The sequence below is a fragment of the Callorhinus ursinus genome, unplaced genomic scaffold, assembly GCF_003265705.2.
Source record: "Callorhinus ursinus isolate GAN/ISIS: 27379988/994484 unplaced genomic scaffold, GSC_fseal_2.0 scaffold90, whole genome shotgun sequence".
Taxonomy (NCBI): Eukaryota; Metazoa; Chordata; class Mammalia; order Carnivora; family Otariidae; genus Callorhinus; species Callorhinus ursinus.
The window spans coordinates 529,259-581,524 of NW_027397152.1; the positions used below are offsets into that span (position 1 = coordinate 529,259).

Consider the following 52,266-nt stretch of genomic DNA (forward strand, 5'->3'; position numbering starts at 1 on the left):
CAAGCAGAGAAAGTCAATTATCATATGATTTCACTTATTTGTGGAATATAAGGAATACCATGGAGGACATTAGAAGAAGGAAGAGAAAAATGAAGGGGGGGTAATCGGAGGGAGAGAGGAACCATGAGAGACTACGGACTCAGAGAAACAAACTGAGGGTTTTAGAAGGGAAGAGGAGGGGGGGATGGGTTATCCCGGTGATGGGTATTAAGGTGGGCACGTACTGCATGGAGCACTGGGTGTTATATGGAAACAATGAACCATGGAACACACATCAAAAATTAATGTTGTATCGTATGGTCACTAACATAACATAATAAAATAAAATAAAAAATTTTTAAAAATTATATATATATATATTTAAAACATCTCAATGTAGTAAATCTTTCATCCATTTTGAGTTTATTTTTGTGTATGGTGTAAGAAAGTGGTCGAGTTTCATTTCCCTGCATGTTGCTGTCCAGTTTTCTCAACACCATTTTTTGAAGAGACTGACTTTTCTCCATTGGATAATCTTTCCTGCTTTGTCAAAGATTAGTTGACCGTCAGTTGTGGATCCACTTCTGGGTTCTCTGTTCTGTTCCATTGATTTATGTGTCTGATTTTCTGCCAGTACCATACTGTCTTAATGACTACAGCTTTGTAATATAGCTTGAAATCTGGAATTGTGATGCCTCCAGTTTTGTTTTCTTTTTCAGAATTACTTTGGCTAGTCGGGATCTTTTGTGTTTCCATATAAATTTTAGGATTGTTTGTTCTAGCTCTGTGAAAAATGCTGCTGGTATTTTGATAGGGATTGCATTAAATGTGTATATTGTTTTTGGGGTAGTATACGCATTTTAACAATGTTTGTTCTTCCAACCTATGAGCATGGAATGCTTTTCCATTTCTTTGTGTCCTCTTCAATTTTTTTCATAAGTGTTCCATAGTTTTCAGAGTACAGATCCTTTACCACTTTAGGTAGGTTTATTCCTAGGTATCTTAATGATGCATATTCTATGGAACCCATACAAATTAAGAGACACACAGTAAACTCATTAGAACAATTGTCTGGTGGGGGAGGTATGGAGGAATGAGAGTGAAGAATGGAAATAGTTAATCAACCATTCCAAAAAAGCATCTGCATAGACCAATAATGAAATATGCCATGAAGTGAGGACTATGGTCTACTCAAATCTCTACTACTGGAATTTAAAAATAGGCCTTGGTGTCCTGGGTGCTGGGAGAGAATAGAAGACCTAAAAACAAAAGGGTTCTGGATCTCTGACTTGAGAAGATAAAAAGAATGTTAGACAAGGAGGCAGTTAAATCATTTTCTAAAGCAAACACCATGCTTAGACACCCAGGTAGTTACCATAGTTGAACAGGGCTGGGGCCATAGACTCACAGTCCTATTTCTGCAGAAGTTCCTAGAAGCAGGCCTCCAGCATCCCCAGACAAGCCCTTGCTCTTGCTCCCAGTGGAATGTATCAAAAAATAAAGTATAATGTGATTGATATTGACTCAGTCTGCTTTGGAGGAAAAATGGAGCTATGAAAGAATTGGGGGGAGGGTTTGTTTATTCCTCCTTCTCCCCTCTCTCTATTACTTTTCTTTCCTTAACATGCCCCGGTTATCTTGGTGTTTTTTTAATTTATTATAAACACAGAACATAGTAAAAAGCAATTAGCAATTCTATCAGTCAGTTCCACTTCCATTTGAAGTTACAAAAAAAAACTCAACTCAAACTTTGATAAGTGAAAAGGAGAATGTATTGGTTCATATAATTCAAAAGTCCTAGATGGAACTTGCAGGCAGTATTCAATTGGAGGCTCAAAGGGTATCATCAGAGTTGAGTGAATCTCTCAGTCTCTCAGCTTGCTTTTCTCTTTGCTGACTCCATTTTCGGGCAGACTGTTGGCATACAGTCACAAGATGGCTGCAGCATCTCAGCCTACACACTTCCAGGCTCAAATCTCAAGGTGTAGGGGGAGGGGGAACATGGAATGATGTCTCCCTGATGGCGGTTCACACAGGTGTCCTGAGATCTTCTCTGCCTTTGTTAACCCAGGTTGCATGCCCACTCACCATTGCCTAGTAATAGCCAAGTAGCATTCTTCACCCTCCAAGTCAAAAGCAGACCCTCTACCCCACCACAACCATAAGTAGTAAGAGTAGGCAGTGGGTAAATGCCCACATCAAAATCAGGGACTGTTGTAGAGGGTAGAATGTATACAAGGGAGTTAAACAATAAAAGTATCTGGGGGAATTTTCAACAAATTTTTAGTATTTACATTTATCATTCACTATTCATCAAAAGCTACACTCTTCCTGAAACAGAAGAAAACCTTCTCTTTGATCTCCTAGAGATAGTAAAGGAATCCAACAGATCACACTGCTCACTAAAGGACCTTCAATAACTTCCATAATCTCAGGGAGAGGGGGTCAACTCTTGAAGAAAAAGTCCTTGAAAAAGAAAACAAAAATACACATATTTTCTGCTCTTCTCTTTTGATGGAAACCATACACATGTAAAAATTAAATCAAAATAAGAATGCCTTAAAAAAGAATGACATATTGGGTTCTAAGTCCATAAGATTTCATAATTACATAATATTAATAATTACCATTTATTGAACACCTGCTATGTCAGGCAGAGTGCCAGACCATTGTATGTAATTCATTTAAGAACCTTGATGACCACGCAAATTATGCATTATAATCCTTACTTTAAAGATGAGGAAACAGGCTCAGGGAAGTTAGGAAATTTGCTCAATCACAGACCCGGTAACTGGAGGAGCCAGCATTTAGAGGCAAGTCTATACAGTTGCAACACTGTGCTCTCCACACTATCCCATGGATTTTGTGATCTTGATATTAATTATGGCTCTGATACTGTGACCACAGTGTTATTTGAATCCAATCATTTCATATACCTCAACTAAAAACTTCTTATAATTTGGAATTTCATGGAGAAAATAAAACATTTCTTAATTATTAATTCTATACTGTAAAAAGAACTGTAAACAGTTTTCTGTGAATTGCTGTAAACACAAATATATATTAACTGCTTCCAGAGTACACTTTGCAAGAGTAACTGATGTTCTGGTTAGAAAAATGATAGAATGGGGGCTCCTGGGTAGTTCAGCTGGTTGAGCATCTGATTCTTGATTTCAGCTCAGGTAATGATCTCAGGGTCTGAGACTGAGCCCCATGTCAGGTTCCACACTCAGCAGGAAGTCTGCTTGTCCTTCTCTCTCCCTCTCTCAAATAAATAAATAAAATCTTAAAAAAAAAAAAACGACGGAATGAGTTACAGAGGTAGAAACAGGGGGAAACAAACCATAAGAAACTCTTAATGATAGGGAACAAACTGAAGGTTGATAGAGGGAAGTGGGTGGGGAATGGGTTAGATGGATAATGAGTATTAAGGAGGACACTTGTGATGAGCACTGGATGTCATGTTTAACTGATGAATCACTAAATTCTACTCCTGAAATCAATATGACACTATATGTTAACCAACTAGAATTTAAATAAAAATTAAATAAATAAATAAATAAATAAATAAATAAATAAATAAATAAGAGGTAAAATCAAGGAAATATGGATTTAAATTATTAAACAAAAATTGAGGACAAAAACTTCCTCAATTTCTCAAGGACATCTGCAGAGAAGCAGAGAAGTCATCTTGACAAAACTGTAGACAAAATATATGGGCTCCAGAATGACACACTGATTTAATAATAAACAATGCCACAAAAAGTTGTCTGATCTAGCCCAGGGGACTTTGTTCCAAGTTATTCAGATATCCTAAAAAAAAGATAAATCCCCTGAAATTAATAATCTAAGAAACAGAAAATCTGGTCATATTCAGGCAATGCTGATAAAAAAGGAGGAATGTTGGTGGGGCAAGAGTCCACCTCTACTTCAACAAGATCACCATTGTTGTGAAAATCTAGGAAGTTAACAAGAAGAGTATCATTAGTCTCATAGTCATACTTTAAAGACTCTGGAGGCTTGGGTCTCAGTGACTCTTAGAGACATAAGGTACTTTAGAGTTCTTTTAAACTTTTTCTATAAGCAGAAATTGTAAATAATATGCCAGTATAACTCTAGAGTGGTTCTGATGTTCACTTCTGATCCCACCAGTTCCTAGTGATTAGACTATGCAGCCCTGCTGGTCCTGCAGCTAAGTCACATACACCACTCTGGGGCCTCCCCTGGCTATGCCTTTGTGAGAGAGGTGTGATTTAGTCAAAGTCTGGAGCTAGCTACACCAATATTTGTGGGGATTATCAATCAAGCATCTGCCTAATCTACAGAGTGTAGGTAGGAAATTATGATGGATGAATAAACAAGAGACTTGCAAGGTGGTGGTGGGGGGACTAAAGTCCAAGTTGACAAAAAGTGGGTGCAGAGCAGATGGAGGGGTCTTCAGGTACTAGAAGTTCAGATTCCCCCTCACCCATTCAACTACTGACCTTCAGCAGAAGGAATTTAAGGATGGAAGTTTCCCAGAGCTCAGGAATCAGCATCAGATCATCTGTGCTGATAATTTGTCTTTGATGCCTCTCAGTTATGATAACAAAGTCTCTGCTTGGTTCTTTGTCCGTGAGTGTCTCATGTTAGAAACTCTTCTTTATTTTTCTGTCTTCTCTACTTCCAAAATTAAAATCCTGGCCTGAAAGTTGAACCATAGGGTCCTGTCCTATTGTTGGTATCAACTTCCCATCACCTGCCCATCTAAATCTCCTATTCCTGGCTTCTTCATCATTGAGTTCTGTCCACCTGTCAGACCCTACTCTATTGAGATTACCTCTTCTGAACCTGTCTGTCTCCACTAGCTGCTTCCCAAGACTCTGGCCTATTGCTCCTTTTTCTTTGCCCTCCCTCAGTCTCCATGTTCAATGCATCATCAAGCTCTACTTCTGAATATCTCTTCCCTTCAATACCGATGACAATACCTTGGTCTGAAACCTCTTTATCTCCCCTCCTTTTTTCAAGTTGCCAAATCCTTGCCAGTATCAAAATCTATTCACCATTCATATTCTTAGTGGAGGTATTTTTACTAAATAAAAATCTGGTCCTGTCAGTTTTCTACTTAAAAACTCTTTAGTTGCTATCCAATATAAATAAGATAATATCCACATCATTTAGCATGGCTTTTGAGGCCTTTCCATATAGTCTTCCACTTCTACCTCCCTCTGTTTTCTCGCATACAATCCAAAAGTTCAATCTTTAAAGATCAGCTCATTGTCTGTAGTGTCATTTGCAAATATCTTCTCCCATTCTGTGGGTTGCCTCTTTGTTTTGTTGGCTATTTCCTTTGCTGTGCAGAAGCTTTTTATCTTGATGAAGTCCCAAAAGTTCATTTTTGCTTTTGCTTCACTAGCCTTTGGAGCTGTATCTTGAAAGAAGTTGCTGTGGCTGATGTCAAAGAGGTTACTGCCTATGTTCTCCTCTAGGATTTTGATGGATTTCTCTCTCACATTGAGGTCTTTCATCCACTTTGAGTTTATCTTTGTGTATGGTATAGGAGAACGGTCGAGTTTCATTCTTCTGTATATAGCAGTCCAATTTTCCCAGCACCACTTATTGAAAATCTGATTTCCAAGGTCTATAAAGAACTTCTCAAACTCAACACCCAAAAAACAAATAATCAAGTCAAAAAATGGGCAGAAGACATGAACAGACACTTCTCAAAAGAAGCATACAAATGGCTAACAGACACATGAAAAAATGTTCATCATCATTAGCCATCAGGGAAATTCAAATCAAAACCACATTGAGATACCACCTTACACCAGTCAGAAGGGCAAAAATTGACAGGGCAAGAAACAACAAATGTTGGAGAGGTTGTGGAGAAAGGGGAATCCTCTTGCACTATTGGTAAGAAAGCAAGTTGGTACAGCCACTTTGGAAAACAGTGTGGAGCTGCTTCAAAAAATTAAAAATAGAGCTATCCTATGACCCAGCAATTGCACTCCTGGGTATTTACCCCAAAGACACAGATGTAGTGAAATGAAGGGCCATATGCACCCCAATGTTCATAGCAGCAATGTCCACAATAGCCAAACTTGGAAAGAGCTGAGATGCCCTTCAACAGATGAATGGATAAAGAAGATACGGCCCATGGAATATTACTCAGCCATCAGAAAGGATGAATACCCAACTTTTACATGAACATGGATGGGACTGGAGGAGATTATGCTAAGTGAAATAAGTCAAGCAGAGAAAGCCAATTATCTTATGGTTTCACTTATTTGTGGAATATAAGGAATAGCATGGAGGACATTAGGAGAAGGAAGGGAAAAATGAAGGGGGGGGGAACTGTAGGGGGAGATGAACCATGAGAGACTATGGATTCTGAGAAACAAACAGATTTTAGAGGGGCAGGGGTTAGGGGAATGGGTTATCCCGGTGATGGGTATTAAGGAGGGCACATACTGCATGGAGCACTGGGTGTTATATGAAAACAATGAATCATGGAACACTACATCAAAAATTAATGATATACTGTATGGTGACTAACATAACATAATAAAATTAAATTAAATTTAAAAAAAGAAACAAGCAATAGACTGAAATAGACTGAAAGGCAACCTATAGAATGGCAACCTCTATCTAATAAGGGGTTAATATCAAAACTATATAGAGTTCATACAAGTTAAAAGCAAAAAAAAAAAAGCTAATAATCCAATTTAAAAATGGGCAAAGGATCTGAAGAGACATTTTTCCAAAAAAAGACATACAAATGGTCAACACGTACATGAAAGATGTTCAATATCACTATCAGAGAAATGCAAATCAAAACCACAAGCTATCACCTCACGAACCTTTTAGAATAGCTATTACCAAAAAGACAAGAGATAACAAATGTTAGTGAGGATGTGGAAAAAAGTGAACCTTCATATACTGTTGGTATGAAATTTAAATTGGCACAGCCACTATGGAAAACAACATGGTAGTCCCTCAAAAAATTAAATATGATCAAGGAACCCCACCCAATTCCTTGGAAATGAAATCAGTATCTCCAAGAAATATCTGCACTCCCATGTTCATTGAAGTATTATTTGTGATATCCAAGATATGGAAACAACCTAAATGTCCTTCAGCAGATGAATGGATTAAAAAAATGTGGTATAAACATATGATGGAATATTATTCAGCCATTAAAAAAAGAAGGAACTCCTGCCATTTTTTTTAAAGATTTTATTTATTTGACACAGGGAGAGAGAGAGAGCACAAGCAGGGGGAGTAGGAGAGGGGGAGGGAGAAGCAGGCTCCCCGCCGAGCAGGAAGCCCTATGCAGGGCCCGATCCCAGGATCCCAGGACCCCAGGACTGTGACCTGAGCTGAACCAGACGCCCAACCAACTGAGCCACCCAGGTGCCCTGAACTCCTTCCATTTGCAACAACATAGATGAACCTGGACATTATGCTAAGTGACATAAGTAAGACAAAGACAAATACTGTATAGTATCACTTATATGTGGAATCAAAAAAAGTCAATTTCATAGAAACAGAGCACAGAATGGCAGTTGCCAGGAGCTGGGGGGAGGGTGGTGGCAGGGAATGGGGAGATGTAGGTCAAAGGGTAAAAACTTTCAGTTATAAGAAGAGTAAGCTCTGAGTTACAGCATGGTGACTATAGTTAATAATATAGCATCATATACTTAAAAGTTGCTGAGAATAGATTGTAATTATTCTCACCACATATAAACAAGAGAAAATATGTGAGCTGATGGATGTGTTAATTATCTTGATGTGGGTAATCGTTCCATTTTTGTCAAATCATCACAGTATACAACTTAAATATATACAACCATCAACTATATTTGTCAATTATTCCTCAATAAAGTTGAGGGGAAAATTTAAAAATACAAGAGAATGAGTTGCTTCCTCACCTCTCTTTCTATAGTAATTTATAAATATCTTTATTATAACACATGTCACATTGTTTACATGTCTACTTTCTTCATTAGATTATGGACTCCTTGAGGACAGGGAGCATGACTTCACTGATAGACCTGTGACAAGTGTGGTGACTGGGGAGTAGTCAGCTGGTAACAAATGCTTGTTGAATGAATGAATGATCTCTGAATACTTAATCTGAACCTCCCTCTGACATCTGCAGAAGTTTCCCCTCCAGAATACACTCTAGTCTATCCATCTGTCTGTAATATCACTACATATAAAGGGAACAGGTAAGAAAGGAGAGTAGGGGCTTATTCCAAATTCTAGCCCTCCTGATCTTCCGCATTACCTGTAATTTCTGGCCTATTCTAGACCCTAGGTGAACAGATGATATTGGTAAAGTCTGGTCAGAATGGCTATAATGTCTCCATCCTGGTTTGCTTCTGGGTCTTTTTTTTTTCTTCTAGTTTCCTAGTGCTACAACACTCTGTCACCAGAACTTACTGTTTCTATGGGATGAGAAATGGTGATAGCCCATCCTTTACTGCTGATACTAATGATTGCTGATATGACCACTCTTAAGATCTCATAATCTCTCTGCTCATAACCATTAAAAAGTTAAGTCACGAAAACATTTCCCTTAACTACACGGGGTGATCCACTGCTTTTCTATGATTCCTCCTATCATTTTTTCTGTTCTTACTTTTGTCCCTAATTGTTAAAAGAAAACTTTCATACATACAACACAGTTACTGCATGGATACAACCCCCTTCACATCCTAGAATGCAATGCCTTTGGCTATCTCAGCAGTTGTACAAATGGTTTAATAAACCATCCTGATTTTTAGAAAAATAACTTCCTGGAGAATATTTCCCCACTATTCAAAACACCTGTCCTTGATTATTCTTTCTCTGTGACTGTCTCTCACATATACTTGTGTGTGTGTGTGTGTGTGTGTGTGTGTGTAACACATGGTATTCCAGCTACTGCAGATGCAGATGCAGAAATCAGTGACACACACACACACACACACACACACACACACACACACACACACACGTCTTCTCCATACCTCACAGAAACTGTCAGTGAATGCCTGGGAATGACTACATCAGGCATGTAAAAAAACGCAAGGCAATTTAGACTGGCATAAAATGGCTTGCTTATATTTAGAGTACACTTATCTTGATAAGTACTGAGTAATGTTAGACACATTTAATCACTATATTGTATACCTCAAATGAATATAACACTGTATATTAACTATACTGGAATTAATTTTTTTTATTTTATTTTATTATGTTATGTTAGTCATCATACACATTAGTTTTTGATGTAGTGATCCATGATTCATTGTTTTTATATAACACCTAGTGCTCGATGCAGTACATGCCCTCCTTAATACCCATCATCGGGATAACCCATCCCTCCAGCCCCCTCCTCCCTAAAACCCTCAGTTCGTATCTCAGAGTCCATCCTTTCCCATGATTCATCTCCCCCTCCGATTTCCACCCCTTCATTTTTCCCTCCCTTCTCCTAATGTCCTCCATGTTATTCACTATGTTCCACAAATAAGTGAAACCATATGATAATTGACTTTCTCTGCTTGACTTATTTCACTTAGCATAATCTCCTCCAGTCCCATCCATGTTGATGTAAAAGTTGGGTATTCATCCTTTCTGATGGCTGAGTAATATTCTATTCCATAATATTCCACATCTTCTTTATCCATTCGTCTGTTGAAGGGCATCTCAGCTCTTTCCACAGTTTGGCTATTGCGGACATTGCTGCTATGAACATTGGGGTGCATATGGCCCTTCTTTTCACTACATCTGTGTCTTTGGGGTAAAGGCCCAGGAGTGCAATTGCTGGGTCATAGGGTAGCTCTATTTTTAATTTTTTGAGGCACCTCCACACTGTTTTCCAAAGTGGCTGTACCAACTTGCATTCCCACCAACAGTGTAAGAGGGCTCCCCTTTCTCCACAATCTCTCCAACATTTGCTGTTTCTTGCCCTTGACAAAAATTGTCAATTTTTGCCATTCTGACTGGTGTAAGGTGGTATCTCAATGTGGTTTTGATTTGAATTTCCCTGATGGCTAATGATGTTGAACATTTTTTCACGTGTCTGTTAGCCATTTGTATGTCTTCTTTGGCAACGTGTCTGTTCATGTCTTCTGCCCTTTTTTTGACTTGATTATTTGTTTTTTGGGTGTTGAGTTTAAGAAGTTCTTTATAGACCTTGGAAATCAGCGCTTTGTCTGTACTGTCATTTGCAAATATCTTCTCCCATTCTGTGGGTTGCCTCTTTATTTTGTTGACTGTTTCCTTTGCTGTGCAGAAGTTTTTATCTTGATGAAGTCCCAAAAGTTCATTTTTGCTTGTTTCACTAGCCTTTGGGTCTGTATCTTGAAAGAAGTTGCTGTGGCTGATGTCAAAGAGGTTACTTCCTATGTTCTCCTCCAGGATTTTGATGGATTCCTGTCTCACATTGAGGTCTTTCATCCATTTTGAGTTTATCTTTGTGTATGGTGTTAGAGAATGATCGAGTTTCATTCTTCTGTATATAGCTATCCAATTTCCCCAGCACCATTTATTGAAGAGACTGTCTTTTTTCCATTGCATTTTTTTTTCCTGCTTTGCCAAAGATCTTGAAAAAGAAAAACAAAGCTGGGGGCATCACGTTGCCCAATTTCAAGCTATATTACAAAGCTGTGATCACCAAGACAGCATGGTACTGGCACAAAAACAGATATATAGACCAATGGAACAGAATAGAGAGTCCAGATATGGACCCTCAACTCTATGGTCAAATAATCTTCGACAAAGCAGGAAAAAATATGCAATGGAAAAAAGACAGTCTCTTCAATAAATGGTGGAATTAAAATTTTAAAAATGGCTTGCTTATATCTGGAAAAAGCTCTTTCTCGTTTTCATTGCCCCCACTCCAGTATCCCTTCCCTCCTCTTCTCCATCTCTCCATCTGTCTCTCCATGTCTCTGACTCTGTCTCTGTCTCTGTCTCTCTCTCTCTCTCTCTCAGACACACACACACATACACACACACACACACACACACACACACACACACAACACAGAAGAGGCTAAAGAAAGCAGACTCTGAGGTCACTGAAGGCAACTTGAAATTTTTCCTTGGGATAAACCTTTCTTTCCTTCAACACTGTCCTAGCAAATATAAGCTAGAAGTAGAAGTGTTCTTGCCAGATTCTGCCCCACAGTGTATGGCTAAGCAGGCACACAGGGACAACCATGCCAAGGAATCCAAGAGGATATTCAACATGGAAAAGTTCCAATCCCAAAACAGCACCTCCCAGGAGATGACTACAGCTCCTGCAGGAAATAATTTAACCACAAATTCCAACTCCCCTTCACTCCCACAGCCTATCACCCATCTCAAAGGGCTGTTCCCTTGAATCGTGACAATCTGACCCACATCAGCAGCCCAGAGGCCATATGGCAACATAATGCCTTTCTAGCCCATTGGATAGGAAAAGGGAGGGACAACCAATTGAATGTTTGTCATTGAAATCCTGTAATTTGTGATTTGTCAATATCTCCTGATTTGGGGGAGTTTTCTGCACCCCTTAACACATTCTGACAGCCACAATATGTAACTGTGGACTCCTAAAATGCCTCTGAAACCATATCATCATCTGGTAACAATGAAACAAATAATAAATTCTCTATGAAGATAGAGGAGATGCCCCACATCTCAGAGTTCACTGTTGCATGGTCAGTAATTTTAAATGTTTAGGGGGAAAAATTTCTTTAGGATTCCAAAGGTAAAAAGCTAATATGCAAGAGGTATCAGCTATGTTGGAAGAAACCAGGGTATGGCCAAGTGCTATCTTCCCGTTCACACTATAAAGTGGAATTGATAATCCTGTTATCCCTGCAGTTATTAAACTGCACTGATCAAATAATCACCTGAATCAAGTCAGGCAAAGAAACTCACTTGAATAATAGAATCATAGCTCTCAGGTTGAAAGAGGAATTTATCAGATATTCACCCAATGTTCCTCTATTTAACCCCCCTCCAAGATATCCCTGGTCTCATACTTATTTCCTGTAACTGATGTAACCTGATCCAATGCAAAGAGGATTTACAGTGAAAAGGCCTCCCTGAGTTGGAGGCCTCGGTCCTGACTTTCTGATTTATCAGCCATGCAACATTGGGCCTCCTGGTCATCAACTACACTATGAGGAGGCTCAACTACTTGACTGCCAACTTCTCAGGCAACTCAAAATTCTCTAGGCAGTGACAGGGAACTATCTCCAAAGATAATTCTCCTCATGTTTGGACAATTCTGACTATTAAACAGTTCTTCACTATACAGAGCCAAAATATGCTTCTCTATAGTTTCTACCCATTTATCTGACTTTTTATACAACCCACGTATAATCCTAATTCTTTGTAAGAGCCACTCATATAATCGAAGACAGACACTCATCTCCCAACCACCTGCTTCTCACTCAGTTCCCTTTACCACCCACCTGGCTAATTATCCTATTTACTCTACTCAGAACATATAACAAGTTGTCCACATCCCTACTGAAAAGTGGTAATCAGAACTGAACAGAAAGCTATAGATACAATCTGGAAAATGCTGAGTGCAGACCACCACCACTTATTCTGTTCTGGCTAAGGTGCTTCTTTTAATGCAGCCTAAAACAGCATTACCTTTCTGTTACAACATCACACTTCCTGTGTCATAATATCCCCCTGCCTTTACTTATGTCTTCTACCCCATCCTTGCAAAGTTTAATTTAGAACCAAAGTCAGAATTTTACCTTTATTTCAGTAGGACTCACTTCTATTAGATCTGAGCTGTGGTGTGACATGCTAAAATTTTCTTGGAGCCTCAGTCTACTCTAAAATTGTTTGCCAGCTGCCCAAATTTTCATCCAAGCAATTGATGAAAATATAATGATCATAATCATGGTCAAGAAAACAGTCCTGGAGCAGACCACTAGACTGCCCTCCACATTGATATAAATCTGCAAGATTTGGGTCTCTGCCATTAAAACCTCAGATCCCAGGTTGCCCCATCCTTGCCATTCTCTGAACTCCACCTTCCTGAGCTCACACACATACCACAGCCAAGTCTTTCTGCTGCCCCTGCAATGGTCTCCACAGTAAGTTCCCCCCAGGACTTAGGCACTTTCAGAGAAACTGCTATTTAAAACACTAAAATGATAAATAAACCTAACAAAAAAGGAGAAAAGTTCACACCCATAGCTGCATGGGTTGTAGAAATAATGTGGGAGTTGGAGTTAGAATGACCTGGGATTGAATCCTGGTTTTGTAACTTACTCACTGGGTAACCTCAGGCACCCTACCACTATCAGTTCCCTCATCTCAAAAATAGGGATAATAATAATGACCTCATGGGGTTGTTCTGAGGATTAGAAGTGATACATGCAAAATCTCAGCACATCCTCAGCACCAAATGGGCATGCAATATAGATTACTTTTATTATTACAGCATGGTGAGAGAGACAAGAACGCAATAACTACTGGCACAAAAGACAAGTAAACCCAGGAAGAAGAGGGGAGAAGATGAAGATCTGTGTTCTGTGGACAATAACTAATGTTCCACAAAAGAAAGAATTGATGGTCCAGTAAGGTTAGAAGTAAGGGCATTAAACAACATTTTCAAAACTCAGACACATTTCTGTCTCATTGGCTTTAAACAAGATTGGCCACCCCCTTGCATTTCTTATTTTATCATGCCCCAGAAACTGTTATAGGACACAAAAGATGATTCAAACCTACTCAACACTAGGGTGAGAAGAAACACAAAATGGGGCAGGGGGGGGCAGACATATAAGTAAATAATTACAATAAAATATCACCAATGCCATGAGAAAGATAAATACAGAGCATGTGGGAAACTGTGATCTATCTGGAGATGTCAGGTAAGGCTTTATGAAGAAGGGAATGATCCCGGAAAGTTTTAAAGGGTGAGGAGAAGATAAGATTAAGGGACTCTTCAGGTAGTAAGGATAGTAGTAGAGATTTTAAACAGTGGGATACCACTAAAGTATCATCCAAGAAATGTTTATCAGTCCAGAGTGACTTTCCCATAGAATACAAACAGTAAGACATGCAGCTGGAAAGATACAGATTCATGCCTATTGTGAAGGGGCCTCTAGGTTAAGGAGAAAAATTTTGGAATTCTACACACAAGCAGGGGGGAATGACATAAGTTTAGAAGATGAATCAGGCAGCCTATAGCAGAGGGGCTAGATACAACACTTTTTACAAATACCTAACTGAAAGATGATAAAGTCCAGAACTAAAATTGCAGCTCTAGAAACAGAACAGACCTACAGTGCAGAATGAAGTCTAGAGAGAACTGGCAGGATGTGGCATGCACATGAGGGGTAAAGGAGAGTGAGAAGTGAAAAGTAACTTGGTATAGCTTGAGACAGTCAGTGGATGGGGATGTCATTAACCAATATGTGGACTTCTGGAGGATAGTACGCTTTGGTATAGGCCACAATAATGAGCTCTGGGTTTTTTTGTGTGGGGGGGGAGGGGGTTGTTTGTTTAGTTTAGAATTTAGTGATTCATCAGTTGCATATAACACCCAGTGCTCATTACATCAAGTGCCTTTCTTAATGCCCATCACCCAGTTACTCCATCCCCTCACCCACCGCAGTTTTGAACAGTATGGGCAGAGGTAACTAGGGGACATCCAAATGGAGATGTAGTCTGTTCCACATAAAAGTCTGGAAATTGAGAGAGAGACCACAGATAGGAATCTCCTGTATATTTATGAGAATAAATTAGAAAACCCACAGTTTAATCTATAGGAAGAGTAAGTAGAACATATCCTTGATACCCCAAGGTAATAACCTTGAAAGCAATGTAAAATTAGACTAGTGGTTCTTGCCCAATAAAGTCATGCTAGCTTCTGATGATCACCGCTTCTAACTCAAGAGCTCATTTTCTTGCTTTCTTTTGAAAAATCAAAATTAAATATGCCTAGCTTCTCTCAGTTCATCATAATTTCTGGAAGACCAACATTCATTTCATGGCAAGTTCTCCCAGTATCCAGAGATAGAATTCATAGATAAAAAGGGACATGCAGGTAGGCCCTTATGATGTTTTTCTACCACAAAGTGAATTTGGGGTTCCCATAAATGCATATTCCACCACTCTAAAGACAAAGATAAGAATGTATATTTATCAATGGATATTTATCAAGCATCTATCAAGTCAAAGTGGGGGTTATAAAAAAAAAGTAGCAGGTGTGGACCCTGCACACAAAGAACCTATAATAACCAAAGAAAACCTTCCATAAAATCTCCAGTATGTGGGGTTTGTGTAAACCTAAATTTGGAACTTGGTAAAACAAGTATAGATGAGTACGTGAGGAAGGTGGGAAGTAAACACATTGCTAGAGAAATAGAGGTGGAGATACGGGTGGATCTGGATTTGGTTAGGAATGAATCAGACCATCCTACAGAGGATGGTTCCTCCCTGGATGGACTTGCTATAAAAAGGCTACTATCCCAGACTTTAGCATCCAGCAAGCTCCATCAGACTACATTCTACTTGCTCTTCTGGTAAAGGAAGTAAGTAAAAGGGAATACATCTAACTTTGCCTACTTGGTGTTAAGTAAGGTAGAAATCTGGAATGTATGTATGTATGCTCTAAGGCAAAATGTTCTTAGATGTTTGGGGTTCTTCATTTTTAGTGGAACTGTTACTAAAAACTTATTTTGATATACAAGAAAAATGAGAGCATAAATGTGTTTTCTATAAAGCTACTCAATACTCTCTTTAAATATTGCTGGATTTTCCATTTATTCATTCACTGAACAAATATATACTAACTGCCTTCTATTTGCCAAGTGCTCTATTTGGCTGATTATATAACAGGGACAACATAAACTCCCTACTCTTAGGAGCTTGCATTTAGTAGGGGGAGACACCCAGTAAACAATAAATGAACAAAAATTTCAAATAGTGCTAAGAACAATGAAGAAAATAAGAGAATGATGTAGTAAAGTAATGAGAGGAGAGAACTTTAGATTGGATGGCCACGAAGGATCTCTCTGGGGAATTTTCTTTTGAGCTGAGATCTTAATGACAAAAGGAACAAGTCAAGGCAAACAGCAATATTCTAAACAGGAGTCAACTTGTTTCAAAGAATAAAAAGAAGCTAGTGTGCCTAAGAGCATATTTAACAAGAGGAACAGTGGTGTATGGTGATATCAGAGAGCTAGATGGGGTAGACCATGTAAAAGGCATAGTAGAGTTTGTACATTATTTTAAGTACATGAGAAGTCACTGGAGAGTATTCAGCAGGAAAAATGAGACAATCTAATGTATGTTTTTAAAAGATCATTCTGGGCTGCTTTGTGGAAAAATAAGTTAATAAGAAGGCAAGAGTGGAAGCAGGGAGACAGACTGAAGTTTAGGTGAGAGATGATGGGAGTAAGAGTAGTGAGAAGTAACTCTTTGCTCAAGCCAAAATCTAGAGGTTATCCACAATCCCTGTCTTTCCCTACCCCACACTTATCCATCACCCTGCCCAGTCAACTCTGCCTTTAAGACATGCCTAATCCATCTGTCTCCCTGACCACCACTACCACCCTAGTCCAGGCTATCCTTCACTCTACCCCTGACTATTATATGAAAAAAACACAACTTAGTTATTCATTTTTCTATCAGCAGATATTTGGGTTGTTTCCATTGGGGGAGGTATTATAAATAATGGGGCTAAGAACACTTTTGTACATGATTTTTGGGTGCATATATTTGATTACATATATTTCTACTTAAAATATTCCCAAGGAGTAAATTTCTGGGTCTTAGATACTGCCAAACAAATCCTGAAAATACTTCGGCTAGTTTATGCTCCTTCTAGCAGCATATGAAAGATCCAGTTTCTCCACATCCTCACCAATATTTAGTATTGTAAAGTTTCTTCTTCCTTTTTGTCTTTTTATTCATTTTGGTGGGTGTAATGTGGTCTCACACTCTAATTTTAATTTATATTTCCCTGATGATTAATAAAGTTGAGAACTTTTGGTATATTTATTAGCCACTTGGATATCCTTTTCTATAAAGTTCCTATGGATTCTACCCATTTTTCTATTGGGTTGTCTGTGTATTTTGTATTGATTTACAAGAGTTAATTTTATAATCAGGATAGAACCCTTTATTAGTCTAATGTGTTGCACATATCCTCCCACTCTGTGGCTTTCCCTTCTCTCCTTTAATAGGGTCCTTGAATAAACAGCCATTCCTACTTTCAATGGAATCCAATTTATCAATCTTTTCTTTATGATTAACACTTTTTGAATTCTATTTAAAAAGCATTTCTCTACTCTCAAGGTCTTGAAGATATTCTCCTATGTTATTTTCTTTTATCTTTTACATGTAAAATCTACCTAGGAACTAATTTGTTTTACTATATGATACTTCAATTAACCTAACACCATTTATTCAAAGTCTGTTCTTTTCCTACTGACCTGCATCACATCTTCATCATAAATCAAATATGCATAGTGACACAGGTCTGATTTTGGACTATTACCTTCTACTGATCCATCTGTTTAGCCATTCACCGATACCATGCTATCTGCCTTTATAATACACTTTTACATCTAGTATATCCTCAAACTTTGTCTTCTTCAAGATTGTCTTGGCTAGTCTTGGCCCTCCACATTTTAAAGTAGCTGGAAATTAAGACTTCTGTTTTGAACATAATAGTTTTGAGATCGCTATTAGCCAAGAAGAAATATCGTATAGGCCTTTAGACATACACATCTGAAGCCTAGGGAAGAGTCTGTTGCTTAACATATAAAAGTGGGAATTGTTAATTGTCAACCTAATATAGGATTTAAAGTTATAGGGCTAGATGAGATCTCCCAAGGAAGTATAAATAGAGAAAGGAAGCTAAGGAGTGAATCTCAGAGCAGAGCAACACTAGGGGCTGGAAGAGGAAACTAGGAGAAAGTGGGCAGTAAGCTTGGAAAAGAAATAAGAGTATGAGACCTCTGAAGGACAACGTAGCCATGCTGCTGATATGACAAGCAATGTGTGAATTGAAAATGAATAGTTGAATTTGCCAAGGTGAAGAACATTTTTTTATCTTCATGAGAGATTTCATGGATTTTTTAGAGAGAAAGACAATCTGAGTAAAATGAAACAGGAAGTGAAAAAAAAAGCATACTTATAGCTTTTGAAGGAGTATTACTATAAAAGGGAAAAGATAAATCAGATTGTGCCTAACAGGAGATGTGGGATGGGGGGCAGGAAAGGCATTAAAAAAGAGACACATCAGTGTGAACACATGGATATATCCAGTAGAGAAGAGGACAACTACAAAAGCAAAAGCACAATGATTTCTGTGCATTGATTTTGTATCCTGCCACATTACTGAATTGCTGTATGAGTTCTAGTAATTTGGAGGTGGAGTCCTTTGGAAGATGGAAAAACATTCCATGCTCATGGATCGGAAGAATAAACATTGTTAAAATGTCTATGCTACCCAGAGCAATCTATACCTTCAATGCCATCCCATTCAAAATTCCAACAACATTTTCAAAGTGCTGGAACAAACAATCCTAAAATTTGTATGGAATCAGAAAAGACCCCGAATCACCAAGGAAATGTTGAAAAAGAAAAACAACACTGGAGGCATCACGTTGCCTGATTCCAAGCTATATTACAAAGCAGTGATCACTAAGACAGCATGGTACTGGCACAAAAGAGACATATAGACCAATAGAACAGAATAGAGCCCAGATATGCACCCTCAACTCTATGGTCAAATAATCTTCGACAAAGCAGGAAAAAATATGCAATGGAAAAAAGAGTCTTTTCAATAAACGGTGCTGGGAAAATTGGACAGCTATATACAGATGAAACTGGACCATTCTCTAACACCCTACACAAAGATAAACTCAAAATGGATGAAAGATCTCAATGTGAGACAGGAATCCATCAAAATCCTAGAGGAGAACATAGGCAGTAACTTCTTTGACATTTTCCACAGCAACTTCTTTCAAGATACAGCTCCAAGGGCTAGTGAAATAAAAGCAAAAATGAACTTTTGGGACTTCATCAAGATAAAATCTTCTGCACAGCAAAAGAAACAGTCAACAAAATAAAGAGGTAACCCACAGAATGGGATAAGATACTTGAAAATGACACTACAGACAAAGCGCTGATTTCCAAGGTCTATAAAGAACTTCTCAAACTCAACACCCAAAAAGCAAATAATCAAGTCAAAAAATGGGCAGAAGACATGAACAGACACTTCTCAAAAGAAGCATACAAATGGCTAACACACACATGAAAAAATGTTCATCATCATTAGCCACCAGGGAAATTCAAATCAAAACCACATTGAGATACCACCTTACACCAGTCAGAATGGCAAAAATTGACAAGGCAAGAAACAACAAATGTTGGAGAGGTTGTGGAGAAAGGGGAACCCTCTTACATTGTTGGTGGGAATGCAAGTTGGTATAGCCACTTTGGAAAACAGTGTGGAGGTGCCTCAAAAAATTAAAAATAGAGCTACCTAAGACCCAGCAATTGTACTCCTGGGCCTTTACCCCAAAGACAAGAGATGTAGTGAAAAGAAGCGCCATATGCACCCCAATGTTCAAAGCAGCAATGTCGGCAATAGCCAAACTGTGGGAAGAGCCGAGATGCCCTTCAACAGACGAATGGATAAAGAAGATGTGGTCCATATATACAATGGACTATTACTCAGCCATCAGAAAGGATGAATACCCAACTTTTACATCAACATGGATGGGAATGAAGGAGATTATGCTAAGTGAAATAAGTCAAGCAGAGAAAATCAATTATCATATGGTTTCACGTATTTGTGGAACATAAGGAATAGCATGGAGGACATTAGGAGAAGGAAGGGAACAATGAAGGGGGGGACATTGGAGGCAGAGATGAACCATGAGAGACTATGGACTCTAAGAAACAAACTGAGAGTTTTAGAGGGGAGGGGGATGGGGGGATGGGTTAGCCTGGTGATGGGTATTAAAGAGGGCACGTACTGAATGGAGCACTGGGTGTTATATGCAAACAATGAGTCATGGAACACTATATCTAAAACTAATGATGTAAAAAAAAACTAATGATGTAATGTATGGTGATTAACATAACATAATGAAAAAAACAACTAATGATGTAATGTGTGGTGACTAACATAACATAATAAAATAAAATTTAAAAAAATTAAAATTAAAATTAATTAAATAAATCCTTTTTTTAAATGTGGAAATTCATTATAATAATTGATAAGAATTAGAAAAAGAAAAGATATACAAGAAGTCCCCTTTTATTTCTTCTTTCCAGGTTCACTTGTACTTCCAAAACATGTCTACTCTACTGGAAAATATCATGGCCATTATCAACCTATTCCATGACTATTCAACAACAGACAAGGAAACTGACACACTGAGCAAAGAAGAACTGAAGGAGCTCCTGGAAATGGAGTTTCGGCCAATCCTGAAGGTAAGGGATATCTGCTGGAACATAAAGGTGCATCATGCTTGCTCTGCAGCAGCAATATGACAAATAATAACTGTGAACTTTTGTGAATTGTTTTTGGAATAGAAACAGATTTTATCTGATTTCAAAATAAATATAATCTGTTTTCCTCTCTTTATACCTTAATACACTATACACACACGGATGTGCACAATACACAAACCCACCACATACATCTTCTGTGAAAAACATATAAATATTTATTGACAACAAATGAACACCAAATAATTAGTTCTTCATATTATGTTTCCTAACCTCAAGAATGTTAAGAAGATATAGTTAAGAGACAACTCACTGATAGATTTCATAACATATTGACATATAAAGAAAAAAAAAGGGGCACATGACACATCAAACTTTTTAGTGTCAACAAACCAGCACTAAAGATATATTCTTTTAGTACAATAGCTAGAGTTTCTTCTGAACTCATCATAAGCTGAACATTATTAAAGAAAAAACCCACATAGTGTCCCACATTTACTTACCAAAAATCACATTCACCAAATTGGTTTTGAATTATTCAACTGATCATGTGAGTCATTCTCATGTAACCTCCCCCTGTCTTCCATATGTACAGAATCCAGATGACCCAGACACTGCTGACGTCTTCATGCATATTCTTGATTTAGACCATGACAAGAAAATAGACTTCTCAGAGTTTTTTCTGATGGTATTCAAATTGGCTCAAGCATACTATGATATGAACAGAAGACAGAACTTCCAAGCATCAGAACAAAACCAAAAAAAATATGCATACCACACACAAGATGAAGAAGATGACATAGGGGAAGACAAAGTAGAAGAAGAGAAAGAAGAAAGAATTAGAAAATCCAGTCAATCAGGAAAAAATCATAGAAAGGGGAAGAAAACAATCTCCAACAGCCCAAAAGGAAGAGGAGGAAAGGGACATGAACAGACATCAGACAGCTCTAGACATGCACGATCCCATGAGGGTCAGGTAGCTGACAGTAGACACTCTGAGTCAGGATCTCCCCATCGCCAATCATCCACTTGGACACATGGCTCTAGACAATCACAGTCTGGACATGGAAAATCATCATCTGAAATCAGGCCAGCGAAAAGCCCAGGGTCCAGGATTAGTCAGGACAGTGATAGTGAAGGACACTCAGAAGATTTGGAAATACAGTTTGGATCTGCCTCAGGAAACCAATATGGATCTGCCCATGGCCATGCAGGAGACAGCTCGAGATGCTCTGAGTCTCATCAATGGCAGACAGACAATCATGCACAGTCTAAGTCTACCCATAGACGGTCAAGCTCTGGTACCAGAAGAAGACAAGGATCTAGTCATAGACACTCTACACACACCTCTAGACAATCAAGGTCTCCTTATGGAGACACATCCTCTCAGGGATACACAGGCTCCTTCCATAGGCAGTCAAAACCAGGCACAAGAGGAAGACAAGAACCTTGGCATGAGCAGTCAGCAGACAGATCCGAACATTCAGGCACTGAATATGGACAACAATCCTCCAGATCCAGAGCAAGCAAGCATCAGGGATCCAGTGTGAGTCAGGCCAGCGACACTGAAGGACATTCAGAAGATTCATGTAGAGAATCTTCAATGACCCACAAAAGAACTGGTTCCACATCAAGGAATCAACACGGGTCTACCCATAGCAGGTCAGCTGACAGATCCAGGCAACCAGGGTCCCATAAAGGGCAGAGGGCCAAAAAAAGGCAGTCTGAATCTGCCCACAAAAACTCAGGATCCACCACCAGGGAAAGACAAGGGCGCCATAATGAGCAGTCACAGGATAGCGCCAGACACTGGAAAACTGGACATGGACAAACCTCTTCTGGATCTGATAACAGCAGACACCAGGGATCCAGTATCAGTCAGTCCAGTGATGCTGAAGGACAATCAGAAGACTCAGATACTCAGTCAGGCTCAGTCCAGGAATGGTCCAGGTCCAGGCAAAGGAGACAACATGGCAGTGCACATGGCAGTCCTGAGCACTCAGGGTATCACTTCTACCAGATATCCTCCCAGGAACAGTTTGATTCTGTCCATGGACAGTCTCAATCCAGTGCCAGGGGGAGACAAGGATCCCGCCATGAGCAGGCACATGACAATTCTAGACATGCAGGATCCCATGAGGGTCAGGCAGCCGATGGTGGGCACTCTGACTCAGGATCTCACCACCAGCAATCATCCGATACTCGGGCACATGGCTCTAGACAATCGCAGTCTGGGCATGGACAATCGTCATCTGAATTCAGGCCGGTGAGAAACCGGGGGTCCAGTATTAGTCAGGACAGTGATAGCGAAGGGCACACTGAAGATTCCGAGAGCCAAACTGGATCTGGCTCAGGAAACCAACATGGATCTGCCCATGGCCATGTAGGAGACAGCTCTAGACACTCTGAGTCTCGTCAAGGGCAGAGAAACAATAATCATGGACAGTCTGAGTCTGGTCATGGACACTCAGACACTGGTACTCGAAGGAGACAAGGATCTAGTCATGGACACTCGGTAGATATCTCTAGACAATCAGGGCCTCTTCAGGGGCAGAGTGGAAATCATGGGCAGTCTGAGTCAGGATCTGGACAGTTTCAGCATGGTCGTGGAAGTCTTGATTCCACCTATATGGAATCCAGGGACATATGTGAGTTTGGAGAAAAATTTATGTCATCCAATATAACAGACAGTAATATGAACCCAGGAACATATGGCCATTCAAGGGATAATTCAAAGCAGTTGGGATTTATTCAGTCACAACGTTATTATTATTATGAGTGAGAAACCAATGGAAGAATAGTTAATCCAAAGAGTATAAACCTGAGCCAAGACAGAACATTGAATCAGGAAACTTTCTCATTATACTTGCAAAGAGTTTATCTTACCATTTTATTTTAAATAAGTTAAACTATTTCTTTCCTTTGGTGATAGTTTCATTTCTTCTCTAGAAGATTTAAACCTTAAGTTAGGAAATGGTGAATGGGCAAAATCAATGTCATTTAGAAGGAAATTTAGAAACCTCAATATTTTTGGTAGTTGGGAGTTCAAGTAAGGATTTGTCTTTTGAGAGGTTAAATTTTAGGAACTTTGTAGATTGTCACAAATTATCTTTGCCAAAAATATAAAGTCACTGCTCTAAAGACCAAAGCTACTATGTTACAAGGCTCGGTGCATCTTCCTCTACTATTCTTCAAATGGAATTCTATATTATTCTGGATTCATTAAAATCAAAAGACTGAACTACATAAAGATTCAAAATAAACAATTGAGCATATGTCATAGTTTGTCTTTTCCTTTTTTTAAGATTTTATTTATTTATTTGAGAGAGATAGGCAGACAGGCAGGCAGGCAGAGGGAGAAGGAGTAGCAGGCTCTCTGCTGAGCACGGAGCCCGATGTGGGGCTCGATCACAGGATGCTGGGATCATGACCTGAGCCGAAGGCAGATGCCTAACTGACTGAGCCACTCAGGAGACCCTATAGTTTGTCTTTTCTATTCTTATTTCTCATAGACCCCCGAAGACTTAATTCTCTATGGCCAAAATTACATGTTTTTCTTATATCACTGGAAAACTATATGACCAAATGGCAGTTATACACCATGCAAAAGTAATAACAAGTCCAATGAAGTAAGAATTTAATCAACATAATCACTGTCCCATGTAGTTACCTTCAGGATGCAAAAAGACTTAGCTCAATCATGAATAGGACCATAATTATTACCCAAACAACAACCAAAGTGGCTATTAGGCACATCAAACCAAGATTAGTAAACAGAAATTACTAACCATAGGTCCTTCTTCCAAAGACACTAGGAGTTGTTTTCCAGTGGAGATTAAGGAAAGCAAGAATTTGTGCAGAAATATCTTGACAAAGGGAAAAACAATAAAGAAAATGCCCACCCTAGAAAGAAAATGCATACAGTTCATGATGTTGGCAGGTGAATGAAGAAATAAATGAAAAGTAGTACAAATGTGTACAAGATTCTACCATTAGAAGGAAATCACTGTGGGAGAATCATACCCAAGTTTTCCTTCTCCATAATATCAGACCAGAATGTACATTAGGGAATATCTAGGTCGGTGTTCAAATTCTGCATTTGAGTCTGTCACAGAAATAATCCATACCAAACAGCAATTAGACCTCGAAGTCTCCTAACTCCGTTTTATAAAAGCACTTTATTGAGGGGGGAAAGATGGCAGAGGAGTAGGGGACCCTATTCCATCCGGTCCCTGGAATTGAGCTGTATATCTACCAGACCACTCTGAACACCCCATGAAATCAGCCTGAGATGGAAGAAGATAGATTTGGATCACTACAAACGAATATTGCAGGTGGTTGGTTTTGAGGTATGAAGTGGGCAGCCGTGATTCTACAGGCAGATATCGGAGGATAAACTGAAGGGGGAGGGAGACAGCTGTCTGGATCCTACACGGTCGGTGAGCAATAGCCTCCCACGCTGGGGACGGGGCACAGACTCAGGGACTGGTAGCAGCGGGGAAAGGACTTTAGGGCAGCCCCCCCGGACAGAAACCCGGAGCGGTGGGGCCGCGCTTGCAAACTGGGGGTGGCTGGTGGTTTTAGAAGCACCAAGGGCAGAAATGTGCCCCGACCTGGAAGCGAGGACTGGGAGCAATGCTGAGCGGCGCACAACCCAGGATGCTGCAGTTTATAGAAGCACAGACAGAAACGGAGATTCTGTGGTCTGGAGAGCTCACTGAAGAACAGACTGGAATCTCTCTGCTCTGAGGCAGAGGGTTGGAAATGTGCTAATCTGCTCTATCAGAAGAGACCCGGAAAGCCGCCAGAGAACAAAGGCCCCCCAAAATCGGTTTTTACTGAGCCCATCCCCCACCACAGGGGGCAGGGCAACTCTGCCCAAACAGGGTTGCCTGAGTAACGGCACGGCAGGCCACTCCCCCAGAAGACAGGCTGGGAAAACAAGACGCCAGCAACCCTAAGGTCCCTAGAAAAGAGGTGCATCTTGCTTGGGTCGTGGTCAATAATTTGGACTCTATACATTCCCTCAACCACCCTTCAACAGAATGACGAGGAGGAGGAACCACCAAAATTGGAAAGACTCAGAGATTATGACTTATGCCACAGATTTACAAATGGATTCAGATATAACCAAGATGTCAGAGATGAAATTCAGGCTAGCAATTGTGAAGACAATAGCTAGAATGGAGAAATCAATTAATGGCAACATAGAGTCTCTAAGGGCAGAAATGAAAGCTGAATTGGCAGAACTTAGCAGGAGGGGAAGAATGAAGGGGGTTAAATCGGAGGGGGAGCGAACCATGAGAGACGATGGACTCTGAAAAACAAACTGAGGGTTCTAGAGGGGAGGGGGTTGGGAGGATGGGTTAGCCTGGTGATGGGTATTAAAGAGGGCACGTTCTGCGTGGAGCACTGGGTGTTATGCACAAACAATGAATCATGGAACACTACATCAAAAACTAATGATGTAATGTATGGTGATTAACATAACAATAAAAAATGCTATCAATGAGATCCAATCTAATCTAGATAATCTAACAGCTAGGGTAAGTGAGGCAGAAGAACAAATTAGTGACCTGTAAGACCAATTAATAGACAAAATGGATACCAGCCCTTTATCTGTAGTGTCATTTGCAAATATCTTCCTCTATTCTGTGGGTTGCCTCTTTGTTTTGATGACTGTTTCCTTTGCTGTGCAGAAGCTTTTTATCTTGATGAAGTCCCAAAAGTTCATTTTTACTTTTGCTTCACTAGCCCTTGGAGACGTATCATGAAAGAAGTTGCTGTGGCCGATGTCAACAAAGTTACTGCCTATGTTCTCCTCTAGGATTTTGATGGATTCCTGTCTCACATTGAGGTATTTCATCCATTTTGAGTTTATCTTTGTGTAGGATGTTAGAGAATGGTCGAGTTTCATTCTTCTGCATGTGGCTGTCCAATTTTCCCAGTACCATTTATTGAAGAGACTTTTTTCCATTGCATATTTCTTCTTGCTTTGTTAAAGGTTATTTGACCATAGAGTTGAGGGTCCATATCTGAGCTCTCTATTCTGTTCCATTGGTCTATATGTCTGTTTTTGTGCCAGCACCATGCTGTCTTGGTGATCACTGCTTTGTAATATAGCTTGAAATCGGGCAACGTGATGCCCCCAGCTTTGTTTTTCTTTTTCAACATTTCCTTGGCGATTCGGGGTCTTTTCTGATTCCACACAAATTTTAGGATTGTTTGTTCCAGGACTTTGAAAAATGTCATTGGAAATTTGATCAGGATGGCGTTGAAGGTATAGATTGCTCTGGGTAGCATAGACATTTTAACAATGTTTATTCTTCTGATCCATGAGCATGGAATGTTTTTCCATCTTTTTGTGACTTCTTCAATTTCTTTCATGAGTGTTCTGTAGTTCCTAGAGTATAGATCCTTTACCTCTTTGGTTAGGTTTATTCTGAGGTACCTTATGGTTTTTGGTGCTATTGTAAATGGAATTGTTTCTCTAATTTCTCTTTCTACAGCTGCATTGCTAGTGTATAAGAAAGCAACCGATTTCGGTGCATTGATTTTTTATCCTGCCAGATTACTGAATTGCTGTATGAGTTCTAGTATTTTGGAGGTGGAGTCTTTTGGTTTTTCCACATAAAGTATCACGTCATCCACAAAGAGAGAGATTTTGACTTCTTCTTTGCCAATTTGAATACCTTTTATTTCTTTTTGTTGTCTGATTGCTGTTGCTAGGACTTCTGGTACTATGTTGAACAATAGTGGCAAGAGTGGGCATTCTTGTAGTGTTCCTGATCTTAAGGGAAAGGCTCTCAGCTTTTCCCCATTGAGGATGATATTCACTGTGGGTTTTTCATAGATGGATTTTATGGACTTGAGGAATGTTCTATCTATCCCTATACTCTGAAGAGTTTTAATCAGGAAAGGATGCTGTATTTTGTCAAATGCTTTTTCTGCATCAATAGAGAGGACCATATGGTTTTTCTCTCTCCTCTTATTAATGTGTTCTATCACATTGATTGATTTGCAAATGTTGAAACACCGTTGCATCCCGGGGATAAATCCCACTTGGTCCTGGTGGATGATCCTTTTAATGTATTGTTGGAACCTATTGGCTAGGATTTTGTTGAGGATTTTGGAATACATATTCATCAAGGATATCGGTCTGAAATTCTCCTTTTTAAAAAAGATTTTATTTATTTATTTGACAAAGAAAGACATAGGAAGAGAGAGATCAAAAGCAGGGGGAATGAGAGAGGGAGAAGCAGGCTTCCCACTGAGCAGGGAGCCCGAGGCGGGGCTCAATCCCAGGACCCTGGGATCATGACCTGAGCTGAAGGCAGATGCTTAACGACTGAGCCACCCAGGTGCCCCTGATATTCTCCTTTTGGATGGGGTCTTTGCCTGGTTTGGGGATTAAGGTAATGCTGGCCTGACAGAATGAATCTGGAAGCTTTCCTTTTGTTTCTATTTTTTGAAACAGCTTCAGGAGGATAGGTATTATTTCTTCTTTGAATGTTTGGTAGAATTCCCCAGGGAATCCATCAGGCCCTGGACTCTTGTTTTTTTGATCACTGCTTCAATCTCGTTATTGGTTATTGGCCTATTCAGGTTGTCAATTTCTTCCTGTTTCAATCTTGACAGCTTATAGGTTTCCAGGAAGGCATCCATTTCATCCAGATTGCTCAGTATTGGCATATAGTTGTTGATAATAATTTCTAATAATTCTTTCTATTTCCTTGGTGTTAGTCGTGATCGCTCCCCTTTCATTCATAATTTTATTAATTTGGGTCCTTTCTCTTTTCTTTTGGATAAGTCTGGCCCATGGTTTATTGAACTTATTAATTCTTTCAAAGAACCAGCTTCTAGTTTCGTTGATCGGATCTACTGTGTTTCTGTTTTCTAATTCATTGATCTCTGCTCTAATCTTAATTACTTCTCTTCTAATGTGTGGCTAGGCATTGTTTGTTGCTTTTACTCTAGTTCTTTAAGGTGTAGAGTTAGTTGGTGAATTCGCGATTTTTCTGTTTTTTTTGAGTGAGGCTTGGATGGCTATGTATTTCCCCTTTAGGACATCCTTTGCAGTATCCCTTAGGTTTTGGACCAGTGTGTTTTCATTCTCATTGGTTTCCATGAATTGTTTAAGTTCTTTGATTTCCTGGTTGACCCAAACATTCTTGAGGAGAGTGTTCTTTAGCTTCCAAGTGTTTAACTTTCTGCCAAATTTTTTCTTGTGATTGAGTTCCAGTTTTAAAGCATTATGGTCTGAGAATATGCAGGGAACAATCTCAATCTTTTGGTATCAGTTGAGACCTGATTTGTGACCCAGTATGTGGTCTATTCTGGAGAAAGTTCCATGTGTGCTTGAGAAGAATGAGTGTTCTGTTGTTTTATGGTGGAATGTTCTGTGTATATCCTGTGGTCCATCTGGTCCAGTGAGTCATTCAAAGCTCTTGTTTCTTTGTTGATTTTCTGCCTAGATGATCTGTCTGTTGCTGAGAGTGGAGTATTGAGGTTTCCTACAATTAACGTATTATTATCAATATGACTCTGTTTTGCTTAACAGTTGGCTTATGTAGATGGCTGCTCCCATGTTGGGGCCGTAGATATTTACAATTGTTAGATCTTCTTGTTGGATAGACCCTTTAAGAATGATATAGTGTCCTTCTGTGTCTCTAACTACAGTCTGTAGCTTAAAATCTAATTTGTCTTATATAAGAATTGCTACCCCAGCTTTCTTTTGAGGTCTGTTGGCATGGAAGATGCATCTCCATCCCTTGTCTTTCAGTCTGGATGTATCTTTAGGTTCAAAATGAGTCTCTTGTAGACAGCTTATGGATGGATCCTGTCTTTTTATCCAATCTGCAACCCTGTGCTGTTTTATGGGAGCATTTACACCATTCCCTTTGAGAGTGATTATTGAAAGATATGAATTAAGTGTCCATATGTTGCCTGTGAAGACCTTGTTTTTATAGATTGTCTCTTTAAATTTCTTTTCTATATCACTCTTCAGGTCTTTCTCCTTTTATAGCATCCCCCTTAATATTTCTTGCAGGGCCGGCTTAGTGGTCACATATTCTTTCAGCTTCTGCCAGTCTTGGAAGCTCTGCATCTCTCCAACCATTCTAAATGACAGCCTTGCCTGGTAAAGTATTCTTGGCTGCATGTTCTTCTCGTTCAGTATCCTGAATATGTCTTGCCAGACCTTTCTGGCTCGCCAGGTCTCTGTGTATAGGTCTGACATTATTCTGATATTCCTCCCTCTGTACATAAAGAATCTCTTCCCCCTAACTGCCCTTAAGATGGTTTCCTTAGTTCTAAGATTTGTGAGTTTTACTATTACATGCAGGGGTGTTGGCCTGTTTTCCTTGATTTGGGAGGGGTCCTCTCTGCCTCTAGGACACGAATGTTTGTTTCATTCCCCAGATTAGGGAAGTTCTCAGCTACGACTTGCTCAAATACATCTTCTAGTCCTCTTCTCTCACCCACCCCCTCTGGGATCCCAATAATTCTGACATTGGAATGCTTCATGGTGTCACATATTTCTCTGAATCTGTTTTCATGGATTCTGAGTTGTTTTTCCCTGGCCTCCTCTTTTCCCTTTTTGTGATCTATAAAGAACTTCTCAAACTCAACACCCAAAAAACAAAAAATCAAGTCAAAAAATGGGCAGAAGACATGAACAGACACTGCTCAGAAAAAGACATAGAAATGGCTTATGGACACATGAAAAAATGTTCATCATCATTAGCCATCAGGGAAATTCAAATCTATTCTCAATGGGGAAAAACTGGAACTTTCCCCCTAAGGTCAGGAACACGGCAGGGATGTCCACTATCACCACTGCTATGCAACATAGTATTAGAAGTCCTAGCCATGGCAATCAGACAACAAAAAGAAATAAAAGGCATCCAAATTGGCAAAGAAGAAGTCAAACTCTCACTCTTTGCAGATGATATGATACTTTATGTGGAAAACCCAAACGACTCCACCCCAAAACTGCTAGAACTCATACAGGAATACAGTAAAGTGGCAGGATATAAAATCAATGCACAGAAATCAGTGGCATTCCTATACACCAACCACAAGACAGAAGAAAGGGAAATTAAGGAGTCGATCCCATTTACAATTGCACCAAAACCACCCCATCCCTCCCATCCTGCACCTCTGAAACAAATAATACATTATATGTTTTAAAAAAAAGAAGAAGATAGCAGGAGGGGAAGAATGAATGGGGGGAAATCAGAGGGGGAGATGAACCATGAGAGACTATGGACTCTGAGAAACAAACTGAGGGTTCTAGAGGGGAGGGGGATGGGGGATGGGTTAACCTGGTGATGGGTATTAAAGAGGACACATATTGAATGGAGCACTGGGTGTTATATGCAAATAATGAATCATGGAACACTACATCAAAAACTAATGATGTAATGTATGCTGATTAACATAACATAATAAAAAATATATATATGGTAAAAAAAAAAAGAAAAAATAAATAAATAAAAATTAAATCGGGGGGGGGGGAAGAGAGTACCCAGCTAAGATTTAATGTCACCTGGTTGGTTACTGTGAATTCCATCTCTCAGTATTGAAGAAACCTACCTATGAGATAACTGATTGTTGGTAGCCTTTGAGATACTGTGGTGAATGTGAAAGGAGAGGATGTTAGAGGTGAAAAAATTTATTTATATCATCCCAAATTGGGGAGGGGTCTACCTTTTTTTTTAAATCATGGTTATTACCCTGAAATATCACACATATGCCATATACAGTGTGTTCACTCCTATAAAAGTATATTATCTCTTTGCAGGATACTGTCAACCTTGGACTTTATACTTCTAGATCTTTATACGTCACTGCCTATATCATCTCTCTACTTGGATACTTAATTGTCCCTGTCATCTTAAACCTAAGAGCTTCAAACTGAATGCATTGTAATATGTCCCCAGCAGTATTTTTTATTCTGTCACATATCAGTGACATCACCCTTCTTGAGTGTCTTGGGCTAGGAACTCTGTAGTCATTCTGTATTTCTCCCCATTTTTCGCCCTCACACTCAGCTGACCACCACCTTCTATTCTGTCAGTCCTACCCAGACTTGTCTCCTAGTTCTAACCCCACCTGTCCTCAGCTGGATTTATCCTGGTCCTGAACACCTTGCATCTTGATTGCTTCCAGCCACTTTCTAATTAGTCTTTCTTTACCATCAGTCCTTCAACATTGCTGCCAGCTTCAATATCTTCCTATCAACAAACCTGTCATGCCATTTCCCTGTCTTAAAGCTCCTGATGTCTCTCCTTTGCATACAGAATGAATTTAAATTTATTTGAAATTTAGGTCTACAAGCCTCCTTGAAATCAGGCACCAATCTTCACTTTTTTTTAAGATTTTATTTATTTATTTGAGAGAGAGAATGAGAGATAGAGAGCACAAGAGGGAAGAGGGTCAGAGGGAGAAGCAGACTCCCTGCTGAGCAGGGAGCCCGATGTGGGACTCGATCCCGGGACTCCAGGATCATGACCTGAGCCAAAGGCAGTCGCTTAACCAACTGAGCCACCCAGGCACCCCAATCTTCACTGTTTAAGCTGTCTTCTCTACTATTTGTCTCTTATGGGATTTCGTCCCTTGAATGTTATCAGCTACCCTTTATCATAACACCCTCACTCCTGAACTTGCATATGCTATTCCTGTTGTCATTTTTCTTCTCCACTAGACACACTCTCCTATACATACTGTAAGATCTGGTTGAAGTGTCATCTCCTTTTATAACTTTCTCTGACTTCCACTGGGGTTCAAGTCATTCCTTCTAGTGCAATCACTTGCATCTACACAGGCCTCTCCTATCTCTCTTGTATTATAATATAATTCTTTGTTCATGGACCTGTTAACCCATCACCCCATTGCCCCACCCCATCTGCACACTGATGTCTCCTTTTTGCTCATGTTTGTATCATTAGAGCTATTGGATGCTTATAGTTATTCTAGGCTAAATAAATTATAGTGGTTCAGGACCTTTAGGGAAGGCACAGACTGTCCCCCTCTTGGGGCCATAGTGTGCATTAGATTATTTTAAAAAAAATTTTATTTAAATTCAATTTGGTTAACATATGGTGTATTATTAGTTTCAGGGATAGAATTTTGTGATTCGTCTGTTGCCTATAACACCCAGTGCTCATTACATCAAGTGCCCTCCTTAATGTCCATCACCCAAATACCCAATCCCCCCTCCAGCAACCCTCAGTTTGTTTCCTATAGTTAAGAGTCTCTTATAGTTCGCCCCCTGTTTTTATCTTATTTTTCCTTCCCTTCCCCTATGTTCATCTGTTTTGTTTCTTCAATTCCACATATGAGTGAAATCATATGGTATTTGTCTTTCTCTGACTTATTTCACTTAGCATAATACCCTCTAGTTCCATCCATGTCATTGCAAATGGCAAGATTTCATTCTTTTTGATGGCTGAGTAGTATTTGATGGCTGAGTAAGTAACATCTTCTTTATTCAATTATCTGTCAATGGACATCTGGGCTCTTTCTATAGTTTGGCTATTGTGGACATTGCTGCTACAAACATTGGGGTGCATGTGCCCCTTTGAATCACTATGTTTGTATCCTTTGGATAAATGCCTAGTAGTGCAATTGCTGTGTCATAGGGTAGTTCTATTTTTAACTTTTTGAGAAACCTCCATACTGTTTTCCAGAGTGACTGACTATTAAGGGCTCTGACTCAGAAGCTCTGTGGTACCTGAGACCCTGTGTCTGACTAGTTTCCCAAATGTTTCTTCTGCATGGAACTCTTCTTTTGAAGGACATCTACTACTAGTCAATGAACACACAAATGGAAATGGTGTTCAGTACAAATACTCTCTGAAGCATAAAAAAAGCACAAAATCCATCTTTTTGCTTCCTTATCAGCATTAGCTTCTCTTACATTTGTCCTCTTGTTTTTCTCTTCTCTTCTTCAGAAGTTTTTGCCTCTGAAGGTAGAAAGTGACTCTAGCCACTTTGCTGGAAGCTTATGATGTGAGTGATGGCCCTCAGGGGACTGGTGGCCAGGGTCTATGCTTACAATGTACTGCTTTTGAATCCAGCTGATTCATGGCTTGCTAACAATTTGCAGTGTGGTTAGCTAGTATGCTATGGTGCTATTTCCTTGATTGTATGTGGGTCACCATTTTAATCCATTAGTGACTTAAAAAACACTGTGAATAGATGGCAAACACGTATGTAAGATTCAAGATGCATGAAGATTTTATAGGCTGGAATGAAATGATGTGAGAATTTAATAGGAGCCATTTAAATAAGGATAAATGTTAAAACCTGAACTTGGGACTAAAATAGCAATATAAACACAAGATAGAAAACATGTATTTTGGCAGCAATATGTGTAAAAGACTGTGTGTGTGTGTGTGTGTGTGTGTGTGTGTGTGTATGAGAGAGAGAACGAGATAGAGGTAATAGCTTAAAATGAGCCGGTCATACAAAGATACAAATGTAGGGACCCGAAGGGGTACGTGCACCCCAATGTTTATAGCAGCAATGTCCACAATAGCCAAACTGTGGAAAGAGCCAAGATGCCCATCGACAGATGAATGGATAAAGAAGATGTGGTATATATACACAATGGAATATTATGCAGCCATCAAAAGGAATGAGATCTTGCCATTTGCAACGACGTGGATGGAACTGGAGGGTGTTATGCTGAGTGAAATAAGTCAATCAGAGAAAGACATGTATCACATGACCTCACTGATATGAGGAATTCTTAATCTCAGGAAACAAACTGAGTGTTACTGGAGTGGTTGGGGGTGGGAGGGATGGGGTGGCTGGGTGATAGACATTGGGGAGGGTATGTGGTATGGTGAGCGCTGTGAATTGTGCAAGACTGTTGAATCACAGATCTGTACTTCTGAAACAAATAACGCAACATATTTTAAGAAAAAAGAAAAAGAAGAAGATAACAGGAGAGGAAGAAAAGGGGAGTATGTCAGAGGGGGAGACGAACCATGAGAGATGATGGACTCTGAAAAACAAACTGAGGGTTCTAGAGGGGCGGGGGGTAGGGGGATGGGTTAGCCTGGTGATGGGTATTGAGGAGGGCACGTTCTGCATGGAGCACTGGGTGTTATGAACAAACAATGAATCATGGAACACTGCATCAAAAACTAATGATGTAATATATGGTGATTAACATAACAATAAAAAAATTTTTTAAAAAATGAGCCAGTCATGTTATATGGTGTCCAAAAAGGTCCATGTAATTTTTTTAAAAAGATTTTATTTATTACTTATTTGAGAGAGAGAAGAGAGGGAGCATGACCGGGGGGAGGGGCAGAGGGAGAGGGAGAAGTAGACTCTCCACAGAGCAGGGAGCCTGTTGCGGGGCTTGATCCTAGGACTCTGGGATCATGATCTGAGCTAAAGGCAGATACTTAACTTACTTGAGCCACCCAGGTGCCCCAAGCAGATGCCTGAACAGGGACATGAACCCTGGCCCCGCAGATTCAATTTTTGAGCACATTTATAAAAGTATAGTATCTAGACAAAGGAGGTAGTATTCTTTTTCCATTCCACACTAGTAAAACCTTACCTGCAGTGGTGTGTTTAATGGTAGTTGCTGCTTTTTAAAAAATATATATATTTTATTTAAATTCAATTAATTAACATATAGTGTATCATTAATTTCAGAGGTAGAGTTCAGTTATTCATCAGTTGTGTATAACATCCAGTTCTCATTAATCACATGCCCTCCTTAATGCCCATCACCCAGTTACCCATCCCCTCACCCACCTCCCCTTTAGCAACCCTCAGTTTGTTTCCTATAGTTAAGAGTCTCTCATGGGTAGCTGCTGCTTTTAAAGAGGGCTGTAGACACTGAAGCATGCTCAGTCTGGATGTCAAAGGTGAGAACAAACACCAGAGATGGCAGATAGAGAGCAGGTACAGAAAAGGAACTTACAGAGGTAGGGTGCAAGATACATGTGACCCTGCAGACTTCTGTCACTTGTGAAGAGGCACGCTTGGGCCAGGTGCAGCTGGAGGCACCATATGTTTCACTTCAGGAGGAGAGCTCAATTGCCAGCTGCCTTGCATATTTATGGAGGGGATGGGGGTAGAAAAGGAACAAGGAATTTGCATTTAGAGTTACAGCTCTGGTGGTGTCAGAAGCATCGTGTTTATTGATGCAAATCACTTTGTGACTGTTGCTGCAGGTGGAAAGAGTCACAAAGAAGAGCTGGAAATCATGAAGGACTCTCCTGCCTCCCTGCCAAGTCCCGGGTGGAGCCATGTTCTGGAGGCATCAGTTCAGTTCTGTGTAATTGAGAGGAATTCAATGTAGGAAAAGAATCTCAGCATCCAGGGGTCATCAGTTCATTCAGAAGCATATTTTGAGGGCCTACCTCATGCAAGACACCAAGCTAGTCATTGGGTTACAAGTGTGAAGAAGACATGGTCTCTGCCCTCAAGGAGTTCATAATCTAATGCAGGGTGTAGACATGCAACAACCACCTGGAATATGAGGTAATGATTCTAATCCAGGTGTTCCCAAATTGCTGTGGAATGACAGATGAGGGAGTAACCCATTCTTCTCAGGAAGATCATGGACCATCTCTCAAGAGGTGCCACAGAAGCAGGGCCTTGTTTGCTAGATTCTTCCATTCCTCATTGTGTTCTCAGTGCTTTGCACAATGCTGAACATGTAGAAGTATTCAGTAAATTATCTGTTGATCATGCGTTCTAGGGCAGGGGGAATATCTTGAGGAGGGAAGTGATTCTAATGGTGTTGGTAACTATTGGTAGCCTAGACTGTCAATGGAATGGGAGTGTGGGAGATGTGCAGGTAAGGCCACATGAGAAAGGTCTCAAATGCCATGCTAAGGAATTTGGAGATTATCTGGTACTTCAGAGTGGAACAGGACTTGAAAAACTTTTTTAAAAGATTTTTATTTATTTTAGAGAGAGACAGCACAAGTGGGGGGTGGGGGAGAGGGAGAGGGATAAGCAGACTCCACGCTGAGTGTAGAGCCTGATGAGGGGCTCACAACACTGAGATCATGACCAGAGCCAAAATCAAGGGTCAGATACTCAACCAACTGAGCTACCCAGGTGCCCATTGAAAAAAAAAAATATATATATATATATATAACTTATTTAGTTATTTATTATTTATTTGACAGAGAGAAACACAGTGAGAGAGGAAACACAAGCAGGGGGAGTGGGAGAGGGAAAAGCAGGCTTCCTGCCGAGCAGGGAGCCCGATGCGGGGCTTGATCCCAGGACCTTGGGACCTGTGCCGAAGGCAGATGCTTAACGACTGAGCCACCCAATTGCCCCGAAAAAAAATTTTTTAAGATTTATTTATTTATTTTTAGAGAGAGAAGGAGAGAGAGGGGAGGGGCAGAGGGAGAGGGAGAGAGAGAATCCCAAGCAGACTCCCCGCTGAGCATGGGGCCTGATGCAGAGCTTGATCTCACAACATTGAGGTCATGACCTGAGCTGAAACCAAGAGTCACATGCTCAACTGACTAAGCCACCCAGGTGCCTTAGGACTTGACATGTTTTTGAAATTAAATTAAACTAAAATCTTTTGAATAAATATATTCTCATGATTCAAAATTTAAAAGGCATAAAAGGATATACAGAGATGTATTTCACTCCTATCCCTATCACTGCTGAGTTTTACTTACCCAAAGGCAATCAGTCATACTGTTTTATCTGTAACCTTCCAGAGATAGTCTATGGACATCCAAGCAAATACTTACATGTAAATATTTTACCATTTTCCCCTACAAATTATGGCATATATAATTTTCTGGAACTTACTTTTCTTACTTGATAATACCTTTTGGAGATTGTACTAGCATGTAAAAAAATGTCTTCATTCCTTTTTATCCTGGTTAGTATTCCATCATGTGGGTGTACCATAATTTATTTAACCAGTCCTCTATTAATGGACTCAAAGATTTTTAAAGCAGATAGTGCAGGATCATATTTCTGTTCAGGAAAACTAACTCTAAAAGCAATATGAATAGGGTGCCTGGGTGGCTCAGATGGTTAAGCATCTGCCTTCGGCTCAGGTCATGATCCCAGGGTCCTAGGATCGAGTCCCGCATTGGGCTCCCTGCTCGGCAGGGTGCCTGCTTCTCCCTCTGCCTCTCTCTCTCTCTCTGTCTCTTATGAATAAATAAATAAAATCTTTAAAAAATATAAAAAAATAAAAGCAATATGAATATTGGGCTGAAATGGGAGAAGCTATAGATGAGGCCCTGGTGGTCAGTCTGGAGGGCATGGAAAATATGAGAGATTTTGGAGGAATGTCCTATTGATGCATCAGTGTGGGGGTGGGGGGCACTGCAGGTGTTAGTCTAGCTGGGGTTGAGGGGCAGAGGCACCAGAGAAAGTAGACATTGGGCATGTGGGAGTCTGAGGTAAGATGGCTGGCAGCAGCTAGCCGCCCTGTAGGCACTGGATTGGGGAGACTGGCAAGAACAACAGCAAGACCTAATTCATGAGGGCCTAAAGCACATGAAATTAGGCAGAACCCCAATTACTATAGCCAGGGTACAAGGATCAGAGCATGATTAGTGGCAGTGGAAATGTGATGTTGTGGGTGTAGAGACACTTATCCCTAAATAATTCCTGCCTAAGGTCAGAACCTGTCCCAGTTGACTGGGGGCAAGGAGTGGAGTGTCCTTTCATTTTGTTCTGCTTTCTCTGCTTTGACAGAGCCCCTCCCCCCACCGCCCCATCACTCCTTGTAGGAATCCTCACACTGGATTGTGGTTTTCTGGTCCCCTCTTTTCTTGCCTTTTGGTAGTTTACCATTTTCTCATCCATCATCTTCTACTATCTTTCACTCCGGCCATTCCCAGGACTGTGCCACACATTTTATCCCTAATCTTCAAGATTATTGATCCAGCTTTGCCAGGACTCTGTCTATGCCACGCCGCTCTCACCCAGCTTTGATAGGATTAGTCTGGAGGCCTGAGATAAGTGGAGAGAGGAGGATTATAGAGTTTAGTTGCTAACCTAATGATGACTGTTTTAATTGTGTGAACTTATGTACTTGTATGTGTTTCCAGTAAGAGGGGATCTAAGAATGTGAATGTCTTTTTCAAGGGCTTTTCCTTTAAAGTTTATTTTCCTGGAGACCTCAGGAAGAATGATGCAGTGGGCACAGTGTGATCTGGGTCCTGCCCCATCCTTCCTTCCTTCCTTCCTCCCTTCTTTCCTTCTTCCATTCCCTTCCCTTCCCTTCCCTTTCCCTTTCCCCTTTCTTCCTTCCTTCCTCCCTCCCTCCCTCCCTCCCTTCCTTCCCTCAAGATTTTATTTATTTATTTGAGAGAGAGAGCCTGAGAGAGATCATGAGCAGGGGGAGGGGCAGGGGCAGAGGGAGAAGCAAGCTCCCCACTGAGCAGGAAGCCCGATGTGGGGCTCAACTCCAGGACCCTGAGATCATGACCTGAGCTGAAGGCAGATGCTTAACTGATTGAGCCATCCAGGCACCTATCCCCATCCCCTTTCTAAACTTCAAAAATCACCATAGATTTCCATGTCTCTTAGAGCATAGCTTCAGGGAAATGTGGAGTTCCTCCAAGTAGTGTGATGCTTTTAATCTGATTTTCTCTGTATTTCCAGATGCTGTGAATGAAGACCTTACTGGAAAAGCATAGCAAAAGAGCCAAGAACATGGTAAGGAGAAAAGAGTAGAGAAATGGGATGAGGGTGGGGGATGACTATGCTACTAAATGGTTAAAAACCCAAAATTGCATTTGTTCCTTCTTTTTGTCCCTGACTTCAGGTGTCCTATATAATGTGTTCTCCCTCCTCCAAGTGAAACGTTATCTGCTATATCAAGTCACATTGTAAATATTTAGCGAGACTTCATTTTGGGGGCACAGTTGGGTATCTGGCTGGGGTTTTAGGTCCTATGTATAGGAACTTTTTAGCAGGAGAATGTGTGTCTGTAGGCCCTGGCCCCTGGGAGTCCAGCTCTAGCCAGCACCTGCAGCCTGCTCTGCTCCATGAGTGCTAATCTTCCTTTCTTTCTGCTTTTGGTCTCCAGTTATTCTCTCCTTCTTTTCTATCAAGACCCTCAGAGGTCAGGGTCCCCAAATCTAATTCGCAAGTGCTTTTTTGTCTTTCTTAGCTATCCTACCATCCTGGAGGGTTCCCTCTCATTCCTAAGATTATTTCACGATCTTGCTGGGTTAACTTTATTTTGTGCCTCAAACCTTTTGGCATCTTGAGGTTCTCAGCATTCAGGGCAATGACATTTAATCTTGCCAAGTGGGACTGAAGGCAGAATTAGAAAGTAATTATCAAGGAGTTCTCAAATGGCTAAAGGATGTCTAGGAGAGGGTAGCATGGGAAGAATACAAGCTGCCCTTTGGTAGGGATGGCCAGTTGGATAGGGAGAACAGGGAAGAGGAGCAGGGGATTCTACTTTTTGACCTGCTGTCTATATCCTAATCTATTTGTTTCTGTGAGACTTTTATTGTGTGTGTGTGTGTGTGTATACACACACACACACACACACACATATATATATTCAAACATACATATGCATATATACAGAAAGGTACACAAATCATTAAGTGTACAAACTGATGAATTTTCTCAAAGTGAACTATCCATGCAACTGACACTCTAAGAAATAGAACATTACCAGCACCCCCAAAAAGCCCCCAGTTATGTCTCCTTCCAGGCACTCCTGACTCCCCAAAAGAGTAACCATCATGCTAACTCCTAACACCATAGATTAATTTGACCTATTTTTATACGTAGCCATTGTTGTTCATTTTCATTGTTCTATCTTATGCATTGTATGAATGTATTACAAATTACATATTCTCTTTATTGTTGGGTATTTGGGTAGCTTCCAGTTTTGTTTTCTTTTGTTTTGCTTCTCATTCCCCCTCCCTGGAAGTTTATTTTTATTTATTATTTTATTTTATTATGTAATGTTAGTCACCATACAATACATCATTAGTTTTTCCTTTTTTTTTTATTATTATGTTATGTTAATCACCATACATTACACCATTATTTTTTGATGTACTGTTCCATGATTCATTGTTTGCATATAACACCCAGTGCTCCATGCAGAACGTGCCCTCTTTAATACCCATCACCAGGCTAACCCATCCCCCCACACCCCTCTCCTCTAGAACCCTCAGTTTGTTTCTCCGAGTCCATAGTCACTCATGGTTCGTCTCCCCTCCAATTTCCCCCCCTTCATTTTTCCCCTCCTGCTATCTTCTTCTTCGTCGTCTTTTTTTTAAAACATATAATGTATTATTTGTTTCAGAGGTACAGGTCTGTGATTCAACAGTCTTACACAATTCACAGTGCTCACCATAGCACACACCCTCCCCAATGTCTATCACCTAGCCACCCCATCCCTCCCACCCCCCACCACTCCAGCAACCCTCAGTTTGTTTCCTGAGATTAAGAATTCCTCATATCAGTGAGGTCATATGATACATGTCTTTCTCTGATTGACTTATTGCGCTCAGCATAATACCCTCCAGTTCCATCCATGTCCTTGCAAATGGCAAGATTTCATTCTTTTAATGGCTGCATAATATTCCATTGTATATATACACTACATCTTCCTTATTCATTCAGCTGTTGATGCACATCTTAGGTCTTTCCACAGTTTGGCTATTGTGGACACTGCTGCTATAAACACTGAGTTCCATGTACCCCTTCGGATGCCTACATTAGTATCTTTGGGGTAAATATCCAGTAGTGCATTTGCTGGATCTTATGGTAGCTCTATTTTCAACTTTTTGAGGAACCTCCATACTGTTTTCCAGAGTGGCTGCACCAGCTTGCATTCCCACCAACAGTGTAGGAGGGTTCCCCCTTCTCCACATCCCCGCCAACAACTGTGGTTTCCTGACTTGTTAATTTTAGCCATTCTGACTGGTGTGAGGTGGTATCTCATTGAGGTATTGATTTGGATTTCCCTGATGCCAAGCGATGTTGAACACTTTCTCATGTGTCTGTTGGCCATTTGGATGTCTTCTTTGAAAAACGTCTGTTCATGTCTTCTGCCCATTTCTTGATTGGATCATTTGTTCTTTGGGTGTTGAGTTTGATAAGTTCCTTATAGATTTTGGATACTAGCCCTTTATCTGATATGTCATTTGCAAATATCTTCTCCCATTCTGTCAGTTGTCTTTTGGTTTTGTTGACTGTTTCTTTTGCTATGCAAAAGCTTTTTGTCTTGATGAAGTCTCAATAGTTCATTTTTGCCCTCCCTTCCTTTACCTTTGGCGATGTTTCTAGGAAGAAGTTGCAGCAGCTGAGGTCGAGAGATTGCTGCCTGTGTTCTCCTTTAGGATTTTGATGGACTGCTATCTCACATTTAGGTCTTTCAACCATTTTGAGTCTGTTTTTGTGTGTGGTGAAAGGAAATGGTCCAGTTTCATTCTTCTGCATGTGGCTGTCCAATTTTCCCAACACCATTTGTTGAAGAGACTGTCTTTTTTCCATTGGACATTCTTTCCTGTTTTGTCAAAGATTAGTTCACCATAGAGTTGAAGGTCCATTTCCAGGCTCTCTATTCTGTTCCATTGATCTATGTGTCTTTTTGTGCCAGTACCATACTGTCTTGATGATGACAGCTTTGTAATAAAGCTTGAAGTCCGGAATTGTGACGCCGCCAGCATTGCTTTTCCTTTTCAATATTCCTCTGGCTATTCGGGGTCTTTTCTGGTTCCATACAAATTTTAGGATTCTTTGTTCCATTTCTTTGAAAAAAGTGGATCGTATTTTGATAGGGATTGCATTGAATGTGTAGACTGCTCTAGGTAGCATTGACATCTTCACAATATTTCTTCCTCCAATCCATGAGCATGGAACGTTTTTCCATTTCTTTGTGTCTTCCTCAATTTCTTTCATGAGTATTTTATAGTTTTCTGAATACAGATTCTTTGCCTCTTTGGTTACATGTATTCCTAGGTATTTTATGGTTTTCGATACAGTTGTAAATGGGATCGACTCCTTAATTTCTCTTTCTTCTATCTTGTGGTTGGTGTATAGGAATGCCACTGATTTCTGTGCATTGATTTTATATCCCGTCACTTTACCGTATTCCTGTATGAGTTCTAGCAGTATTGGGGTGGAGTCGTTTGGGTTTTCCACATAAAGTATCATATCATCTGCAAAGAGTGAGAGTTTGACTTCTTCTTTGCCGATTTGGATGCCTTTGATTTCTTGTTGTTGTCTGATTGCTGTGGCTAGGACTTCTAATACTAGGTTGAATAGCAGTGGTGATAGTGGACATCCCTGCCGCGTTCCTGACCTTAGGGGAAAAGGTCTCAGTTTTTCCCCATTGAGAATAATATTTGTTGTGGGTTTTTCATAGATGGCTTTTATGATATTGAGGTATGTACCCTCTATCCCTATACTCTGAAGAGTTTTGATCAAGAAAGGATGCTGTACTTTGTCAAATGCTTTTTCTGCATCTATTGAGAGGATCATATGGTTCTTGTTCTTTCTTTTGTTAATGTATTGTATCACATTGATTGTTTTGCAGATGCTGAATCAACCATGCAACCCAGGGATAAATCCTACTTGGTCATGGTGAATAATCCTTTTAATGTACTGTTGGATCCTATTGCTAGTATTTTGGTGAGAATTTTTGCATCTATGTTCATCAAGGATATTGGTCTGTAGTTCTCCTTTTTGATGGGGTCTTTGTCTGGTTTGAGGATCAAGGAAATGGTGGCCTCATAAAACGAGTTTGGAAGTTTTCCTTCCATTTCTATTTTTTGGAATAGTTTCAGAAGAATAGGTATTAATTCTTCTTTAAATGTTTGGTAGAATTCCCCTGGGAAGCCATCTGGTCCTGGGCTCTTATTTGTTGGGAGATTTCCGATTACTGTTTCAATTTCCTTAGTGGTTATAGGTCTGTTCAGGTTTTCTATTTCTTGCTGGTTCAGTTTTGGTAGTTGATACATCTCTAGGATTGCATCCATTTCTTCCAGGTTATCTAATTTGCTGGCATATAATTGCTCACAATATGTTCTTATAATTGTTTGTATGTCTTTGGTGTTGGTTGTGATCTCTCCTCTTTCATTCATGATTTTGTTGATTTGGGTCATTTCTCTTTTCTTTTTGATCAGTCTGGCCAGGGGTTTATCAATCTTGTTCATTCTTTCAAAGAACCAGCCCCTAGTTTCGTTGATCTGTTCTACTGTTCTTTTGGTTTCTATTTCATTGATTTCTGCTCTCATCTTTATTATTTCGCTTCTCCTGCTGGGTTTAGGCTTTATTTGCTGTTCTTTCTCCAGCTCCTTTAGGTGTAGGGTTAGGTTGTGTATTTGAGACCTTTCTTGTTTCTTGAGAAAGGCTTGTATTGGTATATACTTTCCTCTTAGGACTGCCTTTGCTGCATCCCAAAGATTTTGAGCAGTTGTGTTTTCATTTTCATTTGTTTCCATGAATTCTTTAAATTCTTCTTTAATTTCCTGGTTGACCCATTCATTCTTTAGTAGGATGCTCTTTAGCCTCCATGTATTTGAGTTCTTTCCGACTTTCCTCTTGTGACTGAGTTCTAGTTTCAAAGCATTGTGTTCCAAAAATACACAGGGAATGATCCCAATCTTTTGGTACTAGTTGAGACCTGATTTGTGACCCAGGATGTGATCTATTCTGGAGAACGTTCCATGGACACTACAAAAGAATGTGTATTCTGCTGTTTGCGATGGAATGTTCTGAATATATCTGTGAAGTCCATTTGGTCCAGTGTGTCATTTAAAGTTTTTATTTCCTTGTTGATCTTTTGCTTAGATGATCTGTCCACTTCCGTGTGGGGGGTGTTAAAGTCCCCCACTGTTATTGTATTGTTGTCGATGTGTTTCTTTGCTTTTGTTATTAATTGCCTTATATAATTGGCTGCTCCCTTGTTAGGGGCATAGATATTTACAACTGTTAGATCTTCTTGTTGGATAGACCCTTTAAGGAGGATAGAGTGTCCTTCTTCATCTCTTATTACAGTCTTCGGTTTAAAATCTAATTTGTCTGATATAAGGATTGCCACCGCAGCTTTCTTTTGGTGTCCACTAGCATGGTAAATGGTTTTCCACCCCCTCGCTTTCAATCTGGGGGTGTCTTTGGGTCTAAAATGAGTCTCTTGCAGACAGCATATTGATGGGTCTTGTTTTTTAATCCAATCTGATAGCCTGTGTCTTTTGACTGGGGCAGTTAGCCCATTTACATTCAGGGTAACTATTGAAAGATAGGAATTTAGTGCCATTGTATTGTCTGTAAGGTGACTTACTGTATATAGTCTGTGTTCCTTTCTGATCTATATTACTTTTAGGCTCTCTTTGCTTAAAGGACCCCTTTCAATATTTCTTGGAGGGCTGGTTTCGTGTTTGCAAATTCCTTTAGTTTTTGTTTGTCCTGGAAGCTTTTTATCTCTCCTTCTAGTTTCAATGACAGCCTAGCTGGATACAGTATTCTTGGCTGCATATTTTTCTCATTTAGTGCTCTGAAGATATCATGCCAGTCTTTTCTGGCCTGCCAGGTCTCTGTGGATAGGTCTGTTGCCAATCTAATATTTCTACCATTGTAGGTTACAGATCTCTTCTCCTGAGCTGCTTTCAGGATTTTCTCTTTGTCTCTGAGACTCGTAAGTTTTACTATTAGATGTCGGGATGTTGACCAATTTTTCTTGATTTTGAGAGGGGTTCTCTGTGCCTCCTGGATTTTGATGCCTGTTTCCTTCCCCAAATTAGGGAAGTTCTCTGCTACAATTTGCTCCAATATACCTTCTGCCCCTCTCTCTCTTTCTTCTTCTTCTGGGATCCCAATTATTCTAATGTTTCATCTTACGGTATCGCTTATCTCTCAAATTCTATCCTCATGATCCAGTAGTTGTTTATCTCTCTTTTTCTCAGCTTCTTTATTTTCCATCATTTGGTCTTCTGTATCACTAATTCTCTCTTCTGCCTCATTTGTCCTAGAAGTTAGAGTCTCCATTTTTTATTGTACCTCATTAATAGCCTTTTTGATTTTGACTTAATTTTAGTTTTCATTTCTCCAGAAAGGGTTTCTCTAATATCTTCCATGTTTTTTTCAAGCCCAGCTAGTATCTTTAAAATCATCATTCTGAACTCTAGTTCTGATATCTGATATCTGATATCTTACTAATGTCCATATTAATTAGGTCCCTGGCAGTCAGTACTGCCTCTTGTTCTTTTTATTGAGATGAGTTTTTCCATCTTGTCATTTTGTCCTGAGTACAATAGATGAATGAGAGAACAAAATGCTAACAGGGTAACAACCACCCCATAAAAATATACACTAAACAAATCAAAAGAGACCTGAAACTGGGGGAAAAGAAAGGGAAAGAAAGAAAAAAGAGGGAAAAAAAGGAAAATATAAAAACAGACAAAAAAGAACAGAATATGATCAAATATGATCAGGCTGGTGCATAGATCAGTGCCACACTCTAGATTTTGGGCGTATTTTGGTCTGTTAGAAGAAAGTGCCTCCCAAAATTTTAAAGAAAGAAAAACTTATATGTACAAAAATAAGGGTAAATACGATGAAGGGATGGAATATGAATGTAAAGATGAAAATTATAAAAAATTTTATAAAAGGAATTAATAAGATAAGAAGTTGGTTGAAAAAAGAAAGAAGAAGATTTTTAAAAAAGAAAGAAAAGGTTGAGAATATGATCAGGCAGGAGACTAGAACAAAGTCATACACTAGAGATTCAGGGTATATTTTGGTCTGTTAGAAGAAACTGTATCCCAAAATTTTAAAGAGAATAACTTATATATATATATATATATATATATATATGCCAAAAATAAGTTTAACTACTATGAAGGGATAGAATATGACTCTAAAAATGAAAACTAAAAAAGATTTTTTTAAAAGTGATTGATAAGATGTTGGTTGAAAAAGGGAAAAAGAAAAATTCAAAAAAAAAAAAAGAAAGTAAAAAAAAATTAACTTTGAAAGCCTGAAGAATCATGGGGAAAAAAGCCATGAATTCTATGTGCTGTATTCCCCTAGAGCTGGAGTTCTGCCATTCTCATTGATCAGTAAGCTTGGGCTTGGCTGGTTGTTCTCGCTGATCTTCTGGGGGAGGGGCCTGTTGCCATGGTTCTCAGATGTTTTTGACAGAGGCGGAATTGCCCCCACCCTTGCAGGGTCAGGCTGAGTAATCTGCTCAGGTTTGCTCTTGGGAGCTTTTTTTCCCTGCAAGCTTTCCCTTCAGCTTTGGAGGATGAGTGAAAATGGCAGCCTCCCAATCTCCACCCTGGAGGAGCTGATAACTCGGGGCCCCACTCCTCAGTGAGCCCCCAGAGAAAAGCAGTTGATCACTCCCGTCTCCCCTGTCTCCGGCCGCACTCTGTGCTCACCCGGCCTGTGACCGAGCATTTCTATCTCTGGCACATGACCCTGTGTGGAGTCTCCAAACTCAGCAGATTCCTGCAGTGCGCTCCTGTGCCACTCCTCCCAGGGGAGGAAGGGGAGTCTCCCCAGATCTGCCGATTGTTGGATCCCTGCTGGAAGAACAGTGGCCCAACTGTGCCGTGGATCACAGTTTATGGCAACCCCAAGCTGAGAGCCCACTCCTCAGCTCCGTCTCTGCAGCCAGCTTCCCTGCTCCAATACCTGGGAGCTCTGCTGCACTCAGGCACCCCCAGTCTTTCTGTGACCCCGAGGGTCCTGAGACCACACTGTCCCAGCGAGGGTTCCATCCCCCGCTTACCCACTGGAGCAACGTCCCTCAGTGGACCGGACTTCGAAAAGTTCTAATTTTGTGCTCCACGGCTCTATCACTTGCCAGAAGCGGCCGACGGAGGCTCCCTCCCCCGCCATCTATCCTCCCAAATATCATCTCGGATTCACTTCTCCACACGTCCTACCTTCCAGAAAGTGGTCGCTTTTCTGCTCAGAGAGTTCCTGCTATTCTTTTCTTCAATCTCCTATTGAGTTCATAGGCGTTCAGAATGGTTTGATCCCTATCTAGCTGAATTCCCGGGACCAGACAAAATTTAGGTCTCCTACTCCTCTGCCATCTTGCTCCTCTAATCCTATTTATTTATTTTTAATTTTATTTTATTATGTTATGTTAATCACCATACATCATTAGTTTTTGACGTAGTGTTCCATGATTCATTGTTTGCATATAACACCCAGTGCTCCATTCAGTAAGTGCCCTCTTTAATACCCATCACCAGGCTAACCCATCCCCCCACTCCCCTCCCCTCTAGAACCCTCAGTTTGTTTCTCCGAGTCCATAGTCATTTGTGGTTCGTCTCCCCCTCTGATTACCCCCCTTCATTTTTCCCTTCCTGCTATCCTTTTTTTTTTTTTTTAACATATAATGTATTATTTGTTTCAGAGGTACTGGGTATTCTCTTTTAAACTCTTCATCTCTTAGCTCCACGACTGGGGACACTCACAGCTTGGCCTACCTTCTTTCAAAATACCTACTATTCACAAAATTCTCTGCAAGCTCAGCTTAGAGGGTGATCACTCCATGCCCCTAAGTGCATATGGATCAGTCAAAGCATACACCAATTTTGATGCAGAGCATGATGCTCTGAACATTGAAATGGCCATCAAGACCACAGGTGTGAATGAGGTCACTACTGTTGACATTTTGACCAACACAGCAATGAACAGAGACAGTATATTGCCTTCACCTATGAGAGATGGACCAAAAAGGAACTTGCATCAGCACTGAAGTCAGCCTTGTCTGGAAACCTGGGGACCATGATTTGGGGCCTATTGAAAACACCTGCTCAGTATAATGCTTCTGAGCTGAAAGCCTCCATGAAGGGGCTGGGGACTGATGAGGACTCCCTCATTGAGACCATCTACTCAAGGACCAACCAGGAGCTTCAGGAAATTAACAGAGTCTACAAGGAAATGTACAAGACTGATCTGGAGAAGGACATCTTTTCTGACACATCTGGTGACTTCTGCAAGCTGATGGTTGCCCTTGCAAAGGGTAGAAGAACAGAGAATGGCTGTCACTGATTATGAACTGATTGACCAGGACACCCAGAAGCTCTATGATGGAGTGAAGAGGAAAGGAACTGATGCGCCCAAGTAGATTAGCATCATGACCATGCAAAGTGTGTGTCATCTCCAGAAAGTATTTGAAAGGTACAAGAGCTACAGCCCATATAACATGCTGAAGAGCATCAAGAAGGAGGTCAAAAGAGACCTGGAAAATGCTTTCCTGAACCTGGTCCAGTGCATTCAGAACAAGCCCCTCTATTTTGCTGACCAAATGTATGACTCCATGAAGGGCAAGGGGACTCACAATAAAGTCCTGATTGAATCATGTTCTCTCCCAGGAAGTGGACATGTTGCAAATTAGGTCTGATTTCAACGGAAAGTATGGCAAGTGACTATACTACTGCATCCAGCAAGACACCACAGGCAACTACCAGAAAGTGTTGATGTACCTGTGTGGTGAGGATGACTGAAGCCCAGGACAGCATGAGCATCCAGGAGTGGTGCTCCTTTGTTTCCAGCTAACAGTTATAGAAAATAGCTTGTGACTAGCCGTCCCCTTGTGCCCGTCCCTGTGAGGATGACATTAGCACTGCCCCCTCCCCATCCTTATTTCAGTTGCCTAAGCATTACCTGCCTCTCATGTCTAGTCTCTCCTTTTAGCCAAAGAAATGAACGTTCCAAGGAGTTGGAAGTGAAATCTATATGTAAAACACTTTGCCTCTTCTGTACTGTGTCATAAACAAATGAATAAACTGAATTTTTACTTTATAAACAAACAAACCAAAAAACCTCTTCATCTCTCTTGGATTTCAGATCTCTCTTGCATGGATATGTTCTACCACTCTCAGTTCAAGGATCACTGCTATTGAGCAGATATACATCAAGGATCTGTTAAGTCAATATGGAAGACACAAGACAGTTTAAGGGATGATAGATGTACACAAGGAACCAGTGATTGCAAAAAGACCCTTCTCTGAAATTTATTTTACATAGGACTAATGTCAGTTTAAATGTGTAATTTAGGAAACAAAACAAATGAGCGAAGGAAAAAAAGAGAGAGAGACAAACCAACAGACTCTTAACTATAGACAACAAACTGATGTTTACCAGGGGGAAGGTGGGTGGGGGGGATGGGTTAAAGAGGTGATGGGGATTAAAGAGTACACTCATCATGATAAAAATAAGATAAAATAAATAAAATTGGAAGTTGCTAACACAAGCAGAAATAAATGCTTGGAAAGGCTGGGAAATAAACAGTAAAGAAAGGTGGAGATTTGATAGATCAGAATATGATTATAAATAAATCAGACCATCTCATGAAAGGTGGCTCCTCCTGAGCATGTCTCTTCAGCTGACTGCTATAATATAATTACTCTCTTGACCTCCAGTATCCTGCCAGATCCACTGGTCCATATCCTACTTGTACCTTTGGTAAACTGGGTAAAAAGGAATCCATCCAACTACTCCTATTCAGTGTAAACCAAGTAGAAATCTAGAAATGTGCTCTAAGGCATAACACTACTAGATGCTTAGATAATTTTTCTTTATTTTAGGTCCTCTATTATCACAAGGTTCTATATAAAGAGGAAATTGGGGACAGAGATATGCCTTCTCTGAGATTGCTCTGTATTCTCTTGCACTGCTGCATTGTACAGCCCTAAGACATGGTAGGTCAAAAGAGGGTCAGCATTATTGATAGTGTCTACTATGTTCAGAGAGCTTTATCTAAATATCATATTGCTCTTACTATGGAACAGATGAGTCATACTGCCTCTTGTACTGTTGAATCTAAAGATGCAGTAAATTCTTGTGTCCTCCTACTCCTTTTGGATATATGTTAATTTAGACAAGTCTTCAGTGAGATAGAAGCTGATCTAAGGAGACCAATTCTATGATTCTCCATTATCTAGATTAGTGATGGCCAAATTCTAATCCAGTGATTCACCGAATTCTAATTTAATGATTCCATTTATTCAGGTAATATTTATTGAATTCTACCATTAAGTGCTTTGATACATGCTAGAGACACAAAGATGAATAAGCTGTGGAGATACAGAAATGAATATACTTCCCTCACAAAGATTATTCATCACGAGATAATCCCATAAATGCCAACTATAATCTAGTATATTCCATGACATATGTAGAACAATGAGCTAAGCATGCAAAGGAAACAATGTGAACAATGTGCTAAGGAAAAATGAGGGACACTTTACAGAGATAAAAATATTCATTTGTTCATTCATGCAACAGATATTAATAAGTGCCTACCTACTATAAACTAGACTTTATTCTAGTTTCTGAGTTTACAGTAGAGGACAAGACAGACAAAATCACTCTCTCAGAGAGCTTACACATTCTGTAAGGGGAGACAGACACTAAACAAATGACAAATGGTAATAAATGCTATAAAGAAAATAAAAGTGTCAGCATGTCTAGGTAGGAAGGAAAGTTGCTTGTATGAGGCACCATTTGAGCAGAGACCAGAATTACAAACAGAAGTCAGCAATGCAGAAAACAAAAAACCAATAATCAAGTCAAAGATCAACGTCCTCAGGAAGGTCCAGGCTGAACAAACAGGACATTATTTTGAGCTGAAAAGTCAGTGTGTCTACAGCATGATCAACAAGGGGAGTAAAGGTACAAAATAAGATCAAAGAGTTTGATGGAGGTCAAATCACAAAAAGAATAATAGCAAGAAGTTTGTCTGCTATTCTAATACGATGAAAAGCTCCTGGAGAGTTTTGAGCAGAAAAGTAACACTCTTGACTTGCATGTTTAAAACTTCAGGCTGATTGCTGTGTGTACAGCAGATTGTGAGACAAGGCAAGAATAAAAAGGAGACTAATTGCAATAGTCTTTTTTTTTTCGTTTTTATTATTTATTTTTTTATTATGTTATGTTAGTCACCATACAGTACATCATTAGTTTCTGATGTAGTGTTCCACGGTTCATTGTTTGTGTATAACACCAGTGCTCCACGCAATACCTGCCCTCCTTAATACCCATCACCAAGCTAACCCATCCCCCGACCCTCCTCTCCTCTAAAACCCTGTTTGTTTCCCAGAGTCCACAGTCTCTCATGGTTCATCTCCCCCTCTGATTCCCCCCCCCCTTTATTTTGCAATAGTCTTGATAACTCAGGGTTTCATGAAAGTCATGCAACTGTTTGTGGAGAGTCTGATTCTTTCTGTGGACTATCAAGATCAAGTATAAGAGAAAGACAAAGATCCTTCCATGAACACACAGGACACAGATCTAGAGACTCGGCCTGGACGTGGACAATCATCATCTGGGTGCAGAGCAAGCAGACATCAAAGATCCAGTTTTGTTCACCCAATCAGGCCAGGAAGAGTGAAGGACAATCAGAAGATTCAGAGAGAGCATCAGCAGCAACTCATGGACAGTGGATGTAGACATGTGAGATATGGGTCTAGCACAGAGGAAGACAAGGAGATAGGGCCATACAGTCAGAATTTAATTGGGGCCAAAAAGTCACTCATGGGCAGTCAGTATTCAACCCAACAAGCAGACAAGCCTCTCACTTGGGGCAGACAGGAAAGTACACTAGATAGTGAGGATCTCATCATGACCAGACATCCACTAAAGGGGTTTGGGTCTACGAATGAGGAATTTAGGTCTGGCACAATAGGAAGACATGTGTCAAGCCACCAACAATCAGAAAAGAGCTCCAGACACTCATGGTCAGCTTATAGACAAACTTCATCTACACAGTCTGATCCTAGTAAAAAATAGTGTGGATACAGTTATTGTCAGTTTAAAGGTAATAAAGGAGATTCAAGTAGAGAGTCAACATCAACCCAT

At 40.1% G+C, this 52,266-nt stretch overlaps 1 protein-coding gene and 1 pseudogene across 1 annotated transcript in view; both read left to right on the plus strand.

Moving 5' to 3' along the window:
• LOC112813306 (alpha/beta hydrolase domain-containing protein 17B-like) overlaps window positions 1-7,243 on the plus strand; it is a 102,916-nt gene extending 95,673 nt beyond the window's left edge. The window contains exon 4 of the mRNA XM_073888438.1: window positions 7,216-7,243. Coding sequence (XP_073744539.1) covers window positions 7,216-7,243 — 28 coding nt within the window. The remainder of the gene's footprint in view (window positions 1-7,215) is intronic.
• Window positions 7,244-23,006: 15,763 nt separating this feature from the next.
• LOC141371727 (annexin A2 pseudogene) lies at window positions 23,007-48,911 on the plus strand (annotated as a pseudogene).
• The last annotated feature ends 3,355 nt before the right edge of the window (window positions 48,912-52,266 follow it).